The following is a 71323-nucleotide window of genomic DNA, read 5'->3' on the forward strand; positions in this document are numbered from 1 at the left end:
GTGAACACCACTGGGCAGTGTGTCAGTACAATCTCAGTACAAACCCAATTTCTGTACATAGGTACAGTGTTGATCCCTTGGAACAACCTTGGACAATAAATCAGCAGGAATTTCATTACCTGGCATATAGGACACCGTTACAAGTCCTTTCTGAACACATTCTCTAGCATGTTGCAGCTTCAATGGCAAGTGCTTTGTGCTTTGCTTACAACCTTCAGAAGTCAGCAAAGCCAAACATGCTTTGTTGTCCTGATAAACCTGGATTTGACAGTTTACAGGAATTCTCATGTCTTTACACAATTGTAACAACCATTCACAATCCACAAGTGAATAAGACAGTGCATTCAGTTCAGCTTCACAAGAACTTAAGCTTACTGTTGTTTGCTTCTTGCACAACCAATCAAATAGACCCTCCTTGTACATGTAGCAAACTCCAGACGTGCTTTTCCTGTCTGTAGTGGCACTTCCAAAACTCGCATCAGCAAATATCTCAAGACCGCCAGACTTCTGATTATTAAATCTCAGTCTGTAGTGCATAGTGCCTTTCAAATAGTGTGCTATGCGTTTCAGAGCTTTCCAATCCTTAACAATAGGATTGTTGACTTGTCTGCTTAGCAAATTACAGCTAACTGCAATGTCCGCTCTTGAACATCTGGCAATGAGGTTTAGTTTGCCTAGCACACTTCTGTACAGTGTAGTGTTAGAAAATGCTCCTTCAGTGTCATCTACCTGATAACCTGTTGTCATCGGTGTGTCTACAGGGTTAGCATCCATCAGGTTTTTTTTTTTAAAATGATATTTATCACTTTTCAAACAATTTCAACACAACACTACAAGAAAAAAGAAAAAAGAAAAAAAGAACAATACAAATGCAATACAAAAACGCTACATACAAAACAAAACAAAAACAAACAAAAACAATTTAAAAACACCTCAAACATTTTCAATATCCTATCTTTCATTCGCTTATTTCCAACGACCTCCTCACACCTCCCTTTTTGTATTCCACTTCTATTTATTGTTTCAGCAATTCCTTTCCATCTTCCTCTGTTTTCTATCCTATAATTATCTTAACACATTCTTGCCTTATTTTTTCCTTTAATTTTCTATTAATCTATTTATACTTAATTCCTTGTAACATTTCTACTAAGGCCATATAACTTCATTCCAACATTCTTCTAACATTCATTAATTTTACCATATTTCTATAAATAGTCTTTAAACTTTTTCCAGTCTTCTTCCCCCGACTCTTCTCCCTGGTCCCGGGTCTTGCCAGTCATTTCCGCCAATTCCATATAGTCCATCAACTTCATCTGCCATTATCCAACACTTCAGTGCTTTCAAGAAGCAACCATTCTCTCAGCCAGCAAAAAGCAGATGGTTCACAACAAAGTTTAGGGGTCTGGCAGGGCAAGTCCACCTCCTTCTTTGGCATCCGTCAATATCTTAAATTTTACTCGTGGCTTCCTGCCCTGCCAAACAAATCTAGAGACGTCCCTCTGCCACCTCCTGAAACAATCCATCCCATCCAAAGCTTGCAATGTTTGAAACAAAAGCAACATCCCCGAGAACACAGCAACCCTCATTCCCACCACAGCAACTCGGCCCAACAATAACAGCTTCAGATTTGGCCATATTTCCAAATCCCCCTTCTCTTCAATCCAACGTCCTTCACAGTTGTCCTTGAATAAATTCACATTTCTGGCGGTCATACTAACCCCCAAATACCTCTCTTTCTCAACCGATGTTAGTCCTGTCTCCTCCTGAAACTCTGTCAAGCTTTCCTTTTCCTCGGGTAGGGCTCTGATCCTCAAATTCATCTGTTTCTCTTTAAGTTCAATCATAACAAATGTCAGCTTATGTTCATCAAGTTGTCCTTGTATGGATGGGGCTCTCTCTCTCTCCAGTTGAATTGCTTTAAATTCAGCAGCAAGGGTTTTCTCCTTGACTTCATCCGCAGTTTGCCGTATCAGAGTAGATTCCTGTATCAATTTCTGGATGGTTTCTGTATTGGTATTCACCTTTTGTCCCAGATTATTTAAACTTTCTACCATTAAGTCTATTTTAATATTTGCAGCATCCACTTTCACATTCATCACGTCTGTTTTCTTGTGAAGCTGTTCCAACGAAACGTTTATTTTCCCTAATACAACCGCTAAGGCCTCTTCTGTCGACATTCCGTCTATTTTTTCCTTTCCATTTGCCATAACACTTAAGAGACTCAAGGTCAATCCCAGAGTCTCACACTTCTTTATCTTGCAGCTGGAAATTCCCCTAGCCCAGCTCCTATAGAGCAACCAATTTCAAAAGCTTCCACTAGGGGAAACAGTTTCTATTTGTATTAGTCAGTACTGTCCTCTTTTAAACAATGTTCCAATAATCCAAAGTTAGTTTGAGTTTTCAGTTACTTTTACTCCTCTTTAAAAGCAGCCGGAGACAGTAGAAACAATGTATTCTCTTATTTAGCTACCTGTCAATGAACGTTCTAAACGCTGTCAATGAACATTCCAAAAGACATCGATCCTGCTAGCAGCCTGTAATGGGTATGAGTTACTCGTGCGTAAACTGCCGCCTCTCTAGGCTAAATTGCCTTGTTAAACCGTTCTGACTGCACAGCCCATCTCAGTGTGGCTGCCTCAGTCGCTAGCAGAATCTGTCAGTGGGCGTTTCTTAAACCTCTTCCAGCATAAAAGCTGGAACAGCATAAAAGCTGTTTGACTCCCAGTCTCCTCCTCCTCTCACTGCGCGGGAGTCTTCTGCGCAGGGAGGGCGTGGGTAGTGGAGGACCTGTGCTCTCCTCACTGATGTCCAGTGAAGAGTCCTGGAGCTCTCTCTCCGCTTCCCCCATCTTCCCCCCTTTATCCCTGGTGTTGCGCTGATTTCCTTCCCCCTCTACTGAGCTGCTTCTCCCCCTGGTGCTGGGTCCTTCGCCAGCATCATCTGGGAGCCTCCCCTTCGCCCCTCGCTCTGATGTCAGTTCCCTGACACAGCCCGTTTCCAGGGTCTGAGCGGCGGTATTTTAACTCTCTTGACTCTCTCCTACAGGCATATTCAGTCCACCACTTCCCCCCCTCTTCTCCTGCCTCCAAAGGGGGGGTTTAGTTCTTTGCCGATGGAGATTTAGTCTTTTTACAAAAGGGTTTCCAAGACTTCAGCTTGCAGGCTCATTGCTTTAATTTATTTAGAAAAGGGGAGGCGGACTTCCTGTTTTGAACCTCCCCATTTCGATGCCAAATTAAACGTTTAAAAATCCAATTCTCCCACTTCAGCTCTACTCACGGGTAATTACTTTAGAGTCCAATTGTCCACAGGAAAAAGTCAGTGCTCTCCGGCAACAGCTATGTGGCTTCGCTCCGTGGAAGAAGCAGACGATTCGAAGCACCGTGCCGCTCACCCCACGTCGCTCCAGATCCCCAAAACCGGGTTTCCCCGCGAGTAGGGGAGGCGCAAAAGGTGCCTGCTGAATCCCACGTTCACAGGCTTCTCCCGCCTGTGATTTTTACGGGTCGCCGCCTTCGCCGTGGCAGTACAGACCCAAATTCCCACAGGGCAGATTCCTCCCGATCAGAGGAATTCAGCCATTGCCGGAGGCACCAACCCGGAAGTCCCAGCATCCATCAGGTTTAGTTTGGTTAAGACATCAGCAATTTTCTGTGACTGGTGTACTAAAATATTACCATCTTGGTCTCTCTCTATTTCCAGAGATAGGTAGTTGGTTACCTCACCAAGATCTTTCATGTCAAAGTGCTCCTTCAGCTGAGCTAGCGCGCTATTGTACATTTTAACATCCTTCCAAAAGAAAAGAATATCATCAATATAAAACCAGCAATACAGCTTCTTTTGCCCTTCCTCTTTGACAAATACACATGGATCAGCTTTACCCTGCTGAAAACCCAGAGAAAACAACACTTCAGTGAGTTTAGAGTGCCAGCATCATGCACTTTGTTTGAGACTGTATAGGGACTTCTTCAGAGAACAAACAAATCCCTGTTTTACCTGTACGCCATCAGGTGGAAGCATATAAAGTGATTCACCTAAGGTTCTGTACAAAAATGCTGTATTCACATCGTGATGAGAAACCTCTGGCTACCAACCACAATTTGATAATGTTGGAAATAAAAGGTGTACCACAGAGCGGGTTCAGATGGAGAATGAATGAATATTTATTAGAAAATGAAGAAGTCATCGAAAAGGCCAAAGCCACTTTAAAAGATTATTTCAGTCTGAACCTCAATAAAGAAATAAATATAGATGTAGTCTGGGATGCCAGTAAAGCAGTCCTAAGGGGCTTTTTTATTCAGCCAAATAGCTATAAGAGGAAAGTAAGAGAACAAAAGAAAGAGGAAATTCTCAGTCAGATAAGAGAATGTGAGAAAAAATTTGTAACAAACCCGAAAGATGAACAAAATATACAAATAATAAAAATATTACAAACACAGTATTCAATGCTAACAAGTCAAGAAATTGAATGGAAAATTAAGTTAATGAAACAAAAATACTTCGAATCAGCTAACAAAACAGGTAAATTACTAGCATGGCAATTGCGAAGAAGGCAAAAACAAAATGTGATAAATAAGATAAAACTGGAGGAGCAATTGATAGAGGACCCAAAAGAAATACAAAAAAATTTCCTCAAATATTATGAGAAATTGTATAAAAAGGAAGAGGAAGAAATAACACGAATAGAAAAATATCTAGAAGATTGCAGCGGGAATACTATAACAGAGGAAGAAAGAGCTCAATTAAATAAACCCATAAAAGTAGAAGAGGTCCAAGATGCAATAAGAAAGATGAAATTAGGGAAAGCCCCAGGACCGGATGGACTGCCAGCTAAATACTATAAAGTTTTAGAAAATCAATTAACGCCAGTGCTATGTGACATCATGAATAATATATTGAGAGGAGGAATGATACCGGAGACATAGAAAGAGGCCCACGTCACGATGATCCCTAAACCTGATACGGACAAACTTAATATCAAAAACTATAGGCCCATATCATTATTAAATAACGATTACAAAATCTTTGCAGAGGTAATGGCAAGCAGACTCAAAAGATGTCTAACAGATCTAATTCATAAAGCTCAAGCAGGGTTCCTCCCAAATAGGTTACTCAAAGACAATGTAAGGCACACCATAAATATCATTGAATATTTAGAGTATAAGAACGAAGTACCTGCGGCGCTGATTTTCATTGATGCGGATAAGGCATTTGATAATGTCTCATGGCCGTTCCTACTAAAAAGCATGGAAAAAGCAGGGCTAGAGGGTGAATTTATGGAAGGAATAAAAGCAATCTATTCGAATCAATCTGCCAAATTGATTATAAACAACAACTTAACAAATTCATTTAAAATTGAAAAAGGAACAAGACAAGGCTGCCCTCTATCCCTGCTTCTATTCATCATGGTATCAGAGGAAATCATGAACAAAATAAGAGCAACACCAGAGATTTGAGGGATCAAAGTAGGAGCAAAAGAATATAAACTAAAAGCGTACGTGGACGATTTGATGTTATCCCTAGAAGAGCTGCAAAAAAGTGTCAGTAAGGCCCTGGAAATATTAGAAGAATATGGCAAACTATCCGGTTTTAAATTGAATAAATCAAAGACCAAAATGCTGATTAAAAACTTGGGAAAAGATGAAAGAGAAAAATTAGAGACACAGAATGGAATTAAGGTGGCCAAAAAAATAAAATATTTGGGAATTTGGCTAACCGCAAAAAATATAAATTTAATCCAGGACAATTATTTGACAACTTGGAAGGAAGTCAAAAAAGATCTAGATACGTGGAATAGAGTGAAGCTTTCGTGGTCGGGAAGGATGGCGGCAGTAAAAATGAACATACTCCCAAGAATGCTATTTTTGTTTCAAAATATCCCTGTGATTAGAGGCTCCACAATATTTAAGGACTGGCAGAAAACCCTTTCGAAATTTATATGGCAAGGGAAAAGACCGAGAATAAGTTTTAAATTGCTTACAGATTGAAAAGAAAGAGGGGGATTCTCAGTGCCGAATCTGAAATTATACTTCGAGGCCTCCTGCCTCTGTTGGATCAAAGATTGGATCAATTTGGAAAATACTGACCTACTAGATTTAGAAGGTTTCAACAATAGGTTCGGCTGGCATGCCTATTTGTGGCTAAATAAAGAAAAAGCACACAAAGGGTTTTCAAGCCACATTATTAGAGGGCCACTGTATGAAGTTTGGGAGAAAAATAAATAACTTTTAGAATGGAAGACACCCTGGTGGTTATCACCAATTGACATATTAACAACCAAAAAAGCAAATATGGAGGGAGAAAGATTGACCTACGAAGACCTACTGATAAAATCAGAAAGTGGTTGGAAACTGAGAACATATGAAGAGTTGAAAGACAAATTAACAGGCTGGTTGCAGTATCATCAAATAAACGCAATACGGATGGAAGACAAAAAAGTAGGGATAAGTGAGAAAAAATCTAAATTTCAGATTGAAATAATTGAAGGTAAAACCAAGTTATTATCCAAAATGTATGATATATTATTGGAATGGGACACTAAAGATGAAGAAATAAAGGAGGTTATGAAAAAATGGGCAATGGATCTGGGATACAATATAGAATATGAAAAATGGTCGAAATTATGGAATTGTGGAATGAAATTTACGGCATGCATCACACTTAGAGAAAATTTAGAAAAGATGATGTATAGGTGGTACATTACACCAACAAAATTAGGAAAAATGTACAAAACAGGAAATAAGGCCTGCTGGAAGTGTAAAATTAAAGAGGGCAATTTCTACCATATGTGGTGGACTTGTGATGAGATGAAGAAATTTTGGGATCAGATCTATAATGAGTTAAAAAAAATATTCAAATACACTTTCCCTAAAAGACCAGAGGCCTTTCTATTAGGAATAATTGGGGATGAAATTAAAAAGGAGGATAAAACACTATTCCAATATTCGACAGTAGCGGCCAGAATATTAATTGCACAGAACTGGAAAAGCCCAAATACTCCAACTGTCAGAGATTGGCAAACAAAATTATTTGAATATGTTGAATTGGCAAAAATGACCCAAAAAATTAGAAACCAAAAAAATACAAAGTTTATTTGTGATTGGAATAAATTTACGGCATATATTGAAGGAAACCATAGAAACTTAGAAACTACTGCCGGTCTGACATAAATCTTATGATGCGTAAACTATAATAACTTTTGGCTGCAGAAAAAAGAAACAATTTTTGATCAAGAAGCCCGAAATCAGGTGGGAAGGAGGTCAATAGGTGTGTAGAGAAAAGATCTAAAGGGTAAAGATATAAAGACTCAAGGAATAAGACAAGGAACTGTAACGGAAATGGATGTTATTTATGTGTTGTGTATGAATATTTTTTATTTTTTATTTTTATTTTTTCTGTAACTGTTGTTTTGTTTTTTTCTTTTTGTTATTTAAGTGAAAATTAAATAAAAAGAAATAAAAAATAAAAAAGAGAAACCCCTGGCTACCAATCTGGCTTTGTGTCTGACTACCTTGCCATTCTGATCTGTCTTTGCTTTGAATACCCATTTTCTGTCAAGCAGTTTCATCCCTGGAACTGTCGGAACTAGCTCCCATGTTTTGTTCCTCTCTAAGGAATCAAGCTCAGCCTTCATGGCAGTTAACCATGGCTCAGCATCCTTTGAGTTCAAAGCCTGGATCTTTTGGAAGCTTGAAGGTTCAAATATCTTCTTGGAGCTATTAACAACAGCAAATTCATCAGCAAATCTCTTTGGAGGTCTACCCTTTGTGGATCTTTCAGACCTGCGAATTAGACTTAAGTCTTCAACGCTCTCCTCTTCTTTCTTAGGAGAAAAGTGGCCTATAGTGAACAGTGGTTCCTCCAATTCTCGATCAGAGCCTTCAGAGGGTCGCAGAGAGGCTTTAGCACTCTTGAAATCCTCTGAATCATCTGAGTCAGTTTCAGATTCAGAATCAGAACCTTCATCAGTGGGTGTAGGGTTTTGCTGCTTTTTATCCTCAGACTCTTCACTGTCATCAGGATAACATTGGAAAATTCCCACATTCTCCCCCCACTTGGCATTGTACTCAACACGTCTAGTGAGTCTAACTGTATTAGTGTCAGTCATCATTACTCTGTAAGAACCTTTCTGATATCTTAGAAAGATACCATGCAAACCACATTTGCCTAACTTGGAGCTTTGTGGTGTGTGAATCCACATGTCAGAAAGCCACTTCTGAACTCGAGAGGAGGGGCGATTGCGGGCCACCCCCTCCCACACACGCGGGGGCTGCTCTAGCCCCCACGAGAAGAGGGAATCCCCGGGCGTGTCCGCGACCCGGCCCGCCAATCGGCGGGCAGGGGAGGCATGGCCTAGCCCATTTAAGGCCAGCGCGCCCGGGGACCGCCCTCTTTTCCCCGTTCCAGCTGCCCGGTTTTTTGCTCCGACCAGCTGCTTCATTTTTTCAGGTCCCAGCTTGCACGTGGAGCCAGGTTGTTTTGTTGCTTTGTTGCTTTGTTTTCTATATCAATTTAGAGCGTTACTTTGTTTCTTTTTCACATCTTTGGGAGATCGTCAATCGCAAGTCATGCTTCTTGTTTACAACAAGGGCGCCGAAACGGGACCGGTTGCTCGGAACTCACCGTCCGATCGATCGGAGCACCGTAGCGTAGCGGAGCCCCTCTTCATACCTTTTCGTTCCTACCTTTTGTTTTCGCGCTCACCGCTTGCACATGGAATTTTGCATCCATTGCTCCCGATGCATCGCCAGTGCCCAGATCCCACTGAGAGCGACCGTCGCCGCAACCCTGCCGTGTGGATCCCTGATTCCGTCGATTCATCGCTGCCGCGCAAATCGGCGAACTCTGGACACGTGGCTGACTTCAGCAGCCACTTGAGGTGGGGGTAACCCGGCCAGTGAGGGCTCTCAGCAGTCGCTAAGGGGTTGCTGGGGTTCTCCTTTCTGGGTTGGGTCCAGCAGCAGGGTGTCGGATTCGCCCGTCCAGACGGAGAGCGGAAAAAGTGTTTTCTCTTAACCTTTCTTAATGTACAGTCAATAATCCTGTTCTAATAAGCAGGATCACAGGAGTGCCGGCAAACTCAGTGCATGCATACAGGGGTATCCCCCCATTGCGCTTATATTGTCGGTCGCTCTACAGTGTAGCAACCTCCGAGTGTGGTTGGGCTTAGTCGCCACGGCAACGACGCTCTTCTTCCGCCATCTTGTAGGGTGACCACGTGGTCGCTCGGAGCCGCCATTTTAGGTGAGGCACGGGGGTTTCTTTGTTGCAATTCACACCGCTGAGTAGTTGTTTATACCGGCTGCTCCGAAATTGCAGCCGCTTTCTTTCCTTGCTTCAAAGTCGCATCAAGTTTGCGGTTCAAAGCCGGGGGTGATTACAAAGTAGCTGTCCTTGTGGAGTTGTATTTGTTAGGATATTTCCGTTCCACCTTAAAAGGGAGCAGGCTTTGTGAGTCACAGAGTCTGCGTATTTCCTGTTCACAGGATGTTTATGTTGTCAGTTGCTTTCGTTTTCTTCGTGTTGCCTGAGCAGACGGAGCAGGCGGTCATGTTTTTCTTTGTTCTGACCAACGCTGAATAAACTGTAAATATGCTCTCCTGCTGTGCATCTTTCACTGTGTGAATTCTGCTGATAGAGTGTGCGCCAGCCTAAGAATGTGGCAATCTATTCTGAGGCTTCGTGTCGCTGATTGCTGATATTGCCTGTCTACGGGAGGTCGATGGATCGTCCGGCAGCCAGCTTGAGGGCTATGATGGACTTTATCTCCCTGGCAGTATCCCAACAACAGGTTTCGGGCCCAGATTCACGGCACTTACAGGAGAGTAAGACTGTGACAGAATGCTGAGAGGTATGTGCAGGAAAAGCGAAAGTGAGGCTTTTCTGTTTGCCGCGGAAAAGGTCTTTGAACTCCGGCAGACTAATGGGTCTGGGAGCAGCGCCAGAGAATTCATGATTAATGGGCTGCCGAGATAAGACGTCTTTGAAGGCATAAAGGCTCACGGCTCAAGTGAAAAGCTGGAATGGAGTTTTTCCAAGCTTTTGAGGCCACTGAGTGCCCAAAGTTAAATCGGCACAATTATCAGACCTGGGCAAAATGGTGTGAGAGTTTGCTGCGTCAGTTTGGAGTGTGGCATGCTGTGTCTGGAGCCCCTCCAGGTCCTCTGACAGAGAAATGGAGAGCCCAGAATTCGAGGGCCATAGACGTAATAGTCTTGTCCGTCTCTCTGGAGGACATAAAGACGCTAGCTGGAAACGTGACGGCACGTGACATGTGGAATGCTTTGAAAAAAGCCCATCTGCCAATCATCCCAGCCCAGAGTTTGAATGCATCGGAGGTCCTGGCTGTTTCCCAGAATGCGAGTGAATGCAGGGATGCTGAGGGCACCGGTTGCAAGCTGCAGGGGGAGCAGACTGTCACGTCATCCCAGGCAGCATTCCAGCCTCCAGGGGGAGCCAAGGAGTCAGCAGCTGAGAGCTCTGTTTCTCGTGGGAACCAAGGTCATACTCAGAAGTTTAGTCCAAAGACTGGAAATAAACAGAGCAAGATGCCTGCAGATGGCCAGAAGCAGAGGGAGGGTGAAGAGCCCACGCCAGTGGAAAACAAGGTTTTGTTTGCTGGCACAACTTCACCAAAGGCTAAAGGCACGTCTGATGGCCAGGAGCAGGGGGGTGGAAAGCCCAAGCCAGGGAAAAACAAGGCTTTGTTTGCTGGCACAGCTTCACCAAAGGCTAAAGGCAAGCTGCAAAAGCCCACGCCGGTGGAAAACAAGGTTTTGCTTGCTGGAAAGTCTGCTTCAAAGGCTAAGGCCAGGTTTGTTGTGGATTCAGGGTGCACCCGCAATCTTGCGAAGGACCGCCATCTGTTTATCTCCTTCAAGCCTCAAGATGGTGAGATCCACCTGGCTGATGGAAGGACTTTGCAAACTGCAGGAGTTGGGACTGTGAAACTTGCAAGTCTGCATACTACCATCAGAGATGTACTTTTTGTTCCAGGAGCTGCGGACAATTTGCTTAGTGTCCCACAGCTGACTGGGGGTGGCTTTGAGATATCCTTCAAGAGGAGCGTCTGTGTCATCAGGAAAGGCAAAGAGGACATTTTGCATGCAAAGTTTATGGATGGCTTATTCTGTATAACTTATGATGACAATGCTGTTGCTGTGTCTAATGCTGATTCTTGTTGTGTTGCACAAACTAACAAGGTTCTTCATGCAGGATGCATTCACGATGCACATTGAAGATTTTGTCACATGTCTTGGCAAGCGCTGGCCAAGATGCCTGGGTTGGTTGAAGGTTTGAACATCAAACCCTGTAAGTTTCACATGAAATGTGTATCTTGTGCAGAGAACAAGGTGAAGGTTGCTCCAAAAGGCAAGGAGTCTAGCAGGCAGGCTTCCAAACCCTACCAGCTAGTGCACGCAGACCTGGTTGGTCCTCTTGCGCCCTCTTTGGGAGGAGCAAGGTACTTCATGGTTCTAATTGATTCTTTTTCAAGGTACATTCATGTGTTTATGCTCGAGCAGAAATCACAAGCGTTTCCTAGGTTCAAGGCATTCTGTGCTTGGTTGGAGAATGCTCACGGTAAACGTATCGGCTGTCTGTTTACTGATCGGGGCGGGGAGTTCACTTCTCAGCAGTTTGAAGCTTTCCTGACTGAGAAGGGAATCCAGCATGACTTGTCAACGCCTAGATCGCCATGGATGAATGGGCTTGCGGAGCGAGCAAATCAAACGTTGCTGCAAGGACTAAAAACCTTGTTGCATGATGCCAACCTCCCTGAGAAGTTCTGGGGGGAGGCTCTCTCGAATTTTGTTTATTCTCTTAACAGGAGACTGTCATCACCTATTGGTTGTACTCCCTATGAGAAGATGTTTGGTAAGAAACCATGCGTCAAGCACATGAGAATCTTTGGTTCTGACATGTGGGTACACACCCCACAGAGCAACAAGCTTGGGAAGCGTGGGGCACATGGTTTGTTCATGGGGTACGAAAAAGGTGCATACAGGGTATGGATGACTAACTCTAAATCCATAAAGTTCACAAGGAGTGTTGAGTACAATCCTAAGTGGGTGGAAAATGTGGGAATTTTCCAGAGTTACCCAGAGGAGGATGAAGGTGATGTGAAGAAAGCAGATCATGCTGAGAAAGCTGAGGAAACTGAGGATGATGATCAGAGTTCGGATTCCAGTTCAATGGGCGGCGCTGCTGCTGGTGTCAGTGACAGTGATGACACAGCAGACTACAAGAGCGCAAAGGCCTCAGTCAGACCATCTGATGTGTCTGACAATGAACTGGAAGAACCACTGTTCACCATTGGTCACTTTTCTCCTAAGAATGAGGAGATGAGTCCAGAAGACTTGCGTCTGGTTCGCAGGTCTGAAAGGGCGACCAAAGGCAAACCTCCGAAGAGATTTGCTGATGAGTTTGCTAAGACGGCAACTGCTGTTCTTAGTAACTCAGAGAAGATGTGGGAACCTTCAAGCTTCAAAGAGGTTCAGGAGTTAACCTCTAAAGATGCTGAGCCTTGGCTAGATGCCATGAAGGCTGAAGTTGATTCCTTGAACAGGAACCCAACTTGGGAGCTGGTACCGGAAGTCCCAGGGATGAGAGTGGTTGGCAGCAAATGGGTCTTCAAGGCCAAGACAGACCAGAATGGCAAGGTTGTCAGACACAAAGCCAGATTGGTTGCCAGAGGTTTTTCACAGGTACCAGGACAGGATTACCATGAGACCTTCTCGACCACCATCAAATATGAGAGCATTCGGCTGATGCTCAAGATCGCTGCGGAGGAGAAACTGCATGTTTCCCATCATGACATTAATACAGCTTTTTTGTACGGGGTTTTGGGGGAGGAGCTGTACATGCTTCCACCTGACGGGATGCAGATACAGAAGGGAATGGTCTGTAAACTGCGGAAATCCTTATATGGTCTTAAGCAGAGTGCCAGGTGTTGGAACACAAAACTCACTGAGACGTTGCTTTCTCTAGGTTTTCACCAGGGCAAAGCTGATCCATGTGTGTTTGTCAAGGAGGAGGGGCAAAACAAACTGTATTGTTTATGTTTTGTTGATGATCTTCTGATGTTTTGGAAGAATCAGGCTTTTTACCAAAGCACCCTCGCTCAGCTGAAGGAGCACTTTGACATGAAGGATCTTGGTGAGGTATCCAACTATCTTTCTCTGCAGGTGGAGAGGGACCAAGCAGGTAATTTTCTGGTACACCAAACACAGAAAATTGCTGATGTATTAACCAGGTTGAATTTGGTTGATGCAAACCCAGCAGACACACCGATGGTGACAGGTTACCAGGTAGATAGTACTGCTGAAGCGTTTTCTGACACAACACTGTACAGATGCATTCTAGGCAAGTTGAATTTCATTGCTAGATGTTCAAGACCTGACATTGCTGTAAGCACTAACCTGCTTAGCAGACATGCTAACAATCCTACTGTTCAGGATTGGAAAGCTCTGAAGCGCATAGCCCGCTATTTGAAAGGGACTATGCACTACAGGCTAAGGTTCACCAGTCAGAAGACTGGAGGTCTTGAAATCTTTGCAGATGCGAGTTTTGGAAGTGACACCACGGATGGTACAAGCACTTCTGGAGTATGCTACATGTACAACCACTGCCTGTTTGACTGGTTGTGCAAAAAGCAGACGACAGTTAGCCTAAGTTCCTGTGAAGCAGAACTCAATGCTCTGTCATTTTCACTCATGGATTGTGAATGGTTGATGCAACTGTTTAAGGACATCGGGGTTTCTGTGAAATGTCCTATACAAGTGTATCAAGACAATAGATCTTGTTTGGCTTTGCTGAACTCGGAGAGTTGCAAGCAAAGAACCAAGTACTTGCAGATTAAGCTACATCGTGCAAGAGAGTGTATTCAGAAAGGACTCATTCAGGTGTCCTACATGCCAGGAAATGAAATTCCTGTTGATCTGTTGTCTAAGGTTGTTAACAGAGAACAACTTAAGGTTTACGTACAAAGGTTGCAATTGGGTTGAACCACAGGTACTACAGGTTACACGGAAAGGGGGAGGATGTTAGGATATTTCCGTTCCACCTTAAAAGGGAGCAGGCTTTGTGAGTCACAGAGTCTGCGTATTTCCTGTTCACAGGATGTTTATGTTGTCAGTTGCTTTCGTTTTCTTCGTGTTGCCTGAGCAGACGGAGCAGGCGGTCATGTTTTTCTTTGTTCTGACCAACGCTGAATAAACTGTAAATATGCTCTCCTGCTGTGCATCTTTCGCTGTGTGAATTCTGCTGATAGAGTGTGCGCCAGCCTAAGAATGTGGCAATCTATTCTGAGGCTTCGTGTCGCTGATTGCTGATATTGCCTGTCTACAGGAGGTCGATGGATCGTCCGGCAGCCAGCTTGAGGGCTATGATGGACTTTATCTCCCTGGCAGTATCCCAACAGTATTATATTGAGTCAGAGCGCTGAGCAAGTTCTGGGGAAAGAGGCATCGTGCGTTCCAGGGAGTTACAGCAGACAACTTTTCAATTTTTGTTTTTGCATTCCCGCTCCAAGGGAGAAAAGGGCAGTGCGCTTACAGGCACGGTGGAGGCTAGGCAGCAATTTTTTAAATAATTAAAGTACCGGCGGCATCTATTGGATTCTATCCTTCCGATTTCAAGGCATCAGGCTAACAACTAAGAATAATTTGGCGACATTGCAGTGCATAATCACGATATTGTTATCAGATAAATCAATTCACGTTTGCTGCAGTAGGTATTGTTTATAAGCTGCTTATATAACCTTTGCGTCTTGGTGTCTGGCGGTTCTTACTGAGCTGTGCTGGGCGGCTCCAGCTTCATTCTGCTGTCGGTGTAGGCAATTCTGAACTAAGTTAATTTTGCTATTAAGTGATAACAATACATGATAAGAGTTTATTAATAGAATAACACAGCTGAATTAAAGCATTAATTAAATAAATACTTAGCTAATAAATAAATAAAAATATAAAATATAAAATATAAATAAATAAATAAATTAGATAGATAGATAATTATAATAAATAAATAAATAAATAATTGAATAAATAAATACTAATAATACTAATAATAAAATAATAATAATAATAATAATAATAATAATAATAATAATAATAATAATAATATAAAATAAATTTGACAAACACCGGATCTTGGTGACAATACTGAACTAGTAGTTTGCAAATAATTAGAAGTCTTCCTTGTGTCTTTCATTGTCGGAATGGCTTCGGGGGGTAATCAGCAGGCAGCCCCCACGGGCAATCAACCAGCACCTCTTACAGGTAATGGGGGCGCCCAATTACCTGCCATGCCCTGCGATCCTCAAGCCTTTGCTCAATTCTTCATGGCCTTTGAAACATTTTATAGGCAGTGTAGGCCGAGGGCTCTGGCACTTCCGGTGCCGGAGTCGTCACAAGAAGTTATACCCGATACTCCCCTTAACATTCAGGAGCAACAGGGCACAACTGCCACTGTGTCGGTCAGCGGTCAGATAGAAACTGCTGCTATCAGACGCCCCAACACTCGCGCCCAATCAGCCATTGCTAAGAAAACCACCGCAGGCGCCGGTAAAGGTAAGGCACCCGCTAAGGGTGCCAGTAAGGGAAAGGCGCCTTCTAAGGGGACCGGCAGTAATACCATGGCGCAGGCGATAGGCACCCCCAGTGTTTTTCAGGAGCAGCAGCCCCAGCACAGTTCAACAGAAGGTAGCTTGGGTTCCGACTCTGATACGGAGCAGATGGAACCCTAAGTCGCCCAGCCGGCTGCCAATGAGAACTCGGCCAGCAGTGAGGTGCAAGGGGGCAAAAGAAAGTCCAAGAAGAAGCATACGTCGGCTAAGAAGAAAAGAAGTAAGCAGTCCGAGACAGAGGATGAGTCAGGTATGTCATCCTCGGATTCTGATAGTGAGGGCCCTATGGATGGTTACTGGGGTTTCGGGGAACATAATCATGGGATCCCACTTTGGGCACATGAGAGGAGGGCTAATTCGCACCGTAAGATGTTCAATGGAACATTGGAATGGAAGGACGGGGCGTTGGTGGAAGATGTAAAGGTTTCCACCAATCAGTCCACTGATTTTATATTGGGGAACCATTTGTCCCAGAGGAAGAGGAATAAGATCCTCAATGGCGACTATGTAGATATGTTTACCCTTCTCCCTCCTACCAAGCTAACTGGGAAAGGGGAAAAGAAGCACTCTTTCGGTAAGCGGAGTGTGATGGGATGGTGAGCTGCTTGTGCGTAAAATCCTAGTCCCTCAGAGTTTGGCTAAGTCCACAAACCTCTGTCTGTGACGGAGCTCCTTAAGCATGGCTCCATCAGTCGCTCGTAGAATCGGACAGTGGGCGTTTACGGAACTTCTTCCAGCATAAAAGCTCCTTAACGGAAACGCGTCTTCTGGACTCTCGGCATGACAGTTTCCGGCGAGGAGTAGGTGTCCCTATGGGAGGTCCTGAAACCTCCCCACTATTTTCGCTGGAAGTGTCTCTGAGCCCTCCCTCCGACTCACTTTCCCTTGGAACTCCACTTCTCCCCCTGCTGGTTCCCTCCTCAGCTGAATGGTCTCTCTCACCCTCTGTGAGCCCTTTCACCTCCTGCTCCTCCGATGGCAGTTCCCTGACACGGAGGTATAGGACGCCTAGGGCCGAACGCACCTTTGAGAACTGGTTGGATGAGTACCAGGTCTTCATGGGAGTTATCTGTGTGGCTTATCCTAAACGTTCAATGGATCTGGTTGCTTATTTAGCTCATGTGAGGCGGGCTCACACGCTGGCGGGTGAGACTGCGGCATTAACCTATGAGAATTTTCGTAGAAATGCTTCTCTCCTGCCCTCCACCCAGTGGGACCTAAGGGACCCCAATTACTGGGGTGAGGACGTTAACCCCTATATCGAAAAGAAAAACCAGGAATTGGCCAAGTCGGGTAAGATGGAGGCAAAACGGCGCCGCCAGTGCTGGGAGTACAACAGGGGTGTGTGTTCGTGACCTTCCTGTAAGTATCTTCATGAATGTGAGCGGTGCCTGGGAAACCACCCCGCCTCTGTGTGCTTTAAGAATAAGCAACAGCCCTTTCGGGGGGCAGGGGGTACTTCAACAACAATACCAGGGGTGCTCCCGGATCCTCTCATCAAGGACCCAGTAACCGCCAGTAACTTGTGTCTCGGTCTTGCCTTTTCCCCCATCCGCTTCCAGCCCCTCAAAACCCTCCTAGACCAATACCCCGATAGAATAGCTGCAAAATACCTTTGGGACGGGTTCTCCATGGGATTTAGAATCCCAGTAGCATTCCCCCCCAACACCGGGGACCCCCAAAATCAGAAGTCCGTGCGGGAAAGGCCAGAGATAGTTAGGAAAAATATACAGAAGTAGATCACGGCAGGCAGGGTTGCAGGCCCTTTTCCCGAGCCCCCTCTGGAGGGGCTTCACCTATCCCCGCTGGGCATAGTACCTAAAAAAGCTCCGGGGGAATTTCGCATGATCCACAACCTCTCTTACCCAAGGGGAGGTTCCGTGAATGATGCAATACCTCAGGAACTGTGCACGGTAAAATACGCCTCTTTTGACCAGGCAGTCAAAATGATTCGTAGATTTGGCCGAGGAGCGCTCCTAGCGAAATGCGACATCGAGTTCGCATTCTGCCTCCTGCCTGTGCATCCAGCAGATTTTCGTTGGTTGGGGTTTAGATTTGAGGGGGCGTATTTCATCGATAAGGCAATGCCTATGGGCTGCTCCGTCACATGCTCTGCATTCGAGTCCTTTAGTACCTTTCTTGATTGATTTGTCAGAAACAAAAATTCTCATGTGCTTGATGTATGGTTTCTTGCCAAACATCTTTTCATAGGGGGTACAACCAATCGGTGATTATAATCTGCGATTATAGGTGTAAACAAAACAGCCGAGCACTTCTGCCCAATAACTCTCCGGAAGATTGGCATCATGCAGCAAGGTTTTCAAGCCTTGAAGCAATGTTTGGCTTGCCCTTTCACAAAGTCCATTCATCCAAGGAGACCGTGGGCTTGAAAGGTCATGTTGAATTCCTTTCTCAGTCAGAAAAGCGTCAAACTGCTGAGAAATGAATTCTCCCCCTCGATCTGTAAATAAACATTTCACCTGTTTATCATGCACATTTTTCAACCAAGCACAGAATTCCTTGAACCTAGGAAACGCTTCTGATTTCTGCTTGAGATTGAACACATTAATATATCTGGAATATGAATCAATGAGAACCATAAAGTACCTGGCTCCACCCAAAGAGGGTGTTAGTGGACCAACGAGATCAGCATGCACTACCTGGTATGGTTCTGTAGCTTGTCTACTAGACACTTTACCTTTTGCAGCCATTTTGACCTTGTTTGCTGTGCATGCCTTGCACTTCATGTGGTACCTGCAGGGTTTAATTGCCATACCTTCAACTAAGGCAGGCATTTTGGAAACTGCCTTGAAGTTTAAATGACCAAATTTCCTGTGATAATCATGAATACATCCTGCATGCAAAACCTTGTTAGTATACAAGAAGTTTCATCCTGCACAACATCAACAGAATCATCATAATGCAATACAAACAAATGATCAATATAATCAGCATGCAATACAAAGTCATCTTTCTTGGTGATGGTGCACTTCCTCTTCTTGAAGGAAACGTCTATGTCCTGTTCCGTCAGCTGCAAGACGCTCAATAGGTTGTGTACAGCATCTGGAACAAAAAGAATGGTGCGTATTGATGCATCCAAGCTGTGAAGAATAACCGTTCCATAGCCTTGAGTGGAGATCGTGTGGTCATCCGCTTGGTGAATCGCACCTTCCTGCGGAGTAAAGGACACGAACAGGTGTTTGTCTTTGCAGACGTGCCTCCTGAGTCGATGATGAAGAAAGATCTAGACGTCTTCTGGACCTTTGGAGTGAAGCGTGAGACCATTGCCTTGTGTTGCGTCGTCCTGGACTTCTGACCTTTGCCTTTTCCATGCGTTGAGCTTTCGCTGCACTGCTCTGTTGCCTTGGCCTTGGGATGTTTGCAATCCCTCTTCATGTGGCCTAGACGTCCACACAAGTAGCATTTCACTGCCTTCAAAGCTTTGGCGCCATCTAGTGTCCTTCGGAATCGCCCTCTGACAAATAATTAACGACCTGAGCCTTTGATTAGGCTCCAAGGCACGTTCCCCCATTCAGCAAAGTTTCCAAAGCAGCAGAAGTGATGAGATTTATGGCTACATCACTATGCTTTATTTCTTACTACACAGACAGCAAAGAAATATACATCCTCTCTCTATGAAAGCAGAGAGCAACTGAAACAAAGGAACAAAGGAAACAGGAAACCAGTAAACATCACATCCGTCTCCCTTCTCCCGTGAGACTTCCAATAGCCTGGACTGTCTCTGGAATGTAAACAGAGTCTTGTGACTCTAAGCAGCTGCTCAGTGGCAAACAGAAACTAACAGTCACTCCCTGCTGGGATATTCATGGTAACTACTCAATAGTCGTTATATTGACCCTACTCAATAAATATGACTAACTAGGGTATAGGGACGCGGGTGGTGCTGTGGTCTAAACCACTGAGCCTCTTGGGCTTGCCGATCAGAAGGTCGGCGGTTCGAATCCCCGTGATGGGGTGAGCTCCCGTTGCTCAGTCCCAGCTCCTGCCAACCTAGTACTTCAAAAGCACACCAAAAAGTGCAAGTAGGTATTGCTCCAGCGGGAAGGTAAACAGTGTTTCCGTGCACTGTTCTGGTTTCGGTGTTCCATTGCGCCAGAAGCGGCTTAGTCATGCTGGCCACATGACCCAGAAAAACTGTCTGCAGACAAACACTGGCTCCCTCAGCCTGTAAAGCGAGATGAGCGCCACAACCCCAGAGTTGCCTGTGACTGAACTGTCAGGGGTCCTTTACCTTTACCTTTTTAACTAGGGTATATGAATTTCAGTGTGTCTGCTGTCAAGAAAACTTAGTTGAGTGAAAGCTAATGCTTTTAATTGTTTTTAGAAGTCTTAAAAAAGTCTTGAAAATTATTAATGACCTGGTTGCCACCTGGGGCTCCTTCAGAAGGAGCAGGATATAAATTGAATAAATAATAATAAATACATAATGTGTGCTTGGGACCTGAGATCTTTGTACCCATTTTTCATACCTGGCTGCAGTGCCTGATAAATCACTGAAATTGATATACCCTAGTTAAAAAGGTAAAGGTAAAAGACCCCTGACAGTTAGGTCTAGTCAAAGGCAACTATGGGGTTGCGGCGCTCATCTCGCTTTCAGGCCAAGGGAGCCGGTGTTTGTCCACAGACAGCTTTCTGGGTCATGTGGCCAGCAAGACTAAACTGCTTCTGGCGCATGGAAACACCATTTACCTCCTGCCACAGCAGTACCTATTTATCTACTTGCACTGGCATGCTTTCGAACTGCTAGGTTGGCAGGAGTTGGGACAGAGCAACGGGAGCTCACTCTGTTGCAGGGATTTGAACCGCCGACCTTCTGATTGGCAAGCCCAAGAGGCTCAGTGGTTTAGACCACAGCGCCACCCACGTCCCTTTTCCCTCCAAGGTAGGCAGTGACTGATAAAGTACTTCTAGCTTTTCAGAAAAGTTGTTGTTCTTTATTAAATTTGTATACCACCCTTCATCCATAGATCTCAAGGCTGTTCAAAACATAAAAATACAATATAAGAACATAAAATACTTAATAAAAACAAGAAAAGAAATCTACAAACTAATACTCCCTCCCTCAAACACACGCTTACTCAGCCAAAAAGGCCTGGTTGAAGAGGAACATTTTTGCCTGGGAATTTAGAATTTGAGATGCAGCTGACCAGAGAGACTTTGAGTGCATAGAGACATGCCTCACGGCTGTGCAGGGTTGGGCGATGTCAACTTTTCAACATTGTGGTGTTGAAAAATGGAGGGAAGAACAAGCTGTGTTGGGACCAGCCCTGCAAGGCGCTGGAGTGAAACCGCCGAGGCCCTTCATCCAGGTAGCATAATTACATCTTACTTGAACATATATAATGTGGTTAGTTTGGGGGATTCAGTGGTTAAAGTAGCCAGGCCAGCTTTTGGGTGAGTCAGTGGGCCTGGGCATGGTATAACAAAGGAAGAGGAACCAAGATGGCGACGGAGACAGCAGGCTAGTCAGACTTCTCTGCTTTTAACTAAGCTTTTAAGTAGTTTTTAAGTAGTTTTTAACCACTTCCTGGTTTTAAACTCTCAGTTTTAACGTTTTACTAGCTGTTTTATTACCTCCTCGCTTTGTTTTTAGTTTATTGTTTTATTGTTTTATTGTTTGACTGGAGAACGGCGTGGCGGAGCAGTGGGTCGAGGGAAGCCACTTTCTACCTCCGAATAGCGATGCCCCAAGCTCGCAGAGAAAGCACCTCGCTCTCAAGTTAAAGAAATCTGGAGCATAAAGTGAAGTCTGGGAGCAACAAGGAGAACCCGGAGAGAAAAAATTTCGTGGAGTTCAGCTGACAGCCGAAATCAGCACAGACGCAAAGCTATATGCAGAGCGGAAAAAGGAAAGTGAGTTGCCCTAGCGGCCATTGTTTCTTTCCCCCTACTAACTTTTTTTAAAAAGTAACTTTTTAAGAAGATACACTGAGTGTTTTATCATTGTTTTAAGTGATAAGGAAGGCTAATAGCTGAAGGAAACCTGCTGTGAACTTTTACTGCAGCTGAGCATTGTAGCGTGTTTATTACAACAATAAAGAAATAATTTACAACTTTAAAGAAACAATGGTGATGACCAGAAGTGGTTGCAAAACCTCAGGCTTTTCTCTGAAGGCTGTAAGACCCACCTTTAAAAGAACAGCTCTAAAGAATGCGCAAACAAAAATCACTCGCTTCTACATGAACAAAGCAAAATGTGGAACAAATGAGGAAACGACTGAAATGAGTGAGAACAAGAACAAGAAGGGAAGAGAAATTCTACTCTCTCCTACCAATCTCTCCTACAGCCATAGTGAAGGACTGGTTATGCAAAGAAAGGAGTGTACTAAAAGCAGTGATAAAAGCCTGAATTTATTGGAAGCAACACAAAATATCCTCGACACAGCCGATGAGGCATCCCCGAAACTGAAAGCCAAATCCCAAGTTCCCCCCGAACCATCGTTAGATCAAGAAATGGAGGAACTAATGTTAAAACAAATTTCGGAATTGGCCTCGGGAAACAATAAACCTTCAAAAGACTCTTATCCTCATTCCCATGAGACAAATGAAGAGGGTCTCTCAATCATCAAATGGCTAGTGCTCCTTACTGAGGACATTGAATCCATAAAGTCCTACCTGGACATTTGCACAAAAATTCTTACCATCATGGCTGACTCCTGTAAAACTTTCTGGAGAAAACCCGTCGGAATGCCTGCAGAATCGGAAAGTAACCATGGCCTCGCCTCCACCCTCTGTAGGAGTAGCCCATTAAGGAAGGGTAAGAAAGCCTGCAGAGCTAATGCTTGTAAAAGAAGATGCATAGTTGTAAAGAATGTTAAAAAAAGTAAAAACATAAAAAATTTTAAGTCAGTGCATTATAAAAAAATGGTTTTTAAAAAGCTTTTTAACCTACTTGAGAGCACAACAGCCTCTGGGACTAGAGGGAACCTGGTGAAGTCTTTAGCCAAGAAGTCAGTTAAACAGGTTTTGCCCCCAAACGTCTGTGCTGATAAAGCTCTGGATTGTCTAAAACCTTCAGCGCATGCTCCACCACCAAGCTCTAAGCAAGATTTATTGCCCCAAGACCCATGGTCCTACGTTTTAACCATAGACAACTCCAAATCCAATAAGGAGAGCATTCCAACAAATAAGAACTGGAAGCTGGTGTTGCTTCAAAACAAGCTTGTTTTTTCAAGCTATCCTAAGCCTCCAGGATTTATATCACAAGAGGATCGCAAAGTCCATTTACTGAACTTCCTTAAGGCATACATGCCAGGTACTTTGAGTAATCCCTCGGAGTTGGACAAAGTGGAATATCTATATTTTGATGGCTTGCTTGCCAGGGCGGTGGTTACATTCCATGATCGGAGATTGGCAAAACTGATATATAAACACAGAGAACACCTAAAGACAAGTGGTGTAAAAATATCAAGATACTTTAAAAATGAGGCCTCTCCTATCCCACTATTCCCCAGTCCTGAAACCTCGACTGCAGCACCTCATCAAAAGGCTGAATACCACACTTTAATTGATATAAAAGCCAATGAGGACTCGCCTAATCACCACCCAGAGTTACTTACTAATGATCTTCTAAGACCAGACTCTCCTGGGACTTTATATGAGGCGAGCCAAGGTAACGGGTTCGAAAGTTTTGAAAATAACTTAATTAACTCCTACTGCGCTCTCCCCCAAGAAACTCAGAACAAAATACTCTATAGACTGAATAACCTTCGTTCTTGTCTGACAAAGCTGACGAAGGACCAACTGGGACCACACAACCAAAACATATCTGATTATGTCCCAGATCAGGCTTCATGCTTCTATCGTCACGAGCTGGATTTATGGGTCGGGAAACCCTCCGTCACCCCAGGCCAATTGGTTGTTGCGGAGATGAATCCATCCTCTCAGATCTTGGAATCGAAACGCCCCTCCTATAACCCAGCTCGCATGCAACCCATCTCAGAGGCAAACCTGGTCTCTACATTAGCATGGGATAAAATGAGAGAATTAAATGAGACTGAATTGGGCTCCCCAAATAAAGTCCCCAGCATGGGTGCGCCAGGTTGCAATCTTAGCATTCCACCCTCCTCAAATGTGAGCATACTGAATACATCTTTAAACATCATCGAATTAGCATCTGAACTATCTGAACCCGATGAAAGGGCTAATAGTAAGAATCAGAGGAACTTGGTGTGACATCCGGAATGCACCACGCATACCTCACTAGCACCCTTAAATCACAGATCTCTCCAAACTCTTTCTATTATGTCCTGGAATGTAGCTGGACTCTCATGTAAATTAGCTGATTCTGATTTTATAAATTTTCTTGAGTCTTATGATATAATACTTCTGCAGGAAACCTGGTCTCTTAAACCTTTAAATATTCCTAATTTTATTACTTATAATTTACCTGCTACTAAAATGTCAACAAAAGGTCGCCCTAAAGCTGGTTTGATCTGTGGTATCAAACAGTCTTCTAACCTTAAAATTAATTATATCAGAAATATTGGACAGTATGCACAACTGTTATCATTTTCCATTGTTTACAGGGAAATTCTTCTTTTAAATATATATTTTCCTCCCTTAGAGTTAGAAATTAGACCAGATTATGGTTGGAATATAGTCTCTGAAGAGTTGTATTTAATACGTAGTAAATCCCCAAATATCCCCCTGATTGTAATGGGAGACACCAATGCTCGATTTGGATCAGATAATACAGCTCTCTATAAACACTATGTCTCAAATCTAGCTGAAGACGCCCCACTTCCATTGAGAATAGGGAGGAATTCAAAGGACATCATTATTAATAAAGCGGGAGGAAAACTCTTACAATTGGTTTTAGAATTTAACCTCTCATTTTTGAATGGCTCAATGTGGCCAGATATTCCAGGAAATTTTACCTTCAGCTCCAAAAGGGGTAGGAGCGTAATCAACTATTCTCTAGTTTCCGTTGAAATGTTAAATGAAGTTGCCTCTTTGACAGTTGTACCTCGCTCAGAAAGTGACCACTTCCCAATAGTTTTAGAGATGTACAGGAATCCTAGAAATAATGATATTAGTCCTCTTATTAGTATTGATAAGACTATCTATGCCAAAAGAGTTTATATAAGTGATAAAAATAGGGAGGATCTATTAGCAGTATTTGAAAATAACCCAGTTATTCTGGAACCTGTGGCTAACCAAAATTTGATGCCCTTGGAGGATAATGATTGTTATTATAAGACTATCCAGGATTTATTTTCTTCTTTTTTAGACCCTCAGTTCAGCAACAAACCTTCAAATAAGTATAACTGGTTTGATAAAGATTGTATTAACTATAAGAAAGAACTTAGAACTTGTCTAAAAGAAGCCTATATTACCAACTCTCAAGGTCTCTGGAAGACTTATTTTGAAATGAAAAAAGCTTTTAAGAACATGCTCCTGGAAAAAAAATCTGAGTTCGCACTAGCCAAATGGTCTAAAATTGTTACTGCATTAGAAATTAAAGATACCAAAACTTTTTGGTCACTTCTCTCAATAAAAGATATCATTGATTTCCCTAATATAAGCGATGAGGCTTGGATTTCACATTTTACTGCTGTTTTTTATGATCACCAAGTTTGTAAAAAGGAAAATTTTAAATTTTCTCTGGCAAAAACCACACAATTTCAAATTACTGTTGAGGAGATGAAAAGGATAATCTTTTCGTTTAAGCAAGGGAAATCACCTGGTATGGATGGCATTCCAATAGACCTGTTGAGATTAGATGTAGAATGGTGGGCCAATAAACTTGTACCGCTTTTTAATTCTATCACTCAGCTCTTGTACCTAAGTCGTGGAACAACTCAATAGTGGTACCGATCTTTAAAAAAGGTGATAGGAATTGCCAAGAGAACTACAGGCCTATAAGTTTGTTAACATGCATAAGTAAAATCTATGCCAAATCTCTGCTTATTAAATTGGAAGAATGGATGCTGACAAAAGGTCTACCTGGTAAAGAGCAGGCTGGTTTTAAGGCAGGCTCGTCAACTCTTGACCAGTGTCTAGTGTTAAGTCATCTTGTGGATAAATATGTCATGAGAAATAAACGAAAACTCTTTGTGGCATTTGTGGATTTAAAAAGTGCCTTTGATTCGGTCGACCGCAACAAACTATGGACTAAACTAGAACACCTTGGTATCGACCCATATCTACTTACACTGATTCAAAGTTTACATTCTAATAACCAAATATATGTTAAAGTATCAAAAGATGGTAGACTTGCAGGTCCTATTCTGAATAATCGAGGAGTTAGGCAAGGCTGTATCTTGGCCCCTACCCTATTTAATTTATTTCTATCTGACCTACCATTATTTCTTCAAAACGCAACCACTCATACTCCTTATTTAAACAATAGCCCACTCTTTTTATTACTTTATGCAGATGATGCTGTAATTATTTCACTCTCTGTTTTGGGTTTAAAAAAATTATTTAAGAGTTTCTCAAACTACTGCTCTCTCAATAATCTCAAAATTAATTATGATAAGACAAAGATTATGCAATTCAGAAAGAGAGGGAACCCAAAAGGCTGTATAATTAATGGACATCTAATACAGGAAGTTAAGCACTTCAATTATCTGGGAATCACATTCAAAAATAATATGAATTGGAATACACATATATGTGCTGCAATAGCTAAGGCCAAAGTGACAGCCCACCATATTAAATCCTATTTTTTTTCTCCAGTAGGAAACAGATTTATTCCAGCTGTATTGCAAGTGATTGACATGAAACTCTGTGCCCAACTTCTATACGGCACACCAGTGTGGATTTCAGGTGACCTCAAGAGGTTGGATAAATTTCACGCATCCCTTTTGAGGTCATTATTGGGACTTGCAAACTCTGTAAAATATGAAACAATATGGAATACTGCCTTTATCAGTAAGGGCATGGCTGAGGACCTTGAAATATTGGATCTTCCTCCATTATAGAGCCCTATCCCCTAATACTATACTTTACGATCTTTTAAGTGATAGTGCAATCTACAATCTATCAGTGATTTGTAGGAGAAAACTGGATTCGATAGGGCTCACTCTAACTGATTTTGAAATCTCTGATCCCAAAGATATATGGGAAATTATCAGGAAGACCCTCACAGAAAAAAGTGTTCTCGCCATGCTTGAGGTTGCAAAGCACAGCACCTGCTCTCCTATCCACCTAAATCTCCCTTTGTGTAGAGATTTCCAAAAGGGATACATGACAAATCTGAAGAAACATGAATCGTGTAGGCTGTTTATGTTGGCCAGATTTAACATGTTTCCCTCGGCGGTAGTGAGAGGAAGATACTTAGCTATCCCAGAATCAGAGCGTCTCTGTAAATGCAGAAAACAGGAACACGATACTCTAGAGCATATATTCTTTTCCTGTGATTTTGGCAGCTATGCCAGAAGACAATTATTTGAGGCCCTAAAATTTAATAGACAGTTTTTTACACAACCAACTGTTCAGGACCTGCTGGCGGACAGCGATGATCAAATTACTTTAATAGCGGCTGAATTTTTAAGTGCTGTCCATGAAGAAAGAATGGGCCATGATAAAGAGACTTAGTGGTTTTTAATGGTAGGTGATGTTGCTGTGTTGTATTATATTATTTATGTACATTGATTTATTTTTTGGAGTTAAGAATAGGACTGGGATAAATTGTGTTCGCTGAGCCCGTATTTCATACAGTCTGTATATGATGTTTGTTTGTTAATGTGAGGTGTGATATGCCTAATAAAGGATTTTGAATTGAATTGAATAACAAAGGAAGTGGCTTTGTGCCAGAGGACAAATGGGTGGGCCCTGGGCCCCCTCCCTCACCAGGCTGCTAGTGAGAAGGGCAATAGCCAGCGTTGTGTGAGAGAGCTGGGCTAGAAGCAGGCGGCTGGCAGAAGCCAGGGCGTCAGAGCTGTACCCTATTCCTGCTTGGAATCCAAGGCTGTGGTCGTGGGAGAAGCAAGACCCTTTCGGGGTGCTGATGCTGTGAGCACCTCCATTGTAGGCTCAGGTTGTATATATGTGTAGATAAACCATCTCTCCTAAAGACATAACAATTGCTGCTGTCCATCATTCCAAGGAAACCGAACATGGGTAAGTGCCTGAAGCCCCTGGAGTCCCCCACCCTTCGGAGACTGGGGTAGTGAAGCACAAAAGAGGGTGTGTGTGTGTCTACTTGAATTTGCTTTAATTCATGCAAATTAATATCAAATAAATGGTTGTAATATTTTTAAGGTGCACACGCTTAGTGGGCCACACTCCACAGAAAACCAGTAATAATAATAAGTTATTATTTATACCCCACACATCTCACCGGGCCTCCCCAGCCCCTCTGGGTGGCTTCCAACAGGGTATTAAAAACACAATAAAACGTGAAACATTCCCTAAACAGGGCTGCCTTCAGGCGTCTTCTAAAAGTCAGATAGCTGTTTATTTCCTTGACATCTGATGGGAGGGTGTTCCACAGGGCAGGTGCCATTACCAAGAAAGCCCTCTGCCTGTTTCCCTGTAACCTCACTTTTCGCAGGGAGGAAACCGCCAAAAAGCCCTCGGCCTCAGTGTCCAGGCTGAATGACGGGGGTGGAGACACTCCTTCAGGTCTACTGGGCTGAGGCAGTTTAGGTGTGCTGGTCCAGGGGGGAGGTTACCGTGGGGCGAGGTCCAGGACCTGAGTCGAGGGTCGGCAGACAGTCCTCCACGAGCGAAGCAGGGTCCACAGCGAGGAGCCGGGCAAGGACAGGAACAGGACTGGGTGCTGGCCGAAACAGCTCTTCAATGACGTTGCTCCCGCAACCTGGGACCGGGCTGACTGGCCTTTATCTTCTCTGAGGCCAGGGGCAGTTCCGGCCCCCAGTTGACCCGCCTCTCCTGGCCTTAAGGCGAGCACTCCTCCTGAGAAAACCCAGTTCCCTCTGCCTCTCTGCCCTGAGCCTCTGCAGCTCAGGAGAGGCCGGTGGGTTACTGGACCCAGGGGGAGACTCATTTTCCCCTGACAGGGCTGGGAGAGGCGCACCTGTAGGCAACGCATCCTCAATCGCCTCCGGAGCCAGAGTGAATTCACCTGGTGCCTGCTCCTGAGGATCCGGCACAGGTGCAGGCGCTTCAGAATCAAGGCCCTGCCCCAGCTCAGCCGGCCCTGGAGGCGGGGACTCCTGTGCAGGCTGGGATTCCTCCGGTTCAGCCTCTGAATCGGATTCCCAGGCCATCACATTAGGGCTTTAAAGGTCAGCACCAACACTTTGAATTGTGCTCGGAAACGTACTGGGAGTCAATGCAGATCTCTCAGGGCCAGTGTTATATGGTCCTGGCGGCCACTCCCAGTCACCAGCCTAGCTGCCACATTCTGGATTAGTTGTAGTTTCCGGGTCACCTTCAAAGGTAGCCCCACGTAGAGTGCACTGTAGTAGTCCAAGTGGGAGATAACCAGGGCATGCACCACTCTGGCAAGACAGTCCGTGGGCAGGTAGGGTCTCAGCCTGCGTACCAGATGAGTCTGGTAGACAGTTGCCCTGGACACAGAATTGACCTGCACCTCCATGGACAGCTGTGAGTCCAAAATGACTCCCAGGCTGCGCACCTGGTCCTTCAGGGGCATGGTTACCCCATTCAGGACCAGGGAGTCCTCCACACCAGCCCGCCCTCTGTCCCCCCAAAACAGTACTTCTGTCTTGTCAGGATTCAACCTCAATCTGTTAGCTGCCATCCATCCATCCACCAACCGCCTCCAGACACACAGGACCTTCACCGCCTTCACTGATTCTGATTTGAAAGAGAGGTGGAGCTGGGTATCATCCGCATACTGAAGAACACCCAGCCCAAACCCCCTGATGATCTCTCCCAGCGGCTTCATGTAGATGTTAAAAAGCATGGGGGAAGAGGACAAAACCCTGAGGCACCCCACACAAGTGAGAGCCATGGGGTCTTAACGCTTATCCCCCAACACCACTTTCTGGGCACGGCCCTGGAGGAAGGAGCGGAACCATTGCAAAACACTGCCCCCAGCTCCCAACCCCTCCAGACGGTCCAGAAGGATATCATGGTCGATGGTATCAAAAGCCGCTGAGAGATCCAGCGGAACAAGGAAACAGCTTTTACCCTTGTTCCTAGCCCGCCGGAGATCATCAACCAGCGTGACCAAGGCAGTCTTATGTGGATCAAGCTTCAGTTTGTTGGCTCTCATCCAGTCCATTACCATTTAATTTTTAAGATGGCAAAAATGGCAAATTTAGGATGATCTTGGCATTCATGTGGGAGGAGGCAGTTCTCTGGGGAAACTGATCTCACAGCTGTTGTCAGACTACAACTCTCAGCATCTTTAGCAATGCTGACTGGGGCTGATGGGAGTTGGAGTTGAGGCTGATTTTCTACCCCTGGTGTTCATCATTTTGACAGAAAAGGAAGCTGTACTATGAATATTTTAAGTCATTTTCAGGCTTATTAAAAGGACAGAATGAATAGCTAGCTGAGCTTTCCTTCTGGTCCACCTGGGGGAAATTATTCAACACCACCTTCTTCATGGAGTTTGTTCACCATGATTTCTGAATCCTACTACAAATCTCAGCATCAGGCAAGCCATTCCCCCTCATGTTCTTGGCCCCAGTTATAATAATAGTGCTGACCTACCTTACAGGGCTGTTTGTAAGAATTAATGTGGAAAAGCCTGTGAAGAACCTGTGAGGACTTTGGTAGGCAGTTGTGTAATACATAGCATGTAGCTACCTCCCAATGATAATCCTTATAAAAGCCCTGTAAGGTAACGTTTATTAAATGTTCAGCCTGTTAACTGATTGCCATGTAAAGCGTCTCCAAGCAACTTACAAAACTTTAAAAAAGCATAAAGCATAGCATAAAAGTATGTGGTTTTTGGGGGGGATCCATATATTACAATAAAAAGCATACAAAATCTGCAAATCATGCCCTGTAAAACAGAAGAAAAACTTGGGTAGCAAAACAGCTTGGACCCGTTTACTCATGAGATTTCCTTACCCCACCTGTGCCCACTCGCTTTGTACAGTGGAATTGGTGCTGCTACAGCTGCCAAACAACACCCGTCTTGCAATTGCTTAGTGTGGCAATGCCAACACTGTGGAACTCCTGGCCTATTGAATTCAAGCAGGAGCCTTCACTATACTCTTTTTCGTGCTTGCCAAGCCTACCCAGATGCTTACAAAGTAGAAGTAATTTTAATCTGTTTTAGTATTTTAACTTCTGTATACTTTTTAAAGTTTGGTTGTGGTTTTTTCTTGATTTTACTTTTTTTGTAAATGGCTTTGAGGGGTTTTTTTTTACAATCAAGTGGTGTATAAATCTTATGAAATAAATACGTAATAAATTAAACACATCCTGCAAAAATCTTCATAACACTTCCAAAGTGCCTTGGAGGGAAGATAAAAGTTTTGTCTTTGGTCAGGGTCTCCTCTCTGATGCTGCTCGATTTCCTCTTCCTCCTTCCAGTCATAAGATTACTTATCTGCCTTTTAAAATGTGCCCTCATTTTGAGTACATCAGCAGCTTTGCTAATGGCCACTGGGTTAGTATCTTTTTGCTGAGACCTTGCTCTTCGACTGCCCTGTGGCCTGAGTTCATTGATGGCCATGTTGACAATGTGCCAGCTTCCCTGACTGCCCTTACAGTTTGCTTGGTGGAGGCAGGAGGAGCCTGTGCTTTTTCTGTTTCTGGGGTTGTTGTTTTTTAAATGTGCTTTCAGTTAACTGGTACTTTACACCCCTAGACATGTGACTGAGCTGTTGAGAGGCACATGTGCCATAAGCTAGAGGAAGGTCATTATCTTGTTGGGGGGGGGGGACACTGACCACGTGTATGGAACTACTGGTGTGTTCAGAGGAGCAAGAAAGGCAGATTCCTCTCTCAAGAGGGATAGGGTGCGGATTCTCCAGCGGACCTGCCACCACCTTGTCCTGCCTGTGGCAGAATTCAGACATGAAAAGGCAGAGGACCATCTGGAAAGCAGGCGTTAAGAAAAGAGGTTCCTGTCCTCCTGTCCCCTGCTTTCTTGCAGCCACTGGAGTGCGCAGTGTTTGAATGAAGTATGGCTTGGCAATGTATCAATATTGTCCAAAACTAGTCTGAAGTCCACCTCATGGTAATGGTTTCATAGTATTTGATGTGGTGATATATCATGAATCACAATGCGTGCATGTGCTATGCAAAAATCACAATGTGGGAAAAACCATGAGTTCGGTCATTGCTCCTCTCCTCATTCCTGTTGCCCCTGTTGCTTTGCCGCCTCAACTCTCCTCTGCCTTCTGCAGCGAATCACAAGAGCAGGTGCTGAAGAATGCAGCCTACCTGGAAACTTTCCTCATGAGCTTCTTGTTTTAAGTGCAGGCACCAGGCTGGTAGGTGGTTGAGGGAGACGCAGTCCGAGCCAGCTCCAAGCTTCTTGCTGGGAGTCCCTTTCCCCTTCCTTCCTCTTTCTTTGGGTTGTCTCTGCCTGCCCACAAGACCCTGACACCCGAGCCATACCAGGGTCCTCATAAGAGCAGGAAGCCCTTTCGGCCTTGCCTCCCCAGGACCCCCCCCCCCCAGTTGCTGCCCGGCCCTGCCATTTGAACTGTTGCTGCCCTCAGCTGGGGCTCTCTTTGAAACTGCTGCTAGTCCCATGGAAAAATAAACTGGGTTATTTACTTCTGAGTTAAAGAAAATGAAAATAAGCCTTGCCCTCTTGTTTAAGCTTCTTCAACAACAACAACAACAACAACAACTGTAGTTGTTGTTATTATATTTGTACCCCACTCATCTGAATGAGTTGCCTTAGCCCCTCTGGGTTGCTCCCGAGAAATATAAAAGCATAATCAAACGTCAAACATGAAAAAGCTTCCCTATACAGGACTGCCTTCAAATGTCTTGACATATGACAGGAGAGCGTTCCTAGGGAGGGTGCCATTACCGAGAAGGCCCTCTGCCTGGTTCCCTGTAACCTCACTTCTTGCAGAGAAGGTTCTCAGAGCCGGATCCTGTGTCCAGGCTAAACGACGGGGGTGGAGATGCTCCTTCAAGTGTACTGGGTTGAGGCCATTTAGGGCTTTACAGGTCAACACCAACACTTTGAATTGTGCTCAGAAACGTACTGGGAGCCAGTGCAGATCCTCCGGAACCCGTGTTATATGGTCGCAGCGGCCGCTCCCAGTCACCAGTGTAGCTGCCACATTCTGGATTAGTTGTGGTTTCCAAGTCACCTTCAAAGTTAGCTCCATGAACAGCATGTTGCAGTAGTTCAAGTGGGAGATAACCAGAACATGTACCACTCTGGCAAGACAGTGCACAGGAAGGTAGGGTTGCAGCTGGTGTACCAAATGGAACTAGTAGACAACTGCTCTGGATACAAAATTGACCTGCATCTCCATGGACAGCTGTGCATCTAAAATGACCCTCAGATTGTGCACCTGGTCCTTCAGAGGCACAGTTACCCCATTCAGGACCAGGGAATTTCCCACACCGGCCCTCCTCCGTCCCCCAATACTTCTGTCTTGTCGGGATTCCACCTCAATATATTGACTGCCATCCATCGCCCAATTGTCTCCAGACACCCACACAGGACGTTCACTGCCTTCACTGGTTCTGATTTATATGAGAGGTAGAGCTGGGTATCCTCATACTGATGAACACCCAGCCCCAACCCCCAGATTATCTCTGTCCACGGCTTCATATAAATTATTCTGGGCAACCTTCTGAGCTCCACATGCCGGTGGTAGGTGGGGTGAGGCAAAAATGAGTAGGGCAGCTAATGTAAATGTTACCTCTGTGCAGCAGGCCAGTTTCCATATCCACACACGCCCTTCCATATCCTTCATCTAGGCAAGCAAGAAGTATTATCAGAGTGAAAGAACACATTCCTGCCAGGCAAAAACTCTCAGGGAGGATGTGAAACATGGTTTGTGGAGGGTTGTGGCCAGGGGAGAGTCCTGAGGGCCAGGCAGGGAAGCCTGGAGGGCCACATCTGGCTTAGGGGGCCTGTGGTTTCACCATTCCTGGGCTAATGATCCTTAAGGTCCCTACCAACTTTATGATTCTATGAATGCAGGAGTGATAATAGGAAAGCTGAGCACTGAGGGGTGGGGCAGGGGAGGCACCCCATCACCAGAGGCTGTTTGGCTCAAGAAATAATGTGTCAAAAACGCAACCCACACAGGCTTCACCATTTTCAAGCAGCCACCCTGCTTTAATGTTAGGGTGTCGTTTTTCAAGAAAAGTCTTTGTCCGAGTGAGAAGAAGCTGTGACCCCACTCCCAAATAACAACCAGAACAACCCACCCTACCAGCTCTGTTAGCACCCTGGGTATTCCTAAAGGTTGGTAGTGCTGGATCAATGCAAGCCCATTCCACAGGGAAGGGAGGGGAGAGTACACAACTAAAGCAAAATGCAATAGGAAAGGCGTTCTCAAACTCAGCTTGGCCTGACCAGAGGGTGTGTGCATGTGTTAGGAGGAGGCAGTATCCCAGAAGCGCATCAAACCATGCCCTGATCTGCGGCGGAGGCCCAGGGTGTCACAGCAGGCTGCCTTCCTTGGCTGCGGGAGCTGGGCAGGGCCAATCTGGCAGAAATGCTCCTTCCCCCTACTCTGCCATCCAAAGCTTGAAAGTCCTGTCATAAGAGCATGTGGCAATCAGCTGCCCGTCCAGGGAGATGTCCAAGCCCATGACTTTGCCCTCGTGTCCTGCCAAGGTTTTCAGCGGGGATGAGCCTGGGTGCGTCCAGACCTTGGCTGTGTTGTCGTAAGATCCAGTAAGCAGGAAGTTACCATGATTTGCTGGGTGGCGGAAAGAGAAAAATAACAGGAAGTGGGGAGGAGGACTAAGGAGGCAATATAGAGATTCACCACTTACAGCAGGGGTGAGGAACTACAACTCCCATCGTCCATGACCATTAGCTATGCTGGCTGGGGCTGATGGGAGTTGGGAGTCCAACAACTTCCAGAGTGCTACCAGTTTCCCCAAAACCTTACCCAAAAGCTGACCATAAGCAGGGAACGGGGGATGCAGGAAGAGGGAGGGTGAGTGACAGAGCATACAGGCTATTCTCAAGAGCCAGTGTATTTGGGGAGGGTGGGGAGCGGTATATATCCAAGTCTTGGGAATCTATGTTGCACATGGAAACCACAGACAAGGTACTTTTCAACCCATTATATATCCTCAGTTTCTGGGAAAAGGCCTTAGCAGCTACAGAGACTTACGTTCGAACTTCACTCCGGTCACCAGGTTCTGATGGGCAGGGATGGTGTAGATGCACTTTCTCTGGCGGAGATCCCACACTTTACAGGTGTTGTCGCCGCTTCCAGTGGCAATGTGGTACCTATGAGAAGTACGGAAGAGGAGGAATTCGGGTTTGCGTGCAAGGGGGTTATTCCCAGTTTCAGCCCTATTCATAATCCTACATGATTATGAAAAAGCTTTAATAAAATATATTGGAGGAGCGGGGAAGGCTATGTACCCATCATACATTTAAAGCACACGGCTTCTGCCAAAGAATCCTGGGAACTGTAGTTTACTAAGGGCATAGGGAATTATAAGCTCTGTGAGGGGGAAACTAAAGTTCCCAGGATGATTTGGGGTGGGAAATGTGCTTTGAATGTATAATGTGCATGCAGACTAAATTAGTTCCATTAATTTCAATTAATCTACTCCGAGCAGAAGTTAGTTGTCTGTGTGTCAATATTAAGACCTGCACCCCAAGAGGGGATGGCAAATTGGTTCTTACCCGTTAGGGGAAAAGTTGATCCCATAGATCTCCTTGAGATGACCCTCCAAAAACATGATACAACGCCCTGTGCGCAGATCCCACACGCGGCCAAATGCATCAAGGCCACTGAAAGGGGGGGAAAAAAGTCAAACAATCACTTTCTCACACAAACCCCTTCCCATGCTTCCACTCTGTGATGGGATGGTGAGCTGCTTGTGCGTAAAATCCTAGTCCCTCAGAGTTTGGCTAAGTCCACAAACCTCTGTCTGTGACGGAGCTCCTTAAGCATGGCTCCATCAGTCGCTCGTTGGATCGGACAGTGGGCGTTTACGGAACTTCTTCCAGCATAAAAGCTCCTTAACGGAAACGCGTCTTCTGGACTCTCGGCGTGACAGTTTCCGGCGAGGAGTGGGTGTCCCTATAGGAGGTCCTGAAACCTCCCCACTGTTCTCGCTTGAAGTGTCTCTGAGCCCTCCCTCCGACTCACTTTCCCTTGGAACTCCACTTCTCCCCCTGCTGGTTCCCTCCTCAGCTGAATGGTCTCTCTCACCCTCCGTGAGCCCTTTCACCTCCTGCGCCTCAGATGGCAGTTCCCTGACATCCACCTCCCCTCCAGGGCCCCCTTCACCCCCTTCCCTCCCCTCCTCTGCGGGAGGCGAGGGAGCAAAACCCCTGAAAGAACCTCCCTCATCTTCCGAAGTTTCGAACACTTCCCTCCACCTGTTGCTGTTTCCGGTTTCCAAGTACTCCTCCTCATCGGAGTCTGTTCCTTCTTCCAACTCCGATTCCCTGAATCCTTCCAGTTCCTCCTCATCGTCGGTGGTGCCAAAGTACTCCCTCCTGAACCTCGCTACTGGCTGAGGTTTCCTGGGGAACCTTTGGTGGAACGTTTCGATCAAGATCTCGTCACTGACCTCCTCTGCCGTCACCCAGGTGTTTTCCGACTCCGGTTCCCCTTCCCACGCGACCAAATACTCCACCTGATTACCCTTCCACCTGGAGTCGATGATTTCCGCCACATGGTTGCTGCTTTCCCTTTCTTCTAAGACTGGCCCCCGTGTGGATACCCCTTCACCTTCCCCCCTATATGGTGACAGTAATGACCTGTGGAATACTGGGTGCAGTTTCATGTGGTTCGGTAACCGGAGTCTGAAAGCCACTGGGTTGACCTGTTGGATGACCTCAAATGGTCCCAATCTTTTGGGTCTCAATTTCTTGCAACCCCCCTTGAACGGCAACCCTTGGGTTGATAGCCAGACCTGACTCCCCACCCTAATGGTTTCACCTTCCCTTCTGCTCTTGTCTGCCTGCCTCTTATATTCTTCTTTGGCCCTTTCTAAGTTGAGTTGGAGTTGACGATGGATCGCTTCCATTTCTTCTACAAAATGTTCAGCGGCCGGGACACTCCATCTCTCCCCTCCTCCCCCTGGAAACGCCCTGGGGTGGCACCCATAATTAGCCAAAAAGGGGCTCATCCCGGTGGACACATTCTCCGCATTATTGTAAGCAAATTCCGCTAGCGCCAACTTTTCGACCCAATCGTTCTCTCTGTCATTGACATAACACCTCAGGTATTGTTGGAGGATACCGTTTGCCCTCTCCGCCTGCCCATTGGTCTCAGGGTGCCTGGCAGTCGAAAAGTTGACCTCTACGTGCAACAAGCTCATAAGTTTCCTCCAGAACCTGGACGTGAACTGTTTCCCTCTGTCGGAGACCACCCTCAAGGGGGCGCCATGCAGCCTAAAAATATGTTCTACAAACAATTTCGCTGTCTCTTCCGCCGTGACTGCATGTGAGCAAGCTACAAAGTGACCCATCTTAGTTAACAGGTCTACTACGACTAGTATGGCGGTTTTCCCCTGGGATTTAGGCAGATCAGTCATAAAATCTATCGATACCGCCTCCCACGGTCGTTCTGGTGTGGGTAACGGTTCTAATAACCCCGCTGGCGCCCGCCTTTCTTCTTTGGCTCTCTGGCATTGGTCACACCCTCTCACATACTCCCGTACATCCTCCCTCACCTTGGGCCACAAAACTCCCTGGTCACCAACCACATGGTCTTGTGTTGCCCAAAATGCCCCGCTGTGGGGTTGTCGTGCAGCTGTTTGAGTACTCTCCCCCTCAATTCCCCTTCGGGTATATATAGTGCCCCTTTGTAATACAATGCCCCGTTTCTTTCTTCAAAACCTCCGGGGTCTTCTCCCTCTCTCCTTAAACCTCTGAGCTTATTCTGGGCGTATTCATCATTTACCGTTCCCTCTACCAGTTCCCTTTGCCCCACCCAGGCCGCCCCACACACCCAGTGGTCCTCTGGGATAATATGTCTCTCTTCAGGCGCTCCCTCCCCCTCCAAATATTCAGGTTTGCGTGAGAGAGCGTCCGCTCTGATGTTTTCTGGACCTGGCACATAGCAAATTTCAAAATGGAATTTGGAGAACTCCTGGGCCCACCTCACTTGTCGTTGGTTGAGCACTCGCGCCGTTCTCCAATACTCCAAATTCTTGTGGTCCGTACACACTTGCACCTTATGCTGTGCGCCAATTAGTAAATGTCTCCATCTCCGGAACGCTTCGTGAATGGTGAGTAGTTCTCGGTCATATACGGTGTAGTTCCTCTCGGATTTGTTCAGCTTACGCGAAAAGAAGGCACACGGTCTCCATTCCGACTTATTGCTCCCTGGCTGAAGCAGCACCGCCCCCACCGCCCGGTCTGAGGCATCAGTTTCCACTCTCATGGGTTTTTGTAAATCCACATGCAGGAGCTGTTCTTCCGAAGCGAATGCCCTTTTCAATTCCTCAAATGCTTGCTCCGCCTCCGCCGTCCAAACAAATTTCTTCTTGCTGCTTAGACAGTCCGTGATGGGAGCCGTTAAGTGGGCAAAGTTCTTGATGAATTTACAGTAAAAGTTCCCAAACCCTAAGAACCTTTGCACATCCTTTTTCGTTTTCGGTGTCTTCCATTCCAGCACCGCCTGGACCTTGCCTGGATCCATGGCTAATCCCTTGTCTGATAAGCGGTACCCCAGGAATTCCACCTCCTTGGTGTGAAACTGACACTTCTCCAATTTCACCCACAGCTGGTTTGCTTGCAGTTGGCTCAGCACTTCCCTGACATCCTTTACATGCTGCTCCTCATTCTCTGAATATATCAGCACGTCATCGAGGAAGGCCACGCAATTCTTGTAGAGCAAAGGTCCCAGGACATGGTTCATGAGCGATTGAAAACATGCGGAGCCTGATTGTAATCCGAATGGCATAACTAAATATTCAAAAGCCCCCAAAGGGGTGAACATGGTGGTTTTCCATTCATCCCCTTTCCTCATTCGTATCAGGTTGTATGCCCCTCTCACGTCCAGTTTCGTGAATATCTTTCCCTTCCTCACCCTGGTCAAAATGTCATCAATCCTGGGCATGGGGAAAGTCACTGGTTCTGACACGGCATTTAGGCCCCGGTAGTCCACTACAAGCCTGGGTTTATCCGTGTATTTTTTGTCCACAAAAAACACTGGGCTCCCCCCCACCGCTCTGGACTCTCTGATGAAGCCCCTCTTCAGGTTTTTATCAATAAACTCCCTTAACTCCTGCATTTCCCTGTCTGACATGGCGTACAGCTTGCCCACGGGGAGCTGGGCCCCAGGGACCAGGTTAATTTGGCAGTCAAAGGCTCTATGCGGTGGTAGTTTATCTGCTTCCCTTTCGCTGAAGACCTTGCTCAGGTCAGCGTATTGTTTGGGCACCTTCCCTTTGTCCGCCACTTCCGTCCCTGCTAGAAAGGCTTTTGCCCCTTCTGGCACCTTTCCCTCTCTGCAGTGTTCCAGGCAATGTGCTGACCCAAAGGAAACCACTCTCTGATGCCAGCCCACTAGCGGATCATGCAACGCTAGCCAGCTCATTCCCAAAATGACGGGAGCCCCTCCCAGGGTGGCCACATTGAACGCTATCCTTTCGGTGTGCCTGGCCACCCTCATAACCATTGGGACGGTCTGTAGGCTAACTTCTCCTCCCAACAGCTCCCTCCCATCGATCGTGGTCACCTGCAGGGGGTTGCTTAAAGGGAGTATCTGTATCTGGTGTTCAGCTGCAAACTCCTTACTCATAAAATTACAGGAGCTGCCTGAGTCCAACAGCGCCTTTGTCTTTAGTGGGTATCCGTTTGCCAGCTCTAGCAACACCTCTATTACCAGGGCTGGCCTTGGAGGTTCCGGAGTGGGCACTTTTACTGCTCCTTGGCCTGGCTGCAGTGCCCTGACGGTGGCAGCCAGGCGTTGGCTTTTACTGGCTCCTGGACTCCCTCCTCCTTCCCCCCAACAGCTCCCGCCATCCCTTGCCATTCCTTTCTTTGCGGGCAGACTCTGGCAAAGTGACCTGGCTGCTGGCAGAGATAACATTTCTTGGCGCTCTTTCCCTCCTTCTTCCTCCCTTCACTGGGATTTGAAACTGCGCGCGCACGCGCTGTTCCAACTTCCATCGGCTCTCCTGGCGGGAGATTTGGCTCCGGAATCTCTGGAATGCGGAAATCCCTCCAACGCTCTCCTTTCCCCTCCCGCTTCTCCAAGGCTCTTGCCTCCTGGCGCGCTCCAATGGTCAGCGCTGATTTGGTCAGCTGGTCCATAGACTCCGCCCTGGGCGCCCGGGAAAGTTCGTCTTTCACCGCCGAAGAAAGCCCCTCTTCAAAGAGCATTTGAATGGGTTCCGCCGATAGGTCCCACCCCAATTTATGTATCAACATTGTAAACTCAGTCCAGTACTCACAAACCGATCGGCTACCCTGTTTACAAGCCATCAATTGTCTGCGCACCAGTCCCTGTTCAATCTCGCTGGAAAACATCAAATCCATGGCGCGAAAAAACTTCCTCGTGCCCTTCAGCATTTCACTATTCCCTGCCATCAGGGGTCTAACCCAGTCTCTCGCCCCCCCTTCGAGATGGCCAATCACAAACGCCACTCGCGATGCCTCGTCGGGAAAGTCGTCAAACTGCAGCTCGAGAGCATACTGCATCTCTGTCCTAAAGGCTTGGTAGTTCCTGGGGTCCCCCCCAAACTTCTGCACCAATCCTGGCATCTTTCTTGCTAGTGTAGCGCCTTTTGCCTTTTCTGCATCCTGCGCCCTCCTTTCCTCTAGCCTCGCCGTTTGCAGTGCTAGCTGGACTTCCAACACCCTGTACCTTTCTTCCAGGCTTGGACCCTCTCCAGCTCCTCCTGCTCCCCCGGCTCCGGCTGGGTTGCTCATGATGCCTCTCTGCACAAGCTGCTTTCAGGGACTGTCCGATTGCTGTGATGGGATGGTGAGCTGCTTGTGCGTAAAATCCTAGTCCCTCAGAGTTTGGCTAAGTCCACAAACCTCTGTCTGTGACGGAGCTCCTTAAGCATGGCTCCATCAGTCGCTCGTTGGATCGGACAGTGGGCGTTTACGGAACTTCTTCCAGCATAAAAGCTCCTTAACGGAAACGCGTCTTCTGGACTCTCGGCGTGACAGTTTCCGGCGAGGAGTGGGTGTCCCTATAGGAGGTCCTGAAACCTCCCCACTGTTCTCGCTTGAAGTGTCTCTGAGCCCTCCCTCCGACTCACTTTCCCTTGGAACTCCACTTCTCCCCCTGCTGGTTCCCTCCTCAGCTGAATGGTCTCTCTCACCCTCCGTGAGCCCTTTCACCTCCTGCGCCTCAGATGGCAGTTCCCTGACACACTCTGAATAAGAGGCATCACTTAAAGCCATCTTTGGATCTTCTTTCCTCTTTAGTTGTCACCTAGGCTGGATGCCTCTTAACATCACTAAACAGGAGCCAAAGGAGCTTCTGTGAACCACAGTTGTTAAATTGGAGCAAAGCCTTTCTGCAATGCAGCTCGGATTGCCTCCCATGTTACTACCACCTCCTGTCTGCAGATCCAAGGTTTTGCAAGCAGGACCCAGATCTGACCTACCTGGCAAATCACATGTAGCAAAGTCTAATTAGCACACTTTGTTTGTATAGATTTAGAATATTTATAATGCACTTAAATCAAAAAGTTATCTAAGAGGAGTACAAAAACTGAACGTGAAACATAGCTAAAATCTACAGAACAATTAAAAAGCAAATATACATAAAAGCCATTGGCATTATAAACACGCATAAAAATAAGTAGAACTTTAAAAACAAAGTAACTAAATTATGCACCTGGGTAGGCTTGTCAAGCCAAAAAAAAAAAAAAAAAGGATTCCACAGGTGCCTACAACTATATAGCTTGCTTAATGTCAATAGGCAGGGAGTTCCAAAGCATAGTTACATGACAATGAAGGATCGACTCAATTACAAACAAGCTAAAGCAAGAGCTGCCCAGATCAGAATTTGCAGATTAAGAACAATGATGGGGCAAATCTTAATATTGCCCTAAAAAGTTGAAACTTTTATTTTAATTAGTAGTATAAACTCAGGAATAGAGTCAAGCTATTAGGAACAAAGGAAGTTTCCTAGAAATGAGTCAGAACATTGGTCCATCTAATTCAGTAGTGTCTACACTGACTGGCAGCTGCTCTCCAGGATTATAGATAGAAAGATAACCATTGGGGATTGAAGCTGTGACTTTCTCCACGCAGAGCAGACGCTCTTATCGAAGCTATGGCCCCTCCCTCATTAGAATTTCCACCCTGTGACTTTTTAGCTCCAGGAGTGAAGACTTGACTGGGATCTTCTGAAGGTAGAATCCCAACCAGTTCTCTCTCTTTTCTGGCATTTTAGAACTAGCAAGAATGAGCATCATTACTGACTGGCTGATACTTGCTCAGTGACACCCCCAGGGAGGGTTAGGACTTGCACATGCATGTAGATTTACCCAGTGGCAGAAAGGGAGCCGTCAACATGGAAGGTGATGTCGTAAACTCCTTTGCTGTGCCCCTCCTGGTGCAAGATTTCCTCCTGAGCCTCCAGGTCCCACAGGCGCCAAGAGTGGTCATAGCTGCAGGGGGGGGGGAGGTGGAGAAGAGACAAAGACTCATGTGAATATCTCACAAGGCCCCAACAGGTCCCTGTCTCCCCCCCCCCCCCCGAAGTTCAAGCAGGTGGCTGGATTGTCTATCCTGATCTTCACTACAAGCCAAGACCATGGAATTAATCTAATCTGCCCCTGGCCCCCACAAACTTAGACGATCAGCCAACTGATACAGGGATATGTGTAGCATTTAGGACACATAATTCAATTCTCTGCTCAGTATTGGGATCTTCAACTGCAGCTTCCTCCCATTCCGACCTCTCACTTTCCAGTCTTGTGTAATGAGTGCTGGGCTGAGTGGAAAGAAGTAACATATCACAAGGGGATGACAACAACTGTTTTTCTATCGAGGGCAGAATTATTTCGAAGGTAACCCATGGTGGTGGCATTGCCAGTGGTGGTGAGACTACTAACAATGGAAGGAACTCTATTTTCTTCCTTTTCTTTCTGCTGCTCTCTGCTCTTCCTCTTTCTCCATCACATCATTTCCCTATTTATTCACCTCCTTGCTACCCACAAGAAATTAGACCAGGTGCCATGTGTGGCCCTTTGGGCTGCACCCCCTCCTCTGACTTACCAGGTGGTGCCCAGAAACCTGCCAGAGGGATGCCATGCCACCCGGGCTACTCTTGCTGTGTGTCCCTCGATGTCAGCCACTGGTTCATCACTGAAAGAAACACAACATCTCACAGCAAATTCTTGATGATGCTGACTGTCCCATAAGAGAGACTAAAATAAAGAGGCAGCAATACAGAATAGGAGAAAGGAAGGTGTGATGGCTGGATCCAGCTGGCTGGCTGGAGGACAGAGGGGTGTGTGTGTACAGAAACTAATCTGCTGTGTGAAGGTAAAATTTACAGTAGTTACTCCACCCACCACTGGTAAGTGACCCCCCTGAAGGGTGCCCAGAAGAGAAAAATGTTTCAGTTGTTATTGAAAGATTCACAGACTAGCTTGGCTTTATCCAATGACTTTATTAACAGCTTAGTCATAGTACACTACTGTATAAGATTTGTACACTGCTTGCTGCCTTTCAAGCCTAAAATATGTTGTGATGGGTCTTTGCAAAACTAGTTCACAAGGAAACAAACAATGCTGTCTCTGACTGCCTGCAAAAATACACCGGCAGCTTGGGATGCTTCATGTAGGCTACTCACCATTGTTCCCAGGGCTGCAAAGTACAAATATTAAAGTAATCCAAGGGCGTTCGGAACAGAAGGGAAAACCCTGCCTGCCCAAGCAGAGCAGTTGTGGCTCAGTGGTAGACACACTCTGCAGGCAAAAGAATCCCAGATTCAATCCCTGGTGTCTCCAAGTACGGCTGGGAAATCCTCTCACCTGAAACTGTGGAGAGCCACTGCCTGTTAGAGCAGACAACAGTGGCCTTGAGAGGCAATTAGTCTGGCTTGCTATAAAGCAGCTTCCTATGGGGTTGTATTCAATTCAGTTCATTTCAGAGTAGACCCAGTGAAATTAATGCATGTCCATGCATTTCAATGGGTCTACTGTCGGAAATCAAACCCATATCAGGAGAAACTGGCAACTCTCCCAGGCACCCGGCTTGATCTCCTGTTGACCTCCCTGTCTGCTTTCCCGGCAGGATCCAGGCAGAGGTCGCGATAGGCGATCCTTCTCAGCGTGAGAAGAACACACCCCTCTTTCCTGCCCCCCCTGGCAGGGGAAAGAGATAGACAGAAAACGTATTTACATGCCTTTATTTCTGTCTTTGCAGCATTACAAAAAACATGACTGCTCTCTTCAAACTCCAGCAGTCTAGAGAGAAACACTTCCTGCACTTCCTGTACAGGAACAAAAGGAAGAGCTCATATTACACTCTGAGCTAATTCCGGTGCTTCGCACTGTGAATTGACTGCCCCTCTGTTTCCCACGGACAGTCCCAACATTCCCATCATGTTTTGTTTTCAAGCTAGCACTTTGCAGCAGCATTGCATCCATATCGTAACATACTCCCCCATATGAATCAATGTGCGCTGCGAACATAGCTTGATCCAGAGAAGAAAACAAACAGTTGTTATACATATAACACTCCCCTGTTGTTTCAGTTCCACCCTCGGAACTACCCGCCACTGGTTTCCCCAGTGTACCTCTCTGGTTGTCTGACTTCCAAGGAATGAGTGCATCTGCATTACCTTGGCTAGGGAATGTAGTGTTACGCTTAGCAACTCTGTTGTGTCTTTGTCTTTGACTTAGACACAGTTTCAACCTGTCTTGAGTTGTCAACAATAGTAACACATGCAACAGCTGAGTTAGCAAACTCTTTTGAATACCACTTGGGTGGTACACCCTTTGTAACTCTCTCAGACCTTCGTATGAGGTGCTGATCCTCTCTGCTCACTGGTTCAGTTTCAGGACTCTTTGGAGAACCAGTTCCAATAGTAAACATTGGTTCATCCTTCACCTGTGAAGGTCTAGCCATTGTGTGAGATTTCCTCTCAATGACTGTGTCAACTGAGCTCTCCGAGCTATCACTGTTACTCTCAGTACCACTGTAATCAGTAAAATCATCATCATCATCTGAATTGTCCTCAGTGGGAAATGTGTGAACAATTACTCTCTCCTGTTCAGGAGCACTCTCTAGAAATTTCGTGAGAATCACCTGACCAGATTCAGACAAAATTACTCTGTAGAGACCCTTTTCATAACCCACAAAAATGCCTCTAGCATTCTTTACTCCACCTGGAGCATCAGATTTCACATGAGACCCAAATACCTTAAAATGGGCAACAGAAGGTTTTTTATGGAACAGCTTCTCAAAAGGAGAACATCCCAAACCTTTTGAAACCTTTCTCACCCAAGAGTAACAAAAACACAATATCGATTCCGCCCAATACTCATGTGGCAAATGTGAACTCAGCAATTGCGCCTTCATCCCATTTTGCAATTCTCTGTTCACTTTTACACAAATACTTTTGTTCCATGCACCTGCTGAAACAGCAACCTTGTGTCTTATGCTTTGCTTATCCAGGAAATCCTGAAAATCCTGTAAAAGAAAAACTGGCTTTTCATCTGTGAAAAGACAATCAATGTTAGCATCATGAACATTTTTAACCTTGTCACAAAACTCTTTAAACCTTTCTAAGGCTTCTTGTGGTTTCTGCAATATATATATCCACACATAATGAGAGAAATAATCCACACACACAAGATAATATCTTGCATTGCCTCTAGATGGTGCTAGAAGACCAATCACATCAGCATACACTCGCTGAAAAGCTTTGGTTACTTTCGTCGTCTTCTGGACGTTATTCTTCACACCTGCGAGAGAAATCATGTTAGACTCAGATGCATTACAATTTATGCAATCACTTTGATCAAAAGTCAACAAATACAGTCCATCTTTCTCTCTGGCAGAAAGATACAGCTCTCCATCTTTGAAGATTTTGCAGCTTTCTCTATCATAGGACAAAGTCAGTCCTTTCTTTGTGATCTGCGAAACACTCAGCAGATTGAACTTTAAATCAGGAACCAAATACACATTGTTAATAGTCAAGTTCAGACTCTCAAGATACACAGTTCCAAACCCGGTCGCTTCCAGCTCCTGGCCATTGGCCTGTTTCACAGTGAAGCTTTGCTTCTTAAACGTTGAAAACAGTTCTCTGCGCGACGTCATGTGTTGCGTGCAACCCGTGTCAAAAACAAAAGCGTTCTCCGTTGAAAATTTGGCTTTTGTTGACAGCAATGCCTTTGCAGGTTTCACCTGGGACTTGGTACGACTTTTGCCTGACGCCTCAGGCTTTGCAGAGCTCCCCTTAGCCCCTTTCTATTGACGTGGCTTCTTACAATTCCGCTGAAGATGCCCAGTCTGTCCACAATTGAAACAACGGACAACGTTCAAAGCAACAGCCTGTTCTTCACTTGCAGTAGCAGTGGGGGTGTCAGAACTCCGAGCTTCTCTCCCCCTGTCTTTTACATCTATTGCAGCAAGTCTGTCTCTCTCATTGAGAACCACGGCACAAATTCTTTCCACCGTAAGATCTGCGGCAGGTAGAGAACCCAGTTGACTTGCAACGGTTTTGTAAGTCCGATTAAGGCTGTTGATAATCATGAAGCAGAATATCTCTTCCTGTAGAGGAAAATTGCGTTATGCCATCTGCTGGTGTAAGAATTTCATCTCTGTCAGATGCGCTTGTACATCTCCATCAGGCGCTAGCCTTAGATTGGTCAGTTTTTCAAAATGCAGCAACGCTGAAGAACCAGCATCTCTTTGATGTATTCTACGCAGCGTTTGCCAAATACACAGAATTATGGCCGTCCTGGCTCTCACATTCTGTGAATTCCAACTTGGCGTTGGTGCAGCAGGGATGGGGTTATCAATCACCCCAAAAATCCTCTGATTCTGAAGCAGGGCTTTCATCTTTATAGACCATGAGGAATAATTGCCATTAGTCAGTGGAGGTGGGTAAGGTAAGCCTTCCCCCTTCTTGGTATCCATTTTGAATCCAAGCCTCAGCTCTCACTCTCGAGCCTGTAAACTCCAAGAGTCTATTGGCTGTTCACTGCGTTGCACTTGGCAGCTAAACACAGGCTGTTTTGAAAGTCCCTCCAAGAGCAGTGAGATAGCAGACAAAACAAACGCTGTTTTTCCAGTGTTTTTTCCAGCCTCTCTCAGTGCTCAGCCTTACTTCCGTGTTGGCTAGTAACTTTCCACTTTACTGATGTTTCGTTGCTTAGCAACTGGACATTCCAGGCTTGAGCAACAAACCTTATCAGTCCTAGGAATGTGAAGAATGTGGCTCTCTCTCAGTGCTGTTTTTTTATCCAAAAAGCAGCTTTTGTGAACCAGAGAAGAATCAATCTGCGTTCACTCTTTTAGCCCATAATTCAGCATACCTTAGGGGTTCCGTTGCTCCTGGCTTATCAGCAAAAACGTCTGCTTCGGTGCTCAGCCGTCTTTTGTAGCTTCCATCCGCACGCTACCATATCTTCCTTTATCTCCTTGCAGAGGATGAATTACGATCCATCAACCTCTTCTGCTGCTTTCATGGATCGAAACCATCGGCTCCGTGCTACCAGATGTCAGAAATCAAACCCATATCAGGAGAAACTGGCAACTCTCCCAGGCACCTGGCTTGATCTCCTGTTGACCTCCCTGTCTGCTTTCCCGGCAGGATCCAGGCAGAGGTCGCGATAGGCGATCCTTCTCAGCGTGAGAAGAACACACCCCTCTTTCCTGCCCCCCCAGCAGGGGAAAGAGATAGACAGAAAACGTATTTACATGCCTTTATTTCTGTCTTTGCAGCGTTACAAAAAACATGACTGCTCTCTTCAAACTCCAGCAGTCTAGAGAGAAACACTTCCTGCACTTCCTGTACAGGAACAAAAGGAAGAGCTCATATTACACTCTGAGCTAATTCCGGTGCTTCGCACTGTGAATTGACTGTCCCTCTGTTTCCCACGGACAGTCCCAACATTCCCATCATGTTTTGTTTTCAAGCTAGCACTTTGCAGCAGCATTGCATCCATATCGTAACATCTACAACCCTGTGTTCCAAAAGAAAGCGACTGGATAGTGAACCAGTAACCTCACTGGCAGGAGGAAGTCCTAATACTTCCTCAAGTATAAGAGTTACTAGACCAGCTCCACTTACTGTAGCTGCTCTCTTCAGTTTGATTGAGCCCCCTTGTTGCTGGAATGATCCAGTCCTGTACACGCAACCCTGACTTTCTTAAACAAAAGGTGAAGGAACTCAGGGAACTCCAGAAGGAAGCCTAGCCCAGTGGGGTTTGAATTTGACATCAATATAACAAGCCACAGAATGGCCCCAGAACAACATGTTTTAAAGCTGTTCTACTTGTTCCTTTTGCGGCCGTGTCTTTACCTGCCCCATGTTATACAAGATGTCAGGGGTGGGGCAGGTGTGGCTTGGCAAAAATGGCCCCATGGGCCATATCAGGTTCCCTGCCAGGCCCAGTCAGGCCCATGGGCCACAGGTCCCTTACTGTTGCAAAAGAGGGTCTCGAGTTCAACAGGTGGGAAAAAAATCTATCACTAAATATGAGTTTGAGCAAAAGATTCCTGCATTGCAGGGGGTTGGATTCAATGACCCTTGTGGTCCCTTCCAACTTGACAATTCTATGACCTCAGACTGAGAGAAGGAGTGCGAATTTACCACCACTGATGCTTCGGCCCACAGCAACAGTATCTGACAGAAATAAACCTCTTCCCTGAGGCCCAATTAAAGAATCTGCTCTCTCTCTGTTTCCTTGGATAACGCACTGACAGAATCAACTGCCTTCCCCAAGAGTCACAGTGCCTTGACTGTTGGAAAAAATGCAGCCTATCTGGGGACATAGCAAGACAAGAGGTGTAAAAAGTAAGACAAGTATGACATGGGGGAGAAGTGGGAACCCCCCACCTCACAGTTTGGGCCGGGGGGCACAACCAATAAGCCAAGCAAACTCGTGTCTCTATAAAGGTTTAGAAACAGTAACACAGAAAAGAAGCCTCATTATAAGGAGAGAGGAGCACTGCTGGATCAGGCCCCCAAAAGCACCCACAGCAAAATAACTCTGGGAACTATAGTTCACCCTCACAGGACTATAATTCCCAGCACTTTTAACAAACTACAGCTCCCAGGATTCTTTGGGGGGAGCCATGTGCTTTAAAAGTATGGTGTGGTCATGCCCCTGCCTCAATCACTTGCGTTAGCTTTTTGTTTGTTGCAGAAGGAGGTTAAACAGGAAGCCATTCTTTAATATTTTTCTCTACCACCCGCAGCAGCCAATAAAATAAGGAAGGGAAGGCAACTGATTTTCCTGGGCCCAGGCATACCTTTCAAGACTCCAAAGTTTGACAGAGCCATCTGCTGCGCATGAAGCCAGGTTGACGTCCTTCTTGTCCAGGAAGATGGTTGCCTTGGGGTGAAAGACAATGGCTCCAACGTTGGTGTTGTGCCCTTGGGAACAGACGAGACAGACAGTTTGAGAGCCAGCCAATTTTAAGCTTGCTTCCTCTGTCTGAGTCTGGGCCTCTTCCTATTGCTCCGAAGAGACTCTTTGACTGGGATATGACTCCCAACACTGATTATTAGAGTCCAGGCTGTCTTCCAGAAAGGAATGCCATCTCACCCAAGCCCAAGGTAGACAAACAAATAAAGGAAGAAGTTTGCACAGCACCACTCTCAAAATTCATAGCCTCCCACCCATGTAGCCTTATGCTCCTAATCAGCCATATACTGTAATTGCTCCAGTCATTTGAGGGAAGATAAGAGAAAAGCAGGCTGCTTTGGCAATGTGTGCGGTGGAAGTCAGATACTATACCTCGCAAAGTGTGGATGAGATTACAATCCGGCACTGACCACAGTTTACAGAGGCCACTCCTGGGAGAGAAAAGGCAGAAGGAAAGCTGACTGGCATTTTATTTTATCTTAAAATGTTTTCTATCCCTTGTCTTTCTGTTTTACAAACAAAAGCAATCAAACAAAAGCAATCAAGGAAGCTAAGAGAGTAAAAAAATCCAAACACACATAAAAACCAAGCAAAATTCAGTTGCAAGATAACAAGTCTAAAAACAAAACAGAAGATAGCAAGTCTAAAAACAACCTTCAACAAAATGATAAAATGCACCCACAGAACTATCACATTCTAAAAACTACTCCCACAATAGCCTTCCAGAGCTTGCTAATTGCAGGGCGTTGGACAAGATGACTTTAGGGATCCTTTCCAGCTCTACAATTTTATGATTCTATGACTGCCCCCAACAGCTCAGGCAGCCTCTCCTGTGCACTATAGGAGAACTTAGCAGGATTGGGAGGGACATAATGAAAAGCAGAACAAAGTTTACCAGCAAGCTGTAGCCAGGAGCTTGGAGTTGGGGCTGAAGTTGCAATAGGAGATAGGGCGGTTGTCTCCAATTTGGCTGCAGAAATTATTCAAAGACTGAAAGAAAAACAAAAAACAAAAGATAGTATTTTGCCACCAGAGGAACTGAAGGGCTCACTAAAATGAGATGGCGCTGAGATGGTAAAGAGAAGAGATGACGTTTCCTGCCCAGGCTGCTCCCCCACCTCACCCCCAGTAGTGTTTTCTACTGAGCTGAATTGTTTGACCCATTTAGTCCAATGTTACGTGCTCTGAACTGGCAGCTGAATTCCAAGCAACCAGCAGAGATCTTTCCTTGTCCAGGTGTCTTTGGAGATGGAGATGCCAGGGAGTCAACCTGGGATCATCCACATGCAAAGCATTTGATCTACCATTGAATTATGCTGAGGAGGAGCAGAGGCACAGAAGCCTTCTGCAAGCTCATTTGAACCTCCGTATCTCGGGGGCCTTCTGGGCTGCAGCAGTGCAGTGCCCAGAACTTTTAAGTCATAGCAGAGACGGGTCCCACTTACCCTTAGAGATTTGTGCAGCTCCTGTTTCTGGGAAGTTCGTGTGGCCTCAGGGACCTCCTTGAGCAGCCGGGCTTCCTCCAATCGATTCATTGCCCTGTGAAGGGAACAAAAATTAATGCAGCCAGGTCTTGCCCATATTCAACCCTTGCAGAGGCCTACAAGTTGTAATGGTGACAATTCTTTTGCCACGTGCCATCTGTCTTTTGAGGTGGGTTTGAAATCCCCCATTTCTCAACCATCACCACCACTCTAGTTAGGGACAATAGATATACAAGGCCTCATCAATGTTTGCGTTGGCAATTCTCAATCCCAGCCCCTTACCGAGGGAGGGAGTAGTTGGCGATCCACAGTCTGGCCGTCTTCAAGGTATTTGGTCCTTTGTGGTACCAGGTTTGCTGATACTAAGAGAAATGAAACATTAAAGGGGTGGGTATCTCTTGTGAGACTTGGGTAGTATAGTGGGCACACATTTATAGCTAAGGGGAAAGGTCGGAGCTCAGTGGGAAAGTGTGAGCTCCCAGGATTTGTGAAGACTCCCATTTGAAACCCCAGAGCTGCTGTCACTCATAACACACTTTAAAATTTATTACCTCCTCTTTTGATTTCTTGGACTTCTCATCATCTTTTTTGGTCTTCTTCAATGCGTCTGTGCCAACCACAGACAGAATGTTACGTAGCCTGTTGAGAAATAAAGTGAAGATTAACTTGCCTTTGTTTATATGAGTCACATCAATGAACTGGAAAAGGAAGTGAGAACAAGTCAATTTCATCCTCTCTCACCTCTCCCTCCTTTCTGCAGGGCCCTCTCCAAAAAGTGTGATGGGCTCCCCGAGGGCTCGTAAGCAGGCCTTGACCTCAGAGTCATCTGTGGAAACATTGATTTGCCTGGCACGCTTCCGGCGCTCAAACTCTGCCAGGACCTCTGCCTGGCGCTCGCTGATGTGCTCTTCCAAGTAAAAAACTTCACCTGATCATAGTAGAAAGCCAAAGGTTATAGGAAATACAACCCCAACAGGACCCTACAAAGCCTCAACACTTGACCCTCACTTCAAAAGTTTGCTTCATTCCAATGAAGCCACATTCAAAGAGCAACAATATGTGGTATATGCTGTGTCACCTCTCTCTGCTCCTTGAGTATCCAGGTCAAAGCTTATGTTATCAGTGAGGCCTGTGGCTTAAGACTTTGATCTACATCCCTCTTTTCAGCCAAAACTGGCTCCCCAAATGGCTTAAAATCAAAATTCATACAAAGGCACAATGTAATTAATGTATTGCTGGGGGGGGGGGGTAAGAGAGCACAATCTCTTATGGCCACTGGAAGTACACATTTTATATCCAGAGGGAACAAATAGGATCTGCAGATGCGCAGGAGCTAGCCAACAACCATTTGTTCCCCTGAAACGAAACCTAAGCAGAGTATACCCACATTGATCTGCTGCCATCTGTGACACTCCTTCTCATCTAGTGTTTTGCTTCTTGCTACCCCTATCTAGATTTAAATTATAAAGACCTCAGGGCAGGGATTTGTCTCTTGCTTGCTTTCTCCTGTAAAGAACTACAGTGGTACCTCATGTTGCGAACCGTCCCCCTTACGAATTCTTCGGATTACGCGCTCCACTAACCCGAAAGTAGATGCCCCTCGTTGTGAACTTTGCCCCGGGATGCGAGCAGAAACCACGCTCCGGTGGTGCGGCAGCAGCGGGAGGTGCCATTAGCGGAAGCGCGCTTCATGTTACGAGCGGTTTCCGGTTACGAACAGACCTCCGGAACGGGTTAGGTTTGTAACTGGAGGTACCACTGTATGTATAACTGATAGCATCCCTGGGATAAAGATAGCCTGGTCACACTTATCCATGGACTGATTGCTATAACACACTGTACTTGGGGCTGCCTTTGAAGATTGCTTGGAAACTACAGTTAAAGCAAATAAATGGGACTGGTCATATGGAACCTATTTTGCCTGTCCTAAAGAGATACACTGGATTAAAGTTCATTGCCAAGCTCAAGCCAAAGTGCAGATTTTGACCTACAAAGCCCCAAATGGGTTGGGGCCAGGCTAGTTGAAAGATTACCTGTTCCCACATGAACCCACCCAAACATTAAGATATATTCTAGGTCCTACCACCCTTGGAAGTATGGTGGACAATGACACATGCTTCTTAGTTGTGGCATTCTGTCAGCACCAAGTGAATGCCTTATTTGCTTGCATGTGGTTTTATGTCAGCATATCGTTTAATCTCATTATGCTGTGTAATGCTGTGTGATTTGTTTTAAAGGACTTCCTGATTTAATTGTAATTTTAGTATTGAACTATGAGCTTCTCTGAGAGCATTTGCTGAAAATGGCCTGCTTACAAGCGTTCTAAACAAATTATCAGCCCCACTAAGCAGTTCTTCCCTCCATCCTTTTCCTTCCATCTCCCAGTCAGCTCACTACCATCTCTTACCACTGGTGATATTGATGTTGCCAACCTCAATAGCTGCTTTGACTGCATCCTTGCCCATCAACCCAGACTCCCCTTTGAGGAGACGCTCTTGCTCTTTCTCCTCCAAGCTCCCATAGAAAATCGGGGCTTTCTTGGCTGGAGGAGCATCCCCTTCATCTGAAGCCTTTGTTTTTGAACCCTGCAAGAAGGAAACTCAGCAGTAGCCTACATGGAGAAGGAAGAGAGCAAATTTGGATTTCCCCCCACCTGCTGTCATGGGCTGGCTTGATGCAGAGAACTGGGGAAGAAGGCTCAGAGCCAGGGGGGCAGCGATGCATGGTCAGAGGGAGAAGAGGCAACAGGCTTTAGTGAGCAGGAAGAGACATGGGGCAGACAGCAGTCCAGACTGAGGCAGAAGAGGAGGCTGGAGAGGAATGGAGCCAAAAGGCAGTAACCAGCTCCCCTCCCCCTATACTCCTGACTCATGACATCTGCCCACATCTGACAGCCCCCACCCCATCAAACAGTACATGAGACAATTTTGTTTTGAATCCCAGCATACTGTTAATCATTAAGGCTAAAACCCTAAGCCCACGTCTGTGGGAGTCAGCACTACTGAACTCAATAGGACTTTCTTGTGAGTTGACATTGTTAAGGATTGTACTGTTTGGTAATATATTTATTACAGTGACTAACATAAAATATTCCACAGGAACAGTCATGTTAGTCCATGAGTATCATGGTACAGTGGTACCTCAGGTTACAGACGCTTCAGGTTACAGACTCCGCTAACCCAGAACTAGTACCTCGGGTTAAGAACTTTGCTTCAGGGTGAGAACAGAAATCACACGGCGGCAGCAGGAGGCCCCATTAGCTAAAGTGGTACCTCAGGTTAAGAACAGTTTCAGGTTAAGAACGGACCTCCAGAATGAATTAAGTTCTTAACCCGAGGTACCACTGTACTTTAAAAGCAAAGGAAATCCATGTCTTGCTCTGAGTAGGCCCAATAAAACTAATGGGCTTGAATTAGTTATGTTTATTCATTTCAGTGGGTCTGCTCTGTGTAGAGATAGCACTGGATACAATCCTAACATATATATATTTATTCTGGCATAAACTTTCATGGACTACAAGTCCACTCTAATAGGTGGTTTTGAAACAACAACGTTTGTTAGTCTTTAAGGTGGCAAAAGAATGCCTTGTTGCTTTAATGCAGCAGAAATATTAGAACTCTTAAAGCATAACATTTTGCCTTTTGTGGCAGAAGCTGAAGCGTTGAGTTGCACCCAACTCAGCTCAACTGAAAGAGGAGAGCCACTGAAATTAACAGCCGCAAGCGAGTCATATTCATTAATTCAAATGAGTCCAACCTTGAATTGAGCTTTAGTTGGATACAATCCGTTACGCTCTAAAAACTTTTACTACCGACGTGAGGTTACGTTAGTCACTGCAGTAAATAAGTAGACACTGGTGTCTTTCAAACAGATTTTTCATTTTATCATTTCTATGAAAAGATACACGTTTTTTAAACTAAGAAACCACATTCTATCCCAGTTTCAAACCCCCTGCCTTATTCACCGCGGCGATCCGCGACGCAGCCATGGCGCTTTCCCGACCCCTGCTCTCAGACCGGGGCTCTGTAGTGGGGGAATCACACGCAACGGGCTCTCCACAAACACTTCCGGCACAGCGGCTTCCCCCGCCCTTGCAGAGCGCCACAGCCAATGATGCCTTTCCATTCCATCCCGGAGAGTGGGCCGCTCTAGCTTCCCTGGAGCTCCATGGTTATGCGGAGCGAGACCTTCCAGGTTGCTGGCTGGCGACGTTGGGCGTGGTGGGATCGAGCCTCTGGCGTCGGCGTCTGAACGAGAGGTGCAGGTGAAGAAAAGAGCAGGGAGCTGCTGCGCACGCGCGAGAGAGCCGCGGTGTGGGGAAAGGTCTGCTTGCAAGATGCTGCGGCGGAAACCGACGCGGGTTGAATTGAAGCTAGACGACATCGAGGAGTTCGACGGCGCCCGCAAGGAACTCGAGGTGGGTGAGTGGGTGGTTGGTTGCGGGACGCCAAGGCGCTCCTTGCCCACCTTTCTTCGGTGTTGTTATTTGCGCACTCTGCACATGCTTAGAGATTGTCTTGGCCTTGCTTTCTCTTTTCTTTTTTAAAAACCTGTTTCTCCTCACAAGGGGAGTAGCCATCCTGTTTGTTATTGAGCTGCCCGGCCCGGTCTTCTCTCTCCCACTCAGGAGGGTACCGAGTATAGTAAACAGGCGGTGAGGTAGAGCCACCCGCTGGAGTTGGGCGCAGTCCCCCCCCCCCACTGTTCTTACTTGGGTGGAACATGCACAAACAAGCTTATAAAATTATGCACAGTACGGAGAAAGAACACTGGCTCCTCAGGTCTGCCATTTGCTTGTTTTAATAAAAGGTTGTTGGCTGGGGAAAGGTCGCAGCTCAGTGTCAAAGGGTTTTCTTTGCATTGAGAAGGTCCCAGGTTCAATTGTGAGTATCCCCAAGTACAGTGGTGCCCCGCAAGACGGAAAACCCGCTAGACGAAAGGGTTTTCCGTTTTGGAGGCGCTTCGCAAAACGAATTTCCCTATGGGCTTCCTTCGCAAGACGAAAGCCCATAGGGAAATCTACGGGACAGCGGGGAAGCGCAGCGCGTCTTCCCCACTGTCCTCGGACCTCCTCCGAAGGCTGGCGGCGGGGCGGAGAGACCTCCTCCCGCCGCCAGCCTTCGGATGGCTGCTCCGAAGGCTGGCGGTGGGGCGGGGAGACCTTCTCCCCGCGCCAGCCTTCGGATGGCTGTCCTGAAGACTTGCGGTGGGAGGAGGGTTTTCCTTCCCACCGCCAACATTCAGAATGCTGTTCTGAATGTTGGCGGTGGGGAGGAAAAACCCTCCTCCCACCGCAAGCCCCGGGAACAGAGGAGAAGCGCTGCGCGCCTTCCTCTCTGTTTCCGTACCTGTCCTGAAGGCTTGCGGTGGGGAGAAAAGCCCTTCTCCGCACCACCAGCCTGGCAAGCGGTCTCCATAGGAACACATTAATTGATTTTTCAATGCATTCCTATGGGAAACCGTGCTTCGCAAGACAAAAAACTCGCAAGAAGAAAAAACTCGCAGAACGAATTAATTTCGTCTTGCGAGGCACCACTGTAAGTCTGGAAGAGGCTTCCTGCCTGAAACCGTGGAGAAGTGCTGCCAAACAGGGTGGACAACACTGAGCTAAGTGGATCCAATGGTCTGACTCTGTAAAAGGCAGCTTCCTGTGTTTTGTTCGATGACCATAAGCTCAGCTGTAAAGCATTTCCTTTGCATGCAGAAGCTCCGAAGTTCAGTCTCCCAGGTAGGGCTGGGAGACTCCCTGCCTGAAATCCTGCAATATTGTTGTTAGTTAGAGTAGGCAATACTGAACAAGATGAAACAATGGTCCAATTTGGTATAAAATGGCTACTTGTATTCCTGTGCAAGAAGGTGTGTTTGTGCGTACACAGTAGCAGATCTAAATGCCAAATTATGCTTGAGGTCGCCTCCATGTTAGCCCCCTGCACTCACGAGTAAAGGTGTTTGGCCCCTTTCTGTGGCAGAACCTTTTGACAGCTTGCAGTGTCTTAAATCTGAAAGCAAAGAATCAGATTCATTACAGCTATATTTGAAAAAGAAAACATGTCATGGGTGGAGGAGGCACATATGTGATTGTCCTGGAGAAGTTTTCTTTAATTATGCTTCCCATTTGTTTCCACAGAGTCGTAGGAAGCGTGAGGAGGTGGACATGGTGGGAGCCAGCGATGCTGAGTGTGCGCTGGGACTCAGCACTGATCATAAGAGCCGGGAGCAGATGATACATGACCGGATTGGCTACAAACCCCAGCCCAAACCAAACAACCGTTCATCTCAGTTTGGGAACTTTGAGTTCTAGAGCCCAAAGGGTGGACAGTGGCAGTGCCTGGTACCTGTGAGCTTTGGAAGAAAGCAGGAATTTGTTTCAAGAGCCCAACAAACTCTGTTTAGAAATAGCAGAAGAGACTGAGCTTCTCTCCTCTAGGTTTTAAATGGAGTTCCTCCTCCAAGCAGAGCAAGTGTCTTGCTTTCCCTACAAAGATGGGATCTTCCTTACTTGATGGTTTCTTTTGTGCAACCTTGCTAGGCTGCCGTGCTTAATAAAATATTTGTTTTTAACTTTGCATGCTTCATTGTATAAACATAGATGGACATTTTTACTTGTGAAAGAGACCTTGAGCCTTGCTGACGGGTGCAGCAACAGAAGTGAAATTGAGCATTTTTTATTTTTTTCTTTGAGTTGGTTGTAGAGTGGGTTTATTTACAACTGAGAGGCCCTAGATTATTAGTGAAAGAGCAGAGACTGGATATGCAGAAGGTCCCAGGCTGAACTGCTGACATCGCCAGTTAAAAATGCTTCTGAGTTGCCAGCCTGGGAAATGACCATTTGCTGCCTGTATCCCTGGAGTAGACAAGGAGTGCTGAAGCCGTGGCCCTCCAGACAGTGCTGAATCATAGCTCTCATCCTCCCTGACCACTGAAATAGGGTGGCTGAGGTTGATAGGAATTAGGAGTTCACCATTGTCTGGTGGACAGTGGCAGAATTTCGCCTACTTTAGAGTGGACTGTACTGAGTTAAGTGGACGAAAAGTCTGACTTCGAAGCAAAATGGATTTGGGGGGCAACCACACTATATTCCTCATCTTTCTCACACGAAGATGGAGGTGACCACGGTTATGATCAATATGGTTTTATTTTCGGGGTGAAACAAGGTACCAAGATCTACTTGTTACAGAGATGCTCCAAAGGTGCAGGAGATGTTACTTAGTGTTTGAGGATTCCCCCTCCCCTTTTGTCTTGGGAAGAAGGCATTCTGTCTAAAGTTGCTGCATACTGACAAATTAATCTTCCTGCAAAACAGTATGCCACAAGAGGCTGCCTTATAAGTCCATGGGTTGCAATAAAACATCTGCTCCTGCCTTTTGTGCTTGAATTCTGTGTGATCCATTCATAAGCAATGGGCTGTAGCCAATGCTAGTCCTACTCAGAGTAGATACACTGAAATTAATGAACATGACTAACTTGGGTCCATTAGTTTATTTGGGTTTACTGATAAGAACAAGCGATAGCTGGTAATGGTTTTCTGCAAAGAATTCTGGGAGCTGCCGTTTGTTAAGGGTGCTGAGAGGAGTTGTTTTAGTTAACAGCTGATTTTTGGTTCTTGCCAATAAACTGAGTAGCATAAAAATTATAGCGGGGATCAAATACTGGAGAGAAATCACAAAAATAATAATCCTAATAACATCTTTTGTCTTCAGAATTGACGGGTAAATCTCAGTCTAATTGGAGCTCAAACAAAGATAGTAGGGGAACTTCCATTATTGTTAGCAGGCAGGTCTGGTTCTGGAGTTGGGTGGCCTAACAGTGAGGGGGGGTGCTATTAAAGCCACGTAAAAAACAACTACCTACTTGATGTTTAGAACATTTGATGTTTCTCAATCCTCTCCCTGGAGGAAAAAAGATTCAGTTACATTAAAAGGCAGCCATGGCTTCACCCCACCCCACCCCAGTGTTGGGAGCAATAGCCCTCAGCAGCTTGTGTAGATGTTGGAAGGTTTATAAGAAGTAGGTGCTGAGAGAGATGGGGAGCAACAATCTCTATTCAACTACAAAAGCCCTCACAGCACCCACCAGGCTTTGGCCAACAATCACAAGAAAGCATCACACCATTCCTTCAGGCAGCCATAACAGTCTGGATTGCTTGGCGTTGGCACCGCATGTGTCCTTCAGCCACTCGCGGAAGAGGTCCTTCAGCACTAAGAACTGTCCCAGAACCACGTATGCCTTGTCAAAGCCTTTGTCTTCCAGCTTCCTGCCAAGTACATCTCCAATGCCAGCTAAAGTACCAAGAGACTTGTCCCCCATGGGCTCAGCCATGAAGTCCTGATGCTTCTGACTGGTGGTCATGTTGCCTGCAGCTCTGCCTGCTCTCTCGCCTCAACCACTGCTCCCACCAAAGGGTGCTGAGAGTTGTTAGAAGACCCACTAGTCTCTTCACAGAGCTACAATTCCCAGAGTTCCCTGTGAAGAGGGATTGATAAACTGCTCTGGGAGCAGAAAAGGGGTTCTCAGCCCTCTTAGCAAATCAGTTCCCAGGATTCTTGGAGGGAAGCCATGACTATTTAAAACAATAGTGTTTTAAATGTGTTTTGTGAATGTGGCCAGTATACAGGTGAAACTCGGAAAATTAGAATATCGTGGAAAAGTTCATTTATTTCAGGAATTCAGCTTAAAAGGTGAGAGCTGGACCATAAAGAAGGCTGATCGCCGAAGAATGGATGCTTTTGAATTCTGGTGCTGGAGGAGACTCTTAAGAGTCCCATGGACTGCAAGAAGATCAAACCTCTCCATTCTGAAGGAAATCAGCCCTGAGTGCTCACTGGAAGGACAGATCCTGAAGCTGAGGCTCCAATACTTTGGCCACCTCATGAGAAGAGAAGACTCCCTGGAAAAGACCCTGATGTTGGGAAAGATGGAGGGCACAAGGAGGAGGGGACGACAGAGGACAAGATGGTTGGACAGTGTTGTCAAAGCTACCAGCATGAGTTTGACCAAACTGCGGGAGGCAGTGGAAGACAGGAGTGCCTGGCGTGCTCTGGTCCAGGGGGTCACGAAGAGCCGGACACGACTAAACGACTAAACAACAACAGTATATGAGATAGACTCATGACATGCAAAGCGAGATATGTCAAGCCTTTATTAGTTATCATTGTGATGATTAGAATATTAAATGAAATCAGCAAAATAAGGACTGCAAATAGAGCAAATCTCTTTTCTGATAAGAACAGCTTTTGCATCTCATTTGGAAACCAAGGACCCAGAGTCTGGAGGAAGAACGGGGAGGCACACAATGCCAGATGCTTGAAGTCCAGTGTGAAGTTCCCACAGTCTGTGTTGATTTTGGGAGCCATGCCATCAGCTGGTGTTGGTCCACTGTGCTTCATTAAGTCCAGGGTCAACGCAGCCGTCTACCAGGAGATTTTGGAGCACTTCATTCTTCCTTCTGCAGACGAGCTTCATGGGGATGCTGACTTATTTTCCAGCTGGACTTGGCACCTGCCCACACTGCCAAAAATACCAAAACTTGGTTCAATGCCCATGGGATTACTGTGCTTGATTGGCCAGCAAATTCGCCTGACCTGAACCCCATAGAGAATCTGTGGGGCATTGCCAAGAGAAAGATGAGAGACATGAGACCGAGCAATGCAGAAGAGCTGAAGGCTGCTATTGAAGCATCCTGGTCTTTCATAACACCTCAGCAGTGCCACAGGCTGATAGCATCCATGCCACGCCGCATTGAGGCAGTAATTGATGCAAAAGAGGCCCAAACCAAGTACTGAGTACATATGCATGCTTCTACTTCTCAGAGGTCCAATATTGCTCTATTTGCAGTCCTTGTTTTGCTGATTTTATTTAATATTCTAATTTCCTGAGATTGTTAATTTGGGGTTTTCATCAGCTATACGCCATGATCATCACAATTATAACAAATAAAGGCTTGACATATCTCGCTTTGCATGTCATGAGTCTATCTCATATATTAGTTTCACCTTTTAAGTTGAATTACTGAAATAAATGAACTTTTCCACGATATTCTAATTTCCGAGTTTCACCTGTATATAAGGAGGCAGCATCAAAATCTATCTCCTGCATGTGGTTCTGAAAAATGTTTTGACACCGAAATGCATGAAAGATGCTGGCCTAAAAAAAAGAAGAAGAAGAAGACACTAGCTTCATGGTACTGCTAGGTGCCATGCAGGGTGCTTTGAAACATTTCACACACATCCACAATTTCTATAAAATACATTCTGCTTTATTAGTTACATACACAGACTGTTCATCTGTACTTATATAATGTTATCAGATGTGCAATCTCAAACTGGATTTAATGTACATCTGCCATAGAATATTTTGCTAGAAGAGAGAGACAAGTCTGAAAATATATTGAAAGGCACCATTGTTTATTGGGCACAGTGGGGTATACAGCACCAGCAACACAATTCTTTAGCAAGTAAAATGAGGCCCCAACTGCACCATATGTTTAAAGCAATATCGCATTGCTTTAAGCAGTCATGATTTCCCCAAAGAGTTTTGGGAACTTCAATTTGTTATGGGTGCTGCAGTTGTTAGGAAACCCCTAGTCCTCTGATAGCTACAATTCCCTGAGTGGTTTAACAGTCAATCCTTTTACCATGGGAACTTTGGGAATTGTAACTCTGTGAGGGGAAAAGGGAGTTTCCTAGCAATTCTCAGTACAGTGGTGCCTCGCAAGACGAAATTAATCCATTCCGCGAGTCTCTTCTTCTTGCGGTTTTTTCGTCTTGCGAAGCACGGCTATTAGCGGCTATTAGCGGCTTAGCGGCTATTAGCGGCTTAGCGGCTTTAAGAAAAAGGAAACAAACTCGCAAGAACTTGCAAGACGTTTCGTCTTGCGAAGCAAGCCCATAGGGAAATTCGTCTTGCGGAACGACTCAAAGAACAGAAAACCCTTTCGTCTAGCGAGCTTTTCGTCTTGCGAGGCATTTGTCTTGTGGGGCACCACTGTACCCTTAACTGAGGTTCACAGGATTCTTTGAGAAGCCATGACTGTTCAAAGGGGGCAACCGGCAAGTTGAAGGCTCAGAGGTGGGAGGAAGCTGGAGGCCTCAAGTACACCCAGACCTTTATTGCAACTTCTCATGAGAACATTGCGGATCTTCACTCTCAAGAGGTACCACACTTCCACCAAAGGCACCCCACTCACAGAACATGCCAAGCAGTACTTGCCTGGGCAAACATGGGTTTGTGGACCGATGGGAGGGAAGCAAGCAGAGAAACAGAAGCAGGCAGAAGAAAAAGGCTGGAATGTGGCTGCCGCCAAGCATGTATTGCTGAAAACACATGTTAAATGCACATAAGATGCAAATTGCCTGTTTTGTTTTGCTTCCGGTTATACATAAGATATAAGCCAAGATTAGCCACACTAGAAGAGACTGGTTTCCTCCCATCTATATAAAATGAAAGTTTAAGTCTCCTAAAGCTGAGAGCACACCGATACTAGTTAGGGCAGAGGTGGAGAAATCTGTGGCCTTGCAGATGTTGGGACTCCAGCTCCCATCAGCCCTAAGCAGCACGGCCCCTGGTCAGAAATGATGGGAACTTTTGTGCAGCAGTACCTGGTGGGCCCAAAGGTTCCCCATCCCTGTATTCTAGTATGAGCATCTTGCCTGTAAAGGGATGATTCAGAGGTTGGAAGCAGCTTGCACCTAGCTCAGTTACCTGCCATCTACTATAGACTTTCACCTTTTCGAGTGACTTAGTGTATAGTGAAATGTTAAAAACACATAAAACACAACAACATAGACCTGGGGAAGCCATTTGACTGTGACATTTAAACTAGGACACGGTTTGTTTGCTTCATGCTAAAGACAGACTGCATGCAGAAATTCTGTAATAACCTTGCATCTGACTTTATAAAGTTACTAACTTTACTTACACAGTATTATTCATTTGGGGCACATAGTGATCTTGGATGAAAAGAATCACCCACACTCAAAGCAATTTACAAAAAAAAAAAAAAAAAAGACAACTTGAAGGAAATGGCTATCTAAATTCTACTCTTTTGTTGCCTCCAAAGTCAATTTTTGCAGAAGTCTAAAGCAGAAAAGTGGGTATGATTTTTATATGCAGGGACTGAAAGCCAAGCCTGCTCAAGAAGGGTTGCACATGCCTTCTAAAGAAATTATGCCAAAGAAATCAATCCAGAATATTTCCATTACTGGTAATGGAGGTATAGACCTTCAGTCTTAAGTGTTTTATTTCAATTAGGACTCAATGAATGCGGTTGCAGGGAAGAGCTTAGGCAAATTATTTTTAAAAAGCCTCTCTTATTATATGCTAAGCAACATAACAACATATTAAATGACCAACAGTTAAATAATACACTGCTTTCATTTTTAGCTTCCAATAAACTTGCCCAAAAGGCTACTGTAGATGGGGGTAGCCAATTGGAGACCCTCTCCGGATGTTGTGAACTCCCAACTCCCATCAGCCCTAGCCAAAATACACATGAGGCTTGAACAGCAAAACTCTGGGAGGAGTGCCAATAATAATAATTCCTCTCCACCCCTTGGCCCAGGTCGTTTGATTCACAAAAGAACTTTTTACACAGTGTTCATAAGAACCAATCAGATTTCCTCTGAGCATTTCAAAACCCCAACGTGGGACAAAGTCAGATCAGAAGAAATTCTTTTAACGACAAAGAAACTATTTCCTACTTGAGCATGCATATGTAGTTCAGAGTAAATAAAATAGGAATAAAAGGAGGAATGCATTCAGCAAAACCCTGGAGGTCGTAAACAGGAGAGGCAGGATGGCAGTATTTACTATCTTCTCGTGAACTCTCTTCCTGGCCCTTAAGATCTATCTAAAAATTAAACTACATCAAAGCTACCTTCTATCTTTATGACCCAGGATGCCTGATGAACAACTGGCCTGTGTATTTATAATGTTTATACGTGCCTGTCAGGCGTAGAGAAAGCAAATGGCAGAGGTGGAGAGGCTTGTCGGATTCGATCAGAAATTATTGTCAATGAATCAACCCCAGTCAACGCGATGCTTTCATCGCGGACACAAATGGCTTGCTCCATATTTCATAATTCCTCATAGCAATCCCACCTGAACCCCACACTCTGGATATTTGCACCCCTACATCTCACCGCTTTTTTTTAAAAAAAAATTATTTGTTTTTGTTTTTTGTAAGAAGAGCTTAAGATAGTAGAGGTTAAGGTAACAGATGTACTGTGTTCTCTTCATGTTCATGTATGTGTTCTTGTATCACATAACAATGTCTAGCAGACATTCCTGAAGGAGAGCTCGACAACCTCTGCCTATTCTTTTCTAAAACTGAGCGACTAGGCAGGACCAAAGTCAGTCTGCTGCGGCAGCACTGAGCATCAGATAAATTGGCGGGAATGTAGTTATAACTTCTTTGATTACACGTGAAAAATCAATCATCTGGCAAGCTAACATGAGCATAATTAAAAATAATCTGCTGAACACGTGAGCAATTCCAAGTTGGCCATCCTGCGTCCAGACAGCAAGTTGCTTTCTTACTGCAATTCACAATCTGAACACAAGAGGTGTCTGGTGGTGCTGCAACTCTAGGTGTGTATAATGCTATCGCATTCAGAGGTAACTTTTGTGTCACCTTTTCCCAGTCATGGAGATTGGTATAACCAATGATACCTTCAGGAATCCATTTAGAAAACCACTTTCCCATGTGTGTGGCATGTGCCATATGGAAGGGTTGTGTACAAACAGGGAGTATACAATTTCCTAAGGTAGTGTGCATATCATATGCTTCACTCAGACAAAAATGAGAGACGTTAGCCACTTTACCTAAACACATCCACAAATTATAGTTATGACTAGAAGAAGTGCCAGGGGGAAGATAGATACATTGAGTACTTGGTATCAAGAAAACAAATAATACACATGTTAAAATCAGCATAGAGTTCATATTTAGCTGAGTAATCAAGGCTACTAAAAAAGTCCCTGATGCTTCTGGAACATCATGATGCTGAAGTTGTGTCCTGGAATCAGAGGCCAAGGTCTTCAGCATTCCCCATGTCACCTTTGGGCATTCCTCAGCCTTTCAAGGATGAGGACGGACACGATGGACTTTTGCATGGGGCTGCTGAGCCTGTAGAGGCAGAGTCAGGGTCATGGTCCTTGCAAAGTCCGGAAGGGGATTCTGGAGGCCTTGGTGCCAGCTCATGTCTTGGTTGATAGGGATGGATACAGCGACCTGGAATCCACAAAGGACCTGAGGAAGTAAGAACAGTAGGGCATCCCTGCCCCCAGGTAATCAAAGGAATAGGTCCCTCTCACTGCGGGTTGGGGAGCAGCTGGTACATCACTAGAGGGCGTTCCAGAGGTACCTCTTTCCGACAATGGCGTTCCATAGGAGAAAATTTATTAGGAAAGGAAACAGTTAATGAAGGACACCCAATAATATCCTTAGCTTGTGTCAGAGGAATGGAAAATCGATCATGCAGCTGCTTAGTTCCCTGGTGAAAAAATGCATGACTGTCAATTTCATTAGAAAATAACACAGAGAGAGTAGATTAAAATCTAGCATAGGAGAAAGATAGGAATTAGCCAAATGTGATGAAAAGATATCCCACTTCATACAAAAATCACAAAATGAAGTGGAAGTGTAGGCTGGTCTCTGTCACTTTTCTGATTAGCTGCAAAAAATATGCATAGCTGTCAACCATCCCTTATTTGGCGGGAAACTCCCTTATCCCAACGCCGTGTCCCGCTGCTGTCCCGGATTGATGATGGCTAAAAATGAAAAGAAAGTGGCAACGATGTTTATAGACGCTGAAAAAGCCTTCGATAATGTTTCTTGGAAGTTCATGATAAAGCTGTTAGAACAAATCAGAAGTGGTCCCAAGTTTTTAAAAGCAATAGCAGCAATCTATTCAGAACAAAAAGCTAAACTAATTATAAATCAGGTGATAACGGACGACTGTAAGATCCAAAAAGGAACAAGACAAGGATGCCCATTATCACCATTATTGTTTATTCTGGTCTTGGAAGTACTTGCCAAAAACATAAGAGCAAATAAAGAGATTACAGGTGTAAAAACTGGGAAAAGTGAATTCAAGTTAAAAGCGTATGCAGATGACCTAGTGATAACAGTGGAAGAACCTAAAACTTCACTCCCTAAAGTAACAGAAAAAATTCAGAATTTTGGGAAAGTGGCAGGATTTAAGCTAAATAGGAATAAAACTAAATTATTAGTTAAAAACATGAAGGAAGAAGAAAGAACCGAATTAGAACAAAACATTGAGATTGAAGTCCATAAAAAGGTTAAATATTTAGGGATTTGGTTAACATCAAGAAATATAAACCTATTTAAAAATAACTATGAAAAAATTTGGCTTGAGGTAAAAAGAAATTTAGAAATATGGAGCAGAATGAATCTCTCAATGTTAGGAAAAATATCAGCGATTAAAATGAATGTGTTGCCAAAAATTCTATTTCTTTTTCAATCAATACCAGTCATCCTGAAAGATGAATGCTTTAAAAAATGGCAGAAAGAGATTTTAAGATTTATCCGGGGGGGGGGGGGGCAAGAGGCCTAGGATAAAGCATAAAATACTTACAGATGTAAAAGATAGAGGCGGGTTTGCCCTCCCAGACCTTAAATTGTATTACAAATCTGCTTGTTTGGTATGGATCAGGGACTGGATGAGATTGGACAAGCAAGAGGCATTAGAACTAGAAGGACATGACAACAGATTTGGTTGGCATGCATACTTATGGTACGGGAAAGGGAAGATTCATAGAAGCTTCTACAACCATAAAATCAGGAAATCATTAATGAGAGTATGGGAGAGATATAAAGACTCCATGGTGGCTTTCACCACATAAAGCATTACTGCTCAAACCACTTGGAAAGAAAGGAAAATGGCTCACATATGCTGATTTATTAAAGGAACATGATGGAAAATGGAAATTAAGAGATTATGATGAGATCAAAGACCACTTTCAGAGTTGGTTGCATTATCGACAACTACATGAAACATATAAATAAGACTGTAAGAAAGGATTTAGTTATACTAGATCTAGGTTTCAAACGGAAGTGATTGAAGGGAAAGTGAAACTACTGAAGGCCGCATATAGCATACTATTAGAATGGGAGACGAAAGATGAAGAGGTAAAATCAGTTATGATTAAATGGGCACAAGATGTAGGTCACAACATTATGATGGAAGATTGGGTTAAATTATGGAAAACTGACTTAAAATTTACAGATTGTTCCCTATTGAAGGAGAATTACATGAAGATGATGTACAGATGGTACACAACACCAGTGCAGTTAGGGAAAATGTACAAAACTAGTTCAAAAGGAGGGAACATTTTATCATATGTGGTGGGATTGTAAAGTAATTAAAAAATTTTGGGAAATGATATACAATGAATTGAAGAAAATGTTCCATTTAACATTTGTTTAAAAACCCGAGGCATTTTTGTTGGGGATTATAGGGAAAGACCTGCCAAAAAAGTTGAAAAACATCTTCATGTATGCGACAACGGCCGCGAGAGTTCTGGTAGCACAAGGATGGAAGACTGAAGAAATCCCAACTAAAGAATCATGGCAAGAAAAATTGATGGACTATGCAGAACTGGCAAAATTGACATATAAACTACGAAATAAGGATAACTGTGACTTTAAGGATGAATGGGAACCTTTCACAAAGTATTTGAAGACGCAACAAAGCGAACTGGACTCCTTGGCAGGTTTTGAATAAACATTCACAATTTTTTACTGATAATAATTAGCTAAACAGTTGGAGGATCTATACAACTCTGTAACAGGCAGAAAATAGCATTATTGGAGAAACCAAAGACTGGAACTGAGGGAAGTCGGGTGGGGTGGGGGGATGGGTTTTATGGGGGGGAGGGGGGAGGGAGGAAAAATGGGGGGGAAATAAGGATATGTTTTTGGAAAATATGTTTTGTTATAACTTTGAATAAAAAATTTATTTTTTAAAAAAAGATGATGTCCCTTAAATTTCCTGGGTTTCAAAGGAAGCAGCTCCTCTCCCTCCCTCCCTGCCGGCCAGGGAGGAGGGAGGCTCCAACTGTGTTGCTTGGCTGCCCAGCTCGTCCCCCTCCGGCCTCCTCTCACCAGCCTCGGCCCCTGGGAGCCCCTCCCCGCCGGGACTGGCAGGAGCCTCGGGCCCTTCCGCCGCCGCCATCCTCCTCGTGGCCACTGAACTGAGCATCTCTGCCTGGGGCCTCCCCTCTGCCCGCTGCCCCCACTAGGCCGTACTGCGGCTGCGCCGCTGAAGGACCCGGATGAGATGGGCAGCCTGGCACGGCCTATGAATTGCTGAGGAGCCTTGAGAGGAGAGTGAGGGCAACCATAGAGAAAGCAGTTCAGAGAGAGGAGGAGGCGGCGGAGGCGTGGGCAGGTGTTCCAAGGGCTAACCATAAAGGGGGAAAGCGGAGGAAGGACCGCAAGCGCTTCTCCCATAGATTTGTAGTGGTAGACTAGCATAGATGGTCTGATCTGCGGGTTTACTTCGGGCGCTATTCCTGCCCCTTTCCTCCTGCCTCGCCTGATGGAACTGAGAGCTGCAGATGGAGCACGAGAGAAAAGATACAGAACTGCAGCAGCATCTTCGTAGCTTGGACTTCGTTTTGCGTGAAAAGTGGTTGCTGCTTGTGTCTTGAGCAGCAACCTCTGGAAACGAAGGGCTAAAAACCGGCGCTGCTCTCCAAAATTATCTGGTCCCTTTTAACTTCGTATTTCAGCTGGTTGTCTAAAATCCCTTATTTTGGCTGCTGATCCCTTATTTTCGAGGCTGCTGGTCCCTTATTTTCAAATCTGTAAGTTGACAGCTATGAAAATATGCCAGTTATTTTCAGAGTCCTTATATGTTAAAACACCTGTAGAAGGAGCTCCATCCTCCATCCTTTAAAAAGTGTAAGCACGTTTTGAATAGAAACCTGTTTTTTAAATAGAGACTAATTCCCATGGCACCTGTTGAATTGAAACTAGGCATGAATCTTTAGGAGGGTTAAAATAAACTATCCCAAATATAATCTGTAAATACAACTGATAGGAAAGAGAAGAACTCATTAAGGACTCGTGCTCCTGTTTTAGAAAAAAGCAAATAACAAACAGCAATATCAAATCCAGTGTTAGGCAAATCAGAGTGGAGCCACTCTAAAATCACTATTCTGTCAGCAGTGTCTGGGGGGGAAAGGAGTCCTGTAGGTGAAAACATTGTATTAAGGAGTATCACGCATATGAAGTGACCCCCAAACTCTGCTACTGCTGTAAAGTAAATTCATTAGGAATTTTAAGTTCAGGGAGGAAAGGAGAAAAAACAGTCTGCAATAGTTGATGAAGAATAAGTCTCACCGTCTGAGGTGGGATCGGACGTGTATGCTATGTCTTAATTTTATAAAACACCATAGTGGCATGGCGCAGATCTGCCACAGGAGACAGTATGTTAAAAACAATTGGCTTTGCTGCTGTGGCTTCAGAAGAAGACTGACAATCAGCTGGCACAACAGTCTTTGTTCTCCTATTTAAACCCAGGCTGGAAGGTCACCCATCGTGGCATTGCCTGTCTTTAGCAGGATGAACTGAAGGAGACAAAGCTGCTGCTAGGAGGGCAGATTTGTGAGTCTCAGTGCCAATATCCTGGCAAGGCTTAATCTTTTGAGCACTATCTGTTTCTGGCTTCTGATAAATCGCTGTAAGAGCAGTCTTGCAACCAGCACTTGCATTTTCCTAAGCCAATTGTTTCATTAAAACTTCAAAGGCTTCAAGGTTTGGAATTAAAGTACTGGCTTCTCTTAGCGCATCAAGAATACTAGGCAAGCCATTTTCTGTCACACTTCGCTTCAAAAAACTGCGAAGGGCAATGATTCATGGGCTCTCTGTCCCTGTGCATTCTGAACAACAGGACAGACTGCTAATAATGGTAATGTATCAGCTATTTTTAATTCACTGCTTCCTTCTGCCATATTTTGATTTTGCACTGTGGTCTGAGCCCCTTGCGGGCATTGGTCCACCAAATAAGTAGGTGACATGGAATTTATATTCGACCCAGGCAAATTTTTGACAAAGGAAGGTGCCAATGGAATTACCTTTGGCATGACCTCAGAGGAGAGAGGCTGGAAATCTAGAGGCTGAGATGGAGGGAACAATATTATGGCATTATTAAGGCAGCTAGGGGTTGCAGCAATGTGGGAGCATTCACAGAGACAGTTGGGGGGCTGCAGTAAAGGGTTAGAGAGCTTTCCAACTGCGTCTCTACACAAATGCCAGGTGTGCAAGATGCCTCAGGTGTGTACAGATGCCTCAGGATGGTTATGGAGTGCATCACCCAGCTCATTCCATTTCTTAATGTCATAAGTACCCCCCTCTGCTAGACTGTGCCCCTGGTTTCCAATCTCTAACAACAATTTTTCTGCTAGGGGTGCTAAATGCTTGTCATGCCCTGCCTGAGCTAGCAAAAACAATAAATTATTCCTATGCTTTTACTGCACATATGAAAGCTTGCTTCCCATGATCTCACCTGAAGGAGAATAGACGCGTGTCTCTGGAGCTCATTCCGAGCAAATGAGATCCTAAGTCCGGGGATCGTTTTGCAGGAGATGATCAACTGCAACCAAGGGATAGCAGGTTGCTAGCTCCAAGGGGAGTCCAATCCTGGGGGTTTGCTTTTGCTGAGGTTTCCTTTTGCAGTCTCACACGGTTTCCTTTTAGGGCCTCACACAGGGCACCACTTGTAGCATTCCCAAAACAAGGAAGGATTGGACTCTGATTAATAAAATACACACGAGGCTTGACCATCAAGACTCTGAGAGGAGTGCCAATAATAATAATTCCTCTCCACCCCTCAGCCCAGGTTGTTTTATTCACAAAATAACTTTTTACACTGTTAGGAAGAACCAATCAGATTTCCTCTGAGCATTTCAAAACCCCCACATGGGACAAAGTCAGATCAGAAGAAATTCTTTTAACGACAAAGAAACTATTTCCTAATTGAGCATGCATATGTAGTTCAGAGTAAATAAAATAGGAATAAAATGAGGAATGCATTCAGCAAAACCCTGGAGGTCATAAACAGGAGTAAACAGGAGAGGCAGGATGGCAGTATTTACTATCTTCTCGTGAACTCTCTTCCTGGCCCTTAAGATCTATCTAAAGATTAAACTACATCAAAGCTACCTTCTATCTTTATGACCCAGGATGCCTGATGAACAACTGGCCTGTGTATTTAGAATGTTTATACATGCCTGTCAGGCATAGAGAAAGCAAATGGCAGAGGTGGAGAGGCTTGTGGGATTCGATCAGAAATTATTGTCAGTGTTGATTTTAGAAAGTATCTTTTGATTATTATATAAAATATCCTTCTCCAGATAGGATATTTTTTTGTCAAATCCTTTGGTTCTTTTATCCTTTTCAAGGGCGGCTTTTAACTGATAGTACTGCAGCCAGGTTATTCCCTTCTGTTTAAATTCGCTTAGGCCCTTTATTTTTGGATCACTACTTGTTTTGTAGCACCCTGCTTGTGGTTAACGCTTAGCTGGAATGAAATATTCAACGCAGCAATAGAGAAATTAAAATAATAATTTATTTGTCAGACAAATAAATGAGAGACACAGTGGTATATGGTTACCAAAGCTCTGC

General features: G+C 45.2%; 3 protein-coding genes across 3 annotated transcripts; 1 reads left to right on the forward strand and 2 right to left on the reverse strand.

Moving 5' to 3' along the window:
* Positions 1-33772: 33772 nt before the first annotated feature.
* On the reverse strand, positions 33773-53517 carry LOC128406020 (U4/U6 small nuclear ribonucleoprotein Prp4). The gene is made up of 13 exons (XM_053373074.1): positions 53081-53517; positions 51415-51601; positions 51225-51312; positions 50956-51035; positions 50635-50728; positions 50085-50179; positions 49562-49620; positions 49074-49197; positions 42858-42947; positions 42125-42247; positions 35337-35444; positions 34813-34931; positions 33773-34389 (listed from the first exon to the last, which is right to left on the reverse strand). Exons 1-13 carry the CDS (start codon positions 53136-53138, stop codon positions 34196-34198), a joined length of 1419 nt encoding a protein of 472 aa, XP_053229049.1. The 5' UTR covers positions 53139-53517; the 3' UTR covers positions 33773-34195.
* Positions 53518-54838: 1321 nt separating this feature from the next.
* Positions 54839-57234, forward strand: LOC128406022 (anaphase-promoting complex subunit CDC26-like). The gene is made up of 2 exons (XM_053373076.1): positions 54839-55090; positions 56801-57234. The coding sequence occupies exons 1-2, from the start codon at positions 55010-55012 to the stop codon at positions 56972-56974; spliced, it is 255 nt and encodes an 84-aa protein (XP_053229051.1). The 5' UTR covers positions 54839-55009; the 3' UTR covers positions 56975-57234.
* Positions 57235-58367: 1133 nt separating this feature from the next.
* LOC128406023 (barrier-to-autointegration factor-like) lies at positions 58368-59239 on the reverse strand. Its single transcript, XM_053373077.1, has one exon. The coding sequence runs from the start codon at positions 59020-59022 to the stop codon at positions 58777-58779; it is 246 nt and encodes an 81-aa protein (XP_053229052.1). The 5' UTR covers positions 59023-59239; the 3' UTR covers positions 58368-58776.
* Between the last annotated feature and the right edge of the window lie 12084 nt (positions 59240-71323).

The sequence above is a fragment of the Podarcis raffonei genome, chromosome W, assembly GCF_027172205.1.
Source record: "Podarcis raffonei isolate rPodRaf1 chromosome W, rPodRaf1.pri, whole genome shotgun sequence".
Taxonomy (NCBI): domain Eukaryota; kingdom Metazoa; phylum Chordata; class Lepidosauria; order Squamata; family Lacertidae; genus Podarcis; species Podarcis raffonei.

Coding starts and splice junctions, on each gene's coding strand:
- LOC128406023 (XM_053373077.1), bottom strand. CDS start 59,022: ATGACCACCAGTCAGAAGCATCAGGACTTCATGGCTGAGCCCATGGGG.
- LOC128406020 (XM_053373074.1), bottom strand. CDS start 53,138: ATGGGCAAGGATGCAGTCAAAGCAGCTATTGAGGTTGGCAACATCAAT. Junction 51,036..51,224: donor CCAAGAAATCAAAAGAGGAG/GTAATAAATTTT, acceptor CATTTCTCTTAG/TATCAGCAAACCTGGTACCA. Junction 34,932..35,336: donor ATCAACTTTTCCCCTAACGG/GTAAGAACCAAT, acceptor TACTTCTCATAG/GTACCACATTGCCACTGGAA.
- LOC128406022 (XM_053373076.1), top strand. CDS start 55,010: ATGCTGCGGCGGAAACCGACGCGGGTTGAATTGAAGCTAGACGACATC. Junction 55,091..56,800: donor GCGCCCGCAAGGAACTCGAG/GTGGGTGAGTGG, acceptor TTGTTTCCACAG/AGTCGTAGGAAGCGTGAGGA.